Raw genomic sequence first — 60,948 nt, 5'->3', positions numbered from 1 at the left:
TCCAAGCAACATACTCACTAGACACAGTTCGAGTACCATCAGCAGCAGTGATATATTGGGGTGGACCAGGTGTGGAGCCATCAACAAAGCCAAAGAGATTTTGGCCTCTCAAAAACTATTCAACTCATTCAAGTCTAAAAAGCCATGTAGGATCATTTGACTCATCTAACAGAATGTTAGGAAGGTACACAGTGGTTTGAGTAATAGCCATAAGGAAACAATGTGAGATTTCAGCTAGCAAAGCACATAAACAAAACGAAATTCCCAAAAAACTAGGGTTTCAAGCTCAAATAAACAACAAGAACCAGATCTGAGAAAAAGTGATGAATCGACTGAAAGAAAAACTAGAATCACAGCTTTGATTATGAGGAGTAACGTCTAAATTTCAAAAACTTAGGGTTTCAACTCAGAATAAGCAAGACGAACAAGATCTGAACCACAGTGATGATATAAACCAAAGGACTAACCAAAACCACAGCTTCGAATATGAAGAGCAGCCTCTAAATCAACAATCGAAGTCAGAGACGAAAACGAAACAAGGAGAAAGAACAAACTTAGTTGAAATTGAAGATCCAAAGGCACCGGAGACTATAGCAACACCAAAACTATGATCGAAAAAGTGACTAGGATCCACAGCGACCGGCCCTGGCTCTTGATACCATGAAAGCTTCGAGAAAGCTTGAGAGAAAACCATAGAGAACCAGAAAATAGAAACTGAACTTGTATATAATGAAACAGTTGGTTACAAAGAGAATAGGGTTATTGGTATTTATAGTAAAGAGCTTACTAGCCTAATTATCACTCTAACTAACATCTCTACCTAATTAACCCATGAGACCAGCAGCCAAGCAACACGTGTCAAAATAACACACGTCATACAATAATAGAGGAAGGAAGGTAAATAGTAATGGATATATGTGGCATATATGTTATCAAGACTCACCATTAGCATTTATAACACTAGACATAGGCGGGGGTGACAAATTGGAAAAACGGAATTTGTCGTAAGTCATATGATCTGAGGCACCTGAATCAATTATCCAAGTGTCTCCACTAATAAAGTCATAAATTTGTAAAGCAACACCAACCTTACCTCGATTTCTGTGAAAACCAATGTAGAGATCTTACCATCAGATTTCGAATTATTAAAGCAACCAAGTGGGTAGCCAACTAATTTGTAACATGTTGCTTTGGTGTGTTCAAATTTCTTGCAGTAGATGCAGAACAATTGAGAGAATGCCATAACAAAAAAAAACTTGATTATGTAGCGGAATTGAGACAGAAGGTGTGTCAACTGATGTAGAGATATTGATCGACCAGTCAGGAAGCCGCAGGAAACCTTCCGAAAGACAGAAAAATAATCCTAACCTCCAGATTAGAGGAACGAACAGAGATCTAACCTCAGAGTGTGAGGAAAGAACAATGAAGAAAAAATAAAGAAACAAAGTCCTTTCAGATCTTTGATCTGATACCAAGTTAAATTATGAAATGGAAATGAAGAAATATTTGTGAGTGGTGAATTTTCTGATATTCATTCAATGGTGTATATGGGGTTTATATTACAAGCCCTACACTATTACATGTTGTATAACACAAGACATCTTGGTCTCCAAGTCATCTTGTTCTCCAAGTTTGCTTCTCCTCCAAGTACAAGTTTACTCTTCTTCTTCAAGTAAACTTCTTCTACAAGCTATGACTCATAAGTCAACAGAAAGGAATTCGAGTACTTGATATACAACGAGGTCAGGTAATTTGGGCTTTCTAATGATAGCAGCAATGTCGTCTTGCTTTTGATCTTTCTATGTTGTGACATGCTTCACATTTATGTCTGCGTCATTGTTGCTGTATCTTCTTTCCATAGCCATAACAGCTAGCCTAAATTATCAGCGAGAAATGGCTCCAGATGCGAGGGGTGATTTTATACAACATGAAATCTCATAAGCACGAGTAATCCTAAATTAAGAAGGAAAATAACTATCAAATATCCTAGCCTAATTAGTGACATGTAAGAACCTATTGTTAGAACCGACAAATTATGACTGAAACTCCCTAAACATAAATTTCTCCAGGATGATTGCAGAATTTGGAAGGTAAAAATGAACGACGTGAAGAGAAATGGAATTGCTTGATTGAAGTAGATTACTTTAGGATGCTATTTATACAACAAGTCAACAACTGATAAAGACCTAGCTACTACTAGACAATGGATCACATGTGCTTTCTAAAGGAGTGGTCTGGTGTGATATTGAAGTGTGTGGTTTGGGTGAAGTCTGGACCTGACATATAGCAACAAAACTGGTTTCTTGTACTATTGAGTTGGTGCACGAGTTGTCTCCTCTTGTGGGGAAGAATTCCAGATGGTTCATTTGGGTAAGGATTGCCTATGTGCATCCTCATTACTGATGCTACTGCCATGGTCACCTTGCTGTGGCATTATAGTGTTATTACACTCCCGCAAGCTGATGAGCGGTATACGCACAATCAGCTTGGAACTGAGATCAAAGACCGATGTTTGGGAAGACTGTTGGTAAAGATACCCGCAAAGTTTGCAGCTGATGAAATGTGGTGAAGCTGCATTGATTTGTTAGCTAGAGGTTCTCTGATGAAGTGATAATCCACATCTACATGCTTCATTCGATTGTGAAAAACAGGGTTTGCAGCCGATGCAATGGCAGAGACATTGTCACAGTAGAACAGGGGGGGCTGATGCGAGAGAAGAAGTATTTTCCCAACTCGAAAAGAAACTGAATTTGTGTACCAAACTGGAATTGAGGAATCGTGAGAGGGGGGGGTTGCTGATGCGAGAGAAGAAGTATTTTCCCAATTCGAAAAGAAATTGAATTTGTGTACCAAACTGGAATTGAAGAATCGTAAGATTAGAGAAAGAGAGAGGAAAGGTAATAGTCCATGATAAACATGTGGATTTGGTTCGGCAAAGGAAGAGAGAGAGAGAGAGAGAGTTGGGCGAGCCACCGACTTCCAGACCCAAGAAGTAGTGGAGGGGACCTAAATCTTTAATGACAAATTTAGAGTTGAGTTGTTGAATGAGAGATGAATTTTGAGAGAAGAGTAAAGAGTGAGTAAGAAAAGTTAAGAGGGTTCATTTAAATGAACCAGAAGAGCTGTGGATCAAAGGGCCGAAAGACAGAGATCTCCTTTAGATAGTGAGAGAGAGATTCTGAACAGAGGATAAGGGGAATGAGAAGAAGATTTTAAAAGAAATATAAGAAAATCTATATGAAATCAAGAGAGAGAAGGATGAGTTGATATGAGGGAGTTGCAAGCACATGCAAAGTGAGGAAAAGACTTGAACAAAGCAAAACAAATGCAAAAACAAAGAAAAGAGACTAAAAACAAAGGAAAAGTAAGAGGAACATGACACAGCCTCTGGACAAGAAAGAAGAGAGTTGGAAAGCATGGGAAGAAGAAATTCTAAACAAAGGAAAAGGGAAGATGTTTTTTATTTTTTTATTTTTTATTTTTTGGTAATGGAAAGGGAAGATGTTGGGAGAAGATAAAGGAGATCGGAATGGCTGCTGATTGATGTTGGAGAGAAGATAGTTGTCTGATGCCGAGAGAAGCAAATTATAGAAAAGGGAGTTTGGCATTTAATATCTCAAAGGATGAGGAGATGAGGAGCAGAAGAAGAAGATTTTAAAGAAGCATAAAAGGAAACCCATCTGAAATTGCTGAACAACGATTGATGAGGAATGAAACATAGAAGAAGAAGATACGAAGTAGAAGAGAGATTGTTGCAGAAGAGCGGTCAGTGAAGAAGAGAGATGCAGCATTGCTGATGCAGAAAAGAAGACTGTTGTGTAATGAAGGGGATGAAAGAGCTTCTAAGCAAGAGTTCTAAATTAATGGAATTTTCTTCTTTTGTAGAGGTAGTTTGTCGGAGCAGAGGGAGTGAGAGAGCAAGTGAACAGAAGAAGTGGGGTTGCTTTTCTCCAAAGAAAAATGGAAGCTTAATCGGAAGGAAGCTATGGAGGAGGGTTGTTGGAATTGGGTGGGGAATTGAAACATGATGCTTCTGCCATGATGGTGCTAGAAGCCTAGAATAACATATCAAGGGAAAAGAGGTAAGCAGAATTGAATCGGAAATTGAACTAGTGAGAAGAAGAATTCAGAAGTGCTGCAATCGATTTTAGACCCGTGGGTGCATGGAGAAAATTACTCCATAAACCCAGGGAAGGTTTTGCAATTCACAGGATCAAGATCAAGAGCTGTTAAGCAGAAGCTCTGATACCAAGAAGAGAAATGGAATTGCTTGATTGAAGTAGATTACAGTAGGATGCTATTTATACAACAAGTCAACAACTGATAAAGACCTAGCTACTACTAGACAATGGATCACATGTGCTTTCTGAAGGAGTGGTCTGGTGTGATATTGAAGTGTGTGGTTTGGGTGAAGTCTGGACCTGACATATAGCAACAAAACTGGTTTCTTGTACTATTGAGTTGGTGCACGAGTTGTCTCCTCTTGTGGGGAAGAATTCCAAATGGTTCATTTGGGTAAGGATTGCCTATGTGCATCCTCATTACTGATGCTACTGCCATGGTCACCTTGCTGTGGCATTATAGTGTTATTACGACGTCGTGTTCTGCTTTGCATCTTCTTGATTGGTCCTATGTAAGAGCTTGAAGATCATTCACCGTGAGTTTGTAGTTAGTCTTATTTGTTGGTTACTTGGTTGCAAGCTTAGAATGAAAGCTATAAAATCTAATGCTAATGTGATACATTCTTACATAAACACAACAAATCAACCTACCATGCTTTAAGGGCTCACAGTAACACATACAGAAGTTTTCATGGATATATAGCAGGTTGTACCTGAGGGCTGAGGTTGAGGAGAAGGCCATTGCAACAAGATCTTATGCGAGTCTCTCCGGTAGTCAGCAATCTATTGTTAGTCAGAGAGGTCACAGAGACCTTATATATATAGTGATCAAAATAATACAGTCCTTTCCATAAAAGGTTACTGTCTTTCATTAAGTCTGTATCTCTATGAATTTATCTCGATATCTAATTGCTTGGTTTCTTTTAAAGGTTAGGGCAGCTTAACGAGGCAGGTTAAATTCCTTTGAAGGTGTCCCTTAAGGATGCAATGGTCCGCTGCTCTTGAAGGCATGTGGCAAGCTTTGGTTCTTTTAATTGTCCTTATCAAGATTTGACCTTCTTCTCTGTTTCTCTTTTGGTTTTAGTTTTTAGCTTTTCAGTTGATGATCATGAATGCAATTACAAGGAATATGAATTCTAAATTATCTCATATTACTTATTCTGTTGTCAAAATCAACTTATCAAGATTTGACCTTCTTCTCTGTTTCTCTTTTGGTTTTAGTTTTTAGCTAGCTTTTCAGTTGATGATCATGAATGCAATTACAAGGAATATGAATTCTAAATTATCTCGATCATATTACTTATTCTGTTGTCAGAATCAACTTGTAGATGTTTATTTCAACTAGTGAAACACGTACTATGAGGTATGAACACAAATCGGACACCAGATGCAAACTAAAGATAGTAGTCAACTGATTAATTTGATACAAAACAAATAACTAACTTGGGGTCTCATTTAAATTGAAGTTCTTCTGTGCACTTTCTAATGGAAGGTGTTCATAATCAGTGAACTGAACTGCAATTTCTTTTACAAACCTACGTACAATTAATTTTAATATGATTATTTTTCATGTGGAGTGCAATTTAGATTTCTCCCGCTAGCTTTCTGCATAAAATCTCCATTCACAATATCTCAGTTGAAAACCAGGATTATTTGATAAAATCGGAGATTGAAAGTCATCATCAGATCTGTAGCTTCAGCAGCGCAAAATGTCAGTTTTGATTCTGTTCTATATATGATCGTCCTCATCGATCAAGAAATAGCTAGTCAGTGAGGTTGCCCCATCCTCAAAGCGACATACGCAAGAACCCTATAACCCACCAGCATTACACCCAAAGCAGCAACATCAGACCACAAACCATCAAGACCCATAAACTTAACAGCAGGATAGTCAAGTACCCTGCAACGCACCCCCAGATCACACTCATAAACTTCATTCACCGAGTATTGAACTCCCAGAAGAAGCTTATAACAGTAATGACTGAAAGAAATATACTTCAACCAAGCTATGAAACCTGGAATGTGCTGAATGTAGTATCCTCCTACTAGTAAAAACACCAACATGGTCACTGAAGCCAGAGTTGTCCCCTGTTTCACATCCATTAGAATTGCACCTAGTGCTAGTCCAAGGCCTTGTGAGACTAGCACATTGTAAAGAACTATGAAGAGGGTTAGTCCATATGTGACTAGTGAAGGCTTGAGACCCCCCATCCAATAAGCAACCGTCACAAACACAGTGGGAAGCACAAGCTCCATTGGCAAATCACCGACGGTTCTGGCAAAGTAATAGGAAGAGAGACGATACATGCCAGAGGAACGTTCCTTTCTTAGCATTGGTCGCTCCATAGGGAAGGCAAATATGGCATTGAACAGTGGGAAGAAGCCCCAGAATATGGAGAAGAAAAAGAGAAGTCCAACCTGTTCAATTCATGAAAGTACTAATTTGACTAATTGATCGGTACATACTTCTAATGAATCATCCATGCTAGTAATTATAGGACTTAAAATTACAATACCTGGTCTTGCAAATGTGAAGTGTCTGAGTGCCACCAACAAAGGCCTGAGAGAATTGCAACCGACATGACTTGGAATATCCTTAAACCCGAGAAAGATTCATGCTTTCTCTCTTTCAAACCCCTCAGAAGCAAAACCTTGAATTGCTCCCACCAGCTGGTAGTCCATTCGTAATCTCGACTACCTACACAGATGTATATAAGCATGCACTGCTTATGATCAGAACACATTGTACAAAATGGCAACATATAAATAAAGCTTAACTGGAATTTCGAAGACTAATTTACCTCTGGATGATGATGTTCTTGAAGAAGAAGAAAGAACAGCTGGGTCTTTTTGACTTTGCTGAATCTCTGCCTTCAATGCAGGGTATAGGTTCTTTTTATATGATGATATCAGAAACTGCTTAGTTGTGTTTTGTTCTTCGTGATGATCTAATCTGCCATTATACTCCAGTTGATCATCTTGTTTAGCATCAGGTGCTATACCTGCTTGTCAAAAACAATCCAAAATACTTAATTAACAAATTCTACTACTAACAAACAAGTAAAATAATTGATTAGCAGGTGGTTCCCTTTGCCCCTTCAATTCTATCTATAATCACAACGCCGTTGGTGTGGTGAAAGTTCAAATCATTTTGGTCCACTCACACCTAGCAGGCTAGCACTCACATAATTATTGTGAAAACGGACTCTTACCTAAATAACGGCAAGTTAAAAAGTAACTTAAAAAACTTATTGGCCGAAAATAAAATATCTCAAAGATTATATAACATGGTGACATGGTCATGGACTCATGGTACTACTTGTGCCTCGTGGGTGGACAGTGAAGTTGACATGTTCAATATTAGCAACATCATATCATTTACTTTTCTAAACTAAGTGATGTTTTCTCAGTGGTCTGACGGTCTGACCTCCACTATCAAAATCCGGCAATTAGCTGATTTCATCAATGTTTTGACATGATATATGCCCTTAATTATTTAGATTATAAGCTTGTATTAATTTAATTAACGGTGTATCCTAATATTTTCAGGAAAAAAATTACTATTTTATTATATACTTAATCACATTTTAGGACTTACTAAGTTTTCGAATGAACTTCTTTTTTTTCATTTCTTTTTTAAATGCACTTTCTCATATAAATAAAAATCGTCAAATGCACTAAGGATTACTAATAATCAAATTCTATAATGGGTCAAAGTGGGACTTATTATATTGTCAAGCACTCATGAATTTTAATAATTAAGTTCCATAATGGGTAAGATGCTCACAATCCTTTAGTTCTAATATAAGAAAAATTAATTAAAGAAAAGAAATGTAAAGGTGATGATGAAAAGAATTGAAGAAATTGCTTACCATTCGCAAGATCAAGCAAGAAATCTGCCGGGTTGATGAAATTGAACCCGACCTCATACCCAACGGACCCGAAATACTCCATGACCCGACCTGCATGCCCGCTGTAAATCGGGCACCCGTCCGACAAAACTACCACCTTATCAAACATCCTATACAACCTGCTGGACGGCTGGTGGATGGTGGTGATCACTGTCCTCCCACCTCTCGCCAGTAGGCGCAGCGTAGCAACTATACGATGCGCCGTGGTAGAGTCGAGCCCCGAGGTAGGCTCGTCCAGCAACAAAAGACTTGGGTTCACCAGCATCTCCTGCCCGATACTGACCCGTTTCCTCTCCCCACCTGAGAGCCCACGCAGCAAAGGCCCGCCAATAACACTGTCACTGCAACGGGTCAACCCGAGCTCCACCATAACCGTCTCGGCCTGCTCTTTTTTCTCTTCCTTGCTCAGCTGCTTTGGAAGCCTCAAAAGGGCGGTATATGTTAGGGTTTCGAGCACAGTCAGATGAGGATATAGAACATCATCTTGTGTCACAAAGCCGGTGTTGTGCTTCATGGAGCTTGAGAAATGCTGGCCATTGTAGGTCACTTTGCCGGAGATTTTTCCCGGCAGGCGGCCGCCGAGTGCCGTCAAGAGAGTGGTCTTGCCGCTGCCGGAGGGCCCCAGCATTGCGAGGAGCTCCCCCGGTCGCACAATCCCACTCACCCCATTCAGTAGATTTCGTGTTTGCTTTGGCTCGTTATATGAAGTGACGCAACTACCCTTTGTCGGCTCCAGCTTAATGCTGTAGGTGACGTCTTCGAACTGCAAACAAAAACATCAGATAACAGATAGGTGCTGCATTACGAAACTTCCAACAAGACATTAGTCCACTATAATCGACTTAATTACATAACATATCCGGTTGTCTAATTCTCAAGAAAATAATTCCTTGTTACCTTAAGTGTCACAGGGCGCAGGGACTCGCGCAAGACGGAAGCTCTATGAGGGGTACTCGGACGTGGTTGTTCCGGCATGTCATCCGGTGCCAGACGCGGGCTTCCGTTAGTAGTTCCAGCAGACGGTTCGGCATGAACCCAGCCCGTCTGATAATTCTCAGACCTGCTTACATTAGAGAGTATGCTAGACTTGTTAGTTGGAGTAGTGTTTGTCATGGTGTTTTCCTGCTCCGGCGGTATCATTGCTTTTCAAAGCTAGGAAATGGAGACAGCCGGTGAAGAGAAGAGTGACGAGAAGAAATAATAGAGAGGATGGGGATGAAGGGAAAGAGATTGCTTAGATCGATCTATCACATGCAATGGAAGTCATGTGATGACTCTTTATAAAGTCGAGGGGGAGGGCACACGAGAAACAGACCACTTCGGATTTTAAGTGGGTCATAATTTATGGGGAAGGGGGCCCTATATATGGGTGGCCTTATAGGTTAAAGACTCTAATGCACTTATTTTAGGGTTGCCGCTAGTTTCTGAAGGTGATGCATGCATATATGTATGTAACTATGTATTATATTCATGAATAATAGTAGTGTGTTCGATCTTTTCCTACTTTAGGGTTAGTTGGGTACGTACGTGTCAACTAGTAAGAAAGGCATTTGTTAGGTTCTAGCTTGTGCCACAGCTTGTACGACTGAGAGCTTTATACTACTATACTGTGCGCCTTGGTTGCTCGCCATTTATGAATGACTACTAATATTCCCGATCCCAGGCCATTCTTATATATTAGCTTTTATTTTCAAACAACAATTTGACAAAGATTTGTTTATCAAATATTCCGTGATAAACCTTTAATTTGGCAAAGGGGGTAATGAAAATGATTAAAGGGTCTTGACCAAAAAAAAAAAAAATGATTAAAGGGTGGTGCATGTACTTTAAAATATTTTACTTTACTTGAAAAGATGGAACAAAATTCAGATCCTGCAAGCTCTAACCAGTAAATTCGTATTCCAGTTTTTCATATAGATGATTTGATAAAATATATAAATGTCACATGTCATCAAGATGCATGGTATTTTGTGTATGCCCTAATTTCCTAGCTACCACACAAATAATGTAAATATATAGTTACACACATTGACTCGTATATTCTATTAGACATTAATTAACTAGGCTAATTGATTTCTGTTTGAGAATTGAAGCACCTGCAGACAGAAAGTAGTGCATCCTTTCACCCTTTCTTAGCTATAGCTAGCTAAGCTTATTCCAAATTTCGAATACAAAACGTACCATGTGCCCTTTTAGGATTTGACAAATATGATCATATCCCAACTATAATTATTTTAATTAGTACATTACATGAGGGCCATTGCCACTGAAGAAGCTATATATGCTCATGGGGTCAGGTTGACAGTACCGGAACACTAATATATATTAGATTAATGAAGCAGCAACAAATTAAGTGAAGCAGATGATGATGAAGAGCATAAATTATATTATACTACATACGGTAGTTCATTGTGATATTATTCGGTCATGTAACGCGTAGTGATTTCAAAATTAATTTTTTTTTTTAATTCTCTAAATGGTCCCTACTACATTTGAATGATATTATTAATTAGAACCACCATATAATAATACTACGTGGTACTCTGGGACCACAAAGTAATTCCTCGTAGCATATGTCTATCATCATCATCCACTTATGTTTCCAAATCAAACACTACAATGACTACATAGACAGAAACTTAATTCAAACTTCAAAGTCCAACCAGAAAGCCCATATTTATTTCTATCTAATTCCGTCGAACGCTTTAGGATTTTTCTCTGTAGGCTGTAGGTAGGGTATAATATCAATCGAGCCCCTTTAATTTGGCAGTGTGCTAGCTTGAGAAAAATCAAAAATTAAAAAGAGGGGGAAGGGGTTATGGTCATGGTGGGTTCTTAGCTTCTGCTTTTTCTAGGTGTCAAATGCTTATTCATAATGAGAGATAGTGGCTGAGATTGTGTCGTCTTTCCTGAAAAAGGAGGGCTTAATTTGGTCCCTCCCAATTGGTGGTGCATGCGTCACCGTCAATCTAAAGGTCGCCAAGCTTTTTCCTAAATTTTGTTGGAATTGGAATCACCAAGCAGTCATTCATTGGTTGGTGGCATTATCTAGCATAACTCTCTCACTAATGACGTGTTATATGCAAAAACAGCAATTTTGGTTGAATTTGGTCAGGAATATGTTGCAAAATGAAAGATTATGAAGATTTTTTTTTTTTTTTTTTTTTACGACAAAAGATTATGAAGATTTTACTTGGCCTCAAATATAAGCCCTAGCTGCCCTACCGACAAATTATGCATTAATACGTAATTAGAATATGCTTCTAAGAAATTTGAGACGGCACAAGAGGGATTGAAAGTGGGAAATTCTGATGCCGGTCAGAATTGATGCTTGATACTTCAAAAAATAATAATAATAATGAACCATTTTTTTTATATTTTAAGATTGTGAACCAATATGTTTTTATACAATAATATTACTATGTTCGTATTATGGTTTCTTATTCTTTTTTTTTTTATCTAGATCAGTTATGAAATGTTAGATTAACAAAGCTTTATTTGTAATAGATCTTTGTGGCTATCAACTTGAAAAGGTGAGCACAAACTTGTTATCTCTGATTTTTTATGGCCTAACCACCAATTCGTATAGGGTCAAACCCTAAAAATTCTATGGCAAAAGAAAAGAAAAGAAAATAAATAAAACCCTAAAAAGAATAAGCATGTTTTACAACACTTTTTCTGCCTTTTTACTGTATAGTACAGTAAATTTGATTCGGCGAGTACTTTAGGGTCCATTCTTATCGTGTAACGAATGTCTTGAAGTGTGCCAGGTGTTGCTATACTTTGTTTCAACTTTGAACTTTAAACTTTGGAAGGTCCCTCTTCAAGATCAAGACGCACTCTTGTTCCATACAAACAAGGAGTGGATCATAATCCATACAACTTTGCAGTTCAATTTTACACGTTGCGGTTGCCCGGCATTGTTTCCAGCTAGTGCCTTTCCATAACCGTCCTTTTTAATCTTTCTTTATTTTTAATAATATTTCTTTCCAAGAGGCTGATGGGAGTGCCCATTAATTACATCTGAGGCCAGATTTTCCCTCAAGTTAATTACAATTAAGAAAGAAAGCTGTGGCTTTAATTAATCTGAGAAATGCGAGTTGCCAGCACAGGCTGCACAGCAGTCTAACTTATCGCAAAATGCAATATGATCTCACTGATGAAGTCAATTTTGTTCAAACTCTCCATTTCGGAACCAACGGAGGCGAAGACTTTAGTCTCAAAAGCTTGTTGCATGCATTTGATGGATGAAAAAGTCGATTGCTTTGTTGAAAATTATTTCAGCCCTCCCTACTCCCTAGCTATATGTACAAAACAAGTTTGGTGAAAAAGCACATCTAAGGGTTGTGCACTTTGGAAAATCCGTAGGGTCGCCTATAAATTACATTATGGGTCCTTACATTTTGGAAATCCGTATTATAATATCTCAAAGTACTGCAGGGTTGCCATGGCAATATAAACAAAAAGATATTTATATATATATATATATATATTTATATACATATACAAAGCTGTTCGAGAGCGGACGTCCGCAACCCAGAAAAAATGCGGACGTCGCTCCTCCGACCTCGATCGAGCGGTGACGGCGCGGCTTGCCAGAGGGACGCTGGGGGTCGTGCGGAGGGGTCTGCGGTCCGGTGGAGTCGCCAGCGACGGTTCTGCGGTGCTGCACAGAATCTGCAACTGTAGGTGAGGTGGCTGCCCAGAAACCGGCAACCCCAACCTCCTCCAACCTCGAACGCCGCCCAGAAGAGGTCTGGGACACCTCCAGCCATTCCCGCTCCCCCGCCGCCGCCTGCTGCATCGACGTCCGCACTCACTACTAGCAAAAAGAGCTATACACACTGATTAAAATCAGTGGGTATAACTGCTAATAGCTACTGAAATCTGTATGGGAAGCCCAATAGCTACCCTACACTCACAGATGTTATGTCTGTTCTATACTTCTATTTGATGGGGTGGTCTTTGGTCTTCCCCCACTGATAGAAAAATCAGTGTGAGTATTTTAGTGGGACCCATCTCTATACCAATATACCATTAAAAATATTTAGTAATTAGTATCGGTGTGAGTGCGAACCGATGAATAATTTTAACATTTTTGTTTTTCTTAATTTACATGATGCATTATTAAAGATTAATGAATATAATCGCATTTAGTGATTATAATTTCCTGTGTCAAATCCCTTACGATAATATTATCTTTTAGTCATAATTTCTAGATCTGATCAAATCTGTTCTTCAGCAAGCATCATCCACTTCATTGTCATCAAATCTCATATCCATTGGAAATAGTCAAAACTCCTACACTGGAGATCTCTGTGAAGGAATAGGGAAGAAAGCAAAATTATGGATCGAAGTAAAGAATTAAAATTGATATTAAGAGAAAGAATATTTATGTATAGAAATCTTACATGTGCAATTAGAAATCATCCAAGCGAACCGCATAATTTCTTCATGGTTCTTCAAGTAGATTTGCTAGTAGAGATCGATCGATCTGAATCTGGTGTTTCTTTCATTCCTACAAGTAAACAACAATAGTAAGAAGTTAGCAAATAAATATCAATTCAAAATGAGGGGATGAATTTGCGCCTTTACCTGGAGATCTGGAATCGATGGACGACGAGCCTGAAAACCACACTTAAACAGATGAGATTGTGCCTCACCCGATTAACCACATGCAAGAAAGAAATAGCAAAGTAAAAAAATTGAAAACTTTATCTTACCATTTGGTATGATGATTGTCGCTGTGCGCTGGATTTATGTTGGGCTGCGGTGGACTGGTTTTTTCCAGAGAAAGAGAGATATGTTCGATAAATGAGAAGATAAGCAGCAACTTAGACCAAAACAACAACTCATTTAAGAGTCTGGAAAAAGCTATCCGAAGGAAGAGAGAGGTAGTGGTTCTTGCAACCTCTACTTATTAAACTAATATAAAGATGGGAAGATTGTCAGTCATGCACATTTTCTAAGAACTCTAATATAAATTAATACATAACGCAATTTTGGTAGTGTGAGGTAATTAATAATGTCCGGCTTTAGGGTAATTAACAATTATTATTAGGGTTCATACCGATAGCTGTAGGTATTAATAACAATAATGCAAATAGATATATGTGCGTATGATTGGTTGCTGATTATTTTAATTCTCAATCCACACTGATTTCCGTGTGAGATGCAAAAATTAATTTTTTTTTTGTCACATCCATCTGTTAATCAAATATTGACACAGATATTTGTGAGAAAAGTAGCAATTGGTAATACTGATATCAGTGTCATTTCCACATTCACAAGGACAACAGTGTGAAAAATCAGTCGTAATAGATGACTGCGTGAATAAAAATTATTTTGCAAATTAAAATTTTGTTACTACTAACTGATATCTGTGTATAAAATAACTCACACAGATGTCAGTATAGATTAAATATTTAATACATACGGATATATGTGAGAAAATCTAGCTACACTGATTTCAGTGAGTAATAGTATGAGCATGTGCTTATGTAGGACCCAATCATTCAGTTCACACAGATATCTGTATCTATAAACTAAAATCCACTGATTTTTTATCAGTGTGAAAGTCAGTATGTATAAAATCTGTGTGTATTGCTCATTTTGCTAGTAGTGACTTTAGCGAAAGTGCGGACGTCCGCTCTTGATCGGGCCTACACACACACACACACGGAGCCGTTCAGAAGAGGACATCCGTACATATGAAAAAGTGCGGACGTCCCTCCTCAGACCTCGATCAGGCCGCGATGGCGGCGCTGCGGTTGCCAATGCCAAACCATGCCTCAATGTCAAGAGAGGCTTGCCCCTAGAGTCGTCGATGAAGTGTTCGAAGTCGACCTTGATGGGCTTCCATGGTTTTAGGCGAGTTCGCCACGCACACTTTCGATTCTGATCAGCCGAGCCTTCGCCTTGATGGTGACGTCATCCGGGATGTCCAGCGTGTTTTTGAAACTTATTGACATGAGTTTTTAGTCGGCACAAGTTTTCTTTTAGTATTTAAATATGAGACTTTTCATCTAATATTACGGAAGAAGATATTGCCGCTATCATACTAGTAGTTAGAAGAAGATATCGGCTATCATACTAATAGCTGATTAGTTAAAAAATTTATATTAATTTATGAGTTATCTCACTTGCATCTATTTTCTTTGCTAGGATGGTTAAGCAAGACAACCGAAGAACATGAATTTTTCATGAACTTACATATTTTTAATCACCGCAGGTACAAACTTCACAATTTGCATTGATTCAATGAGAAATTAGCTATTGATAAGCAATTAATTGGGTTAATACGAATACACCTCTCTTAAGCGGTAATGTACCTACATACATGTGCAAACAAAATAAGGAGACCAGGTTTCTAGGTATTTAATTATATCAACCATTCACTAATTAATATTGTAAAACTATATCTGCCACCGAAATATATTCCCACGTTTACTAATGGATGTACGTACGTGTCATTCTCTAATTTCATTCGTGTTTAAAGAACAAAGGACCAAATCAGTGTGATATGTGTCGAAACCCTTTTTGACGGAAGAAAAGTATACAAGTTATAAAGGAGCTAGCTATAGATAAGTGATAAGATTAATTAGAGAGCATAGATGTTAAGGAAATTAGCGACAAGGTTAGTTAGCCTTTTCTTATTGAGGTGATCGAAGTTTCTCCCAAAGACTGGCGTACACGGAATCATGTCACCTGCCAAATGCATATATAATTTGGTGCGAAATTAATTTGGTTGAGGACCATGAAAGTGGTCGATCATCGATTGAGGATACATAGTCGGGACTCGGGTAGGATACTGAAGGTGGTTTATACATATATATTAATAAAAACATGCACAATTTGGAGTCGATGATTGAAGAAATTAATTACGTGCATGCATACCACTACTTCGTACTAATGCATTGTGCCAATCGCTGCAATAAATGACCATAGTTCCTGTTAATAAGGATAAATCTGAGCCATGCATATCCATAAATATAGGATCTATTTTGGATAGATTCGTATTAACTATATCTTATTTGCATAAATATAATTTTTCAATTTATTAATTTGAATCGTTACATGTAATTTAAAAGATTTTATTTGTTACTTTCACAAAATAAGCTCAATTGTGATCGCTTACTTCTTCTATAAAAGGATGGCTTAATATATAACTGTTATTATGATGAGATAACACTAAAGTAATGAGAAATATATAACGGTGCGTTTGGATGATAAAATTATAAAATCTGTAGGAATTTATAAATGATGGAATTTTTAACTCCATCAATCTAAAATTCCATTAATTGCAATTTCTATTGTTTGGTTGCATCTATTTAGGATTTGAAATGTGTAATAAATTAAGAAAGTTTAAAACAAATAAAAAGATAAAATAGAAAAAAAAAATCTTGTTTTGGAAATAAAAATTGAATACTGCAAAAGAATTCGTAAAGGGTGTGGCTATTGCCACCCTATTATTTTCTTTGTTCACCTTACTTGCTCATTACACCCTACATTTTAATTTCAATTATTAAAATTACTTATCTAACCCATTTCTCTTTCCAAGAGTATCCTTATATGACATATCCGATTAAAAAAAAATTTAAGGAAAATCTCTTATTTAATTTATACCAATAAAAACACTCAAATATATTCAAGTTTTCTAATTAATTTTTTTGTTTGTTTCGATGTTCGTCTATTTTAATCCATGTCAAAGGTTAGTAAGTTAACAACTATGAGCAATGAAAAAAAGATTGATTTTTTTTTTCGTGTTTTAAATTTTACTTTCACTGTTCACAAAGAGTATTGCAAAGATTTTGATAAAGTTAACATTAATAGTCTTGTGAATTGAATAACGAATTAACGATGAGGATGCAACAAAAAAAACACAAAAAAAAGGTTATAAATTCAAATTTGGGTGGAGGAATGAAGTAGTTTTTGTATTTAATTAATTGGTTATCTATTTATTTTTCTTACAGATTTGAATTTTAGAAAATTAGTGTACTTATTAGTCATTTTGTGCTTAGGTAATATAGTCTTTCAATAATTCAAATATTTATAGGGTGAACAAAAAAAATAGTAGGGTGGCAATAGCCGCACCCATTCGTAAATAACACCTATTTTGGTGGAAATTGAATTGAGTATTTTAAATAACGAATTCCTTCGTTTTTTTCCACAAATAAATTTAAAATTACCAATCTGATAATGCCAAACGAAGGAGTTGACTTTTATGAATTATGAAATCCTCACCTTCAATTCTATTCCATCATTTTTTTCCCTCATCCAAACACACTCTAAGAGAATTTAGACGAGTATATTTAAATTGATTTAAATATGAGTATAATCATTCCCCCGATCATTCCTGGTCCATATATATACCAATATATTTGTATGTCACTCGCTATTTTTTTTTTTTTGAGGAGAATAGTCAACCACTTGATTAATAATAATCATAAGCAAAATTACAACTTATAGATGTAGAAACTACATCAAAATATAAAATAACAAGAACAATACTAGATGCAACGTACAATGCAACGGAAATAAAACCTAACAAGGGCATTAAGGGATGCAATTAAGCATTTGATGAAGCACCGGATGTAATCCGGGCTATGTAAAACGGTACCAATAGTATGGCCGACCATACTTCCACTCAAAAATATACGTCGAATAGAGGGTAACCTTCTATCAAGGTAACCGGCGGTAGTGTGACCGACCTTACCCACTCCACACAAATTAATACGTCGAGTAGAGAGCAATCTTCTACCTAGGTAGCCAAAATTCCAAATCCAGAGTATAGCAGAAAGAGGAATCCGTAAGAAGTCTCCTGGATCCCAAATACGATTCCAAATAGAAGACAGAACCCAATCAAAGGCCCATCTTGAAAAGCCCAAACCAAGAGGAGCCCAGGTCCATATCCATAGTTGGGCACCCAAAATCTCTCTGGGCACCCAAACATGCCTTGTACGCGACCCCAGCCGCTGCGCCGCCGATCCTCGCCGGAGGTACCTCGTCCCGGACCTGTTCGCACTAATCAAGGCGTTGCCGCCTGCCTCACCACTCTTGTGGCGGTGCCCATTGATGACCGGAAAGCTTCTGCACCAGACCCAAGCCCCGCTGGTCAGATCTGGAGAAAAGCAATCGCCAAAGCCAAACGCCCACTCCGGCCACCGATATGTCATCGTCCCATCATCAGTGATCATGGTCAAGCAACCGTACTCCGTACGCCGCACCACCGCCGGACCAAATCTATCCAAGAGACCCACTTTCAGCCTTGCCCGGCTCGGTCGAAGACGATTCACAGCCGGTGCCATTCCACCCTAGCAAGGTGGCACAACCCCTCCTTTTTCCCCACCAACCACGATCAGATAGAGGCTGGGACCAGAAAGACGTTGCCGGGAAGCATCATTGCTGCAACTGGTAAGCACGCACGATGGAAATCGTGCGCCAAGGTAACGGCGCTGAGAACAGTGCCGGAAATTTGCTCCATCGACGATGGAGGAAGGTACAGAGAGGCCACGAGCGGCGCTCTCCCAACCCTAGCAGAGCGCTAGGTATTTTTATCAGGTGAGTCTGTTTTTGGTTTAACTTGAAAGTTGAAACATTTGACATTTTAGATGAGTAATGAGAGAAATGTATGTCACTCGCTATTGAATTAACTCTTATTGTTCAATAATGTATATGAGAATATAAGTAGTTGAATATATACAATAACTTGAATCTTGGACATTTGATACACGTACATTGCAAAGATAAGAACCAGCCAGCTAGCAAATCGATCGTACGTCTTGTCGATCCCAAGTGCTTTAGGAATACATCTATCATAGATAAAGAAGCTTTCCTTGCAGAATGAGTAGCGTAGGGACCTTCAGCAACATATGCATGCATGAACGTTAGAAATGCTCTCCATCTTTTGGTGAACTTCGATCAAAATTATTAGACGTCAGTGCAGCTGGCTTAGCTTGCCTGCTACACTAAAGTGAAGCATCCACCTATATCATGTTGGGGATGAAGTTTACACGATCTCAGTGCCTGCCTTAGCTTTGCTTGTAGTAGTAGTAGTAGTAGTCTAATTCCCTGGATCTATCAATCTATTGGCTCTTAATTTGTTCATGCTAGCTGCAAGTTTAAAAGGCTTGTGTCCATCATGTTCGTCTTGGTTGCCCTAGCTATAGGGTTTTCCTTCTAAGATTGGTCTAAAAGTACATTACGTAAATTATTGCTCTCCATTTGAGTGATAGTGGGGTTTCAAATAAGTTGAGTTACTTTTGTTTGATATGTTCTTCAAGAAATAATAGATTTCCATTTTCCAATAAGGATTCATCATTAGTTTGAATCAGTCTCTTCACGACTTTTATATCTTTTTCAAATTCATATGCGACCATATGTGATGATGTTTGCGTATGATATTCACTTTTCTTTGGCTCGGTTTTTTATCCCACTCATATATTGTTTTTCCTCAAATTGGTTAATCTCGTAAAATACATTGTTTTATGTAATCGCCGACCATTAATTTCGATCATGTTTTTATATTGGATGGAGTTAGAAAATTATTTACGTGCATACACTAAGCTAGCTAGCTTGGACATGACCGACAAAAGGAAGTAAATGTTTAATTGGTACTCATATATCTGCATTGCCGATCAGTATAAGAGCAAGTCCACCGTTTAACCGGCCAAATCCATCAAAGCATGGATTTGGTGAGATGGTGAATGGCCAACCCCAAAATCTCTCTTCCACCAACACAAGCTTGACCAGGAAAAGGATGAATTTTCTTGACCGAAGTCAAGAAAAAAGACAAGAGGATGACATTTTCCTTGACCCAGCCAAGGCCTGTGCAAGCTCGGCTCACACCCAAACATGGGTGACGTCTGCGGAGAGAGAAGAGAAACAGATGCCCTGATGAAGCTAACCCAGAGACCCAATCAGTCAACAATCGATCGAATTCAAAAAATAAACTTAGCAAGACATAGAGCAAGCAGAGAGAATCAATTTTCGTACCTCATGTACCCTTGAAGATCGCCTGAAATTGCAAGAACTTCGCCGGAAAATCCGTAACTTCTAGTCGTCGATTCTTTGTTCACCGTCGATGCATGTACTCCGAGAAAGTAGGGACGTAGGCGACAGCGAGACGAACCTGTTGCCGGTGGTTTGCCGTGGAGAGGTGGTCGGACGGAGGATTTCTGTCCGGATCGTGGCTTCGGGTCGTTGAGGAGCAGAAACGGGTCGAGAGCTCTGATCATCTCTGGAATGATCTGGGACGGTGATTCGATCTAAGGGCTATTTATAGCCTGAGTTTCATTTCAGACGAACGGTGCTGATCAAGTGGTGGACTTTTTAACGGTCCAGATCATGCCAGAGCATTTCTTTTTATTTAAAATGAATTTCCATAATTCCTAAACTTCTGAAATTCAAAATAAATAGTTCTGGTGTTAGAAAAATTCCCCGAAAATTCTCACAGACTCGTAACGTTGCGTACTTTATTATAAACTCCAAACAAACTTTGGAGATTCCACCTTGTGAAAAATCCCAATACTTATTTCCGAAGGCCCTAATAATTAGTTAATTACCGAGAGCGTCAAATTGTTCCAAGCGATCTCACCTTATCTCGATAAATTTTTCCGGGGCTCACAGGTGTCTTCACTTATTTCAAGATTAATTGTCAGTAACTGTAGGTGGCTCATAATTTGTCCACTGAAAATATTAGAAAAATAGTAAATTGCATAATTATGACATTAATTATCCATAAATCTCCATTATTATCATCTATTTACATAAAATATATTTTAATTTTAAAATAAAATAAAAAATAATAATTCAATGAACAGTTAAAAGTTAAAACACTCAATGAAGAGTGAAAATGAACAGTTAAGAATAAATTAACAGTGAAAAATGAACAGTATTGACTAGTCAAGAAAAAAAACATGTGGAAACCCATGTCCAATGACAGTAAACAGTTACTTGACTGATCGACGTCTTGACTTTTCGACCTTAGCATTTCTTGATTATGAGTGAACTTGCTCTAACTATATCATGAAGTTAAATTGATGAGACAACTAACAAAATTTGTGGGTACGCTGTACCAGTATATGTGCATGCATGTGGTAAATTCGTGGATATATGGTACCCTTACCCCATGATTTTTCTTATGTACGTGTGGCCTGATCGGTCGCGGCGTTACTTGTGGAAAAGAAAATGTCTCACATTTCAGTTAAGAGAGCTGGATATATACCCTACCAAATGCTTCGTCTTGTCCGAACAGCTCCAGGGACACAGAGAAAAAGAAGAAGCTAGCATTCATGCATCTTGTAAATGCTCTTTTGGTTTATTAGTCAGTGCTTTGAACTACCAAGCTTGCTACAGTCAACTGAAGCACCAATAATTAATTTCATGTTTATAACCTTAGTTTATGCTATAGTACGCGGGTCGACATTTAGTGTGATATAGATTTTAACAATTAGCTATCCAGTAATGAACAGAACTATATGATGCATTTGGCTGTTAACTCGAGGAAAGAAGCTAATATAGCCATGAACTTCATGCAAGTGAAAGTATATATTATCGATCTTCAAATTAAGTCCAAACTGGCTGGCGTATATGGAACATCAATAATTAAGTCAGTTTCTCTTCCTACTTAATTTGCTCAAGATCGATCAATTAGATTTCGACACTTAAAATTACCTTCTATAGTTTGGCCGAAAGAGCATGCATGCTGTAATCGAATTGAATATAATGGTATTAGTTAATACAACACATGTCATTAGCCAGATTAAAAGAACCATTACCACTAAAGCTAGATTTGTTGGTGTTTGACTAATTTAAGGATAATATTAATATGGTGCAATTGATGGTTGGCCTTAAGTCTAAGGTGATATTATTTGTTATTAATCTAGCTACAACCAAACGAACTTTGCCATTCCTACTACCCCAATTCTAGCTACTAGAGAACTAAATACGTACGTATCCTTGTAGTACTTTTTTCTCTGTCAGATGTCCTTGTGATATACAAAACTTCTAATCCAAAGCTTAATAAAAATTTCATGATAGGAAAAAAGATATATATTTTTTTGTATCTGATCCGGTTCCGCTCACTTATATTCTTAATCTACGTAACATTTTAAAAATAATTAAAATCTATCCTTAAACACTATGATAAAAACCATGGCGACATGCATGCACGTTTTAGTATTTCTCTTAAAATATGCAATGAAATGCAAGTGGAACTATATAGTGTGTGTATAAAGTGGTGTATTGGATATATTTATCTATACTATTATTAAGAGAAGAGAGCTTGCTCTCCAAAATTGAAATTTTTTACCAAAATATCCCTCAAATATTAGAAAACATTTGAACTCAAATATTTGAGAAAGACAAAATGGTCAATTCACAAATAAAAGAAAAATAAAAGAAAAAAAAAATGTTTGCAGCAATTTTCTCCACATTCTGTGGAATAACTTCCCATGTAAATATCCACACCCATAGGGTGTGTTTGGAGTCTAGTATTATTATTAAGAAAAGAGAGATTGCTCTCTAAAATTGATTTTTTTTTACCAATTTAACCTTTATATATTAAAAAACTATGAAATATAATTAATCAATAATGATAATATAGTAAATTGTAATATAGAAAACAAAAGAATAATTAAAAAAATTGAAAATGTGGCAGTTGTATGAGAAGTTTTTCCACTATCTTTAACTTATCTCCACACACATAGTGAGTGGATCTTGCTAGTATTAAATAATAACTAGTCTTCTTCATACATGCTACTGCATGTGTAATACTTTTTTTTTTTTAAGAAAATTAAAAAAATAAATGAAATAACTCAAACAGTTATTGCAGAGAGAAAATAGTGGGAGAAAAAAGTGGGGGTTGTGGGATAATTTCTTTTTAATTTTTGTAATTAAAATCTATTTTGTAATTGTCATATTTACCCTTGTGATTTTATTTATTCATAAATTTTTTAATTTTTCAGGTTAAATTTGTCAAAAATTTTGATTTTGGCTAACAAAACATCATCTCTTAATAATAATATCGATAACAGTCAACAAGTATGTGGAAGGTGTACCTTGATTGACGTGCATAGGGAAATTGGTTAGAAGGAGGTACCACACATAGAGCTGGCATTTTCAATAAATCTATGGTATGTTTACTTACTTGGAATAGAAAATAATTATGAATCGGAGACAAGTGGAATGAGAGAAGAAATGAATCGGTATTGATTCCGAATGAATGATTCATAAACCCATCTCCCCCCTTAGTAATCGAATTCCCGAGTATTCAGGAATCGATTCCTGATAAATAGGTGGGACCTACACCAATTCCTATTTCTTCATGTGTTAGTAAACACATGAATTCTTTTACTTGGAATCATTCTGATTCCTTTATGTGTTAGTAAACACAGGGGTGTTTTTACTCCGTAATCATTCCATTACATTCCAAGTAAGTAAACGTGCCCCTAATTTCCTAGCTCTATAGTTCTACGGCGATGTATTGGAGGCCGGTTTGACTGTATAATTAAGAATGAAAGAAATTGCTGTTTTGATGATTTTGTGTTCACTATGCGAGTTTGGGTTAATACATAGCTAGTGCTGTTCTTTTTTTTTTTTTTTTTTTTTTTTTTGGGAAATGTAGAAGGTTTGAAGTTGAAATTTCATTGTTTTTCCTAGAAAGAAACTGGCTATCGACCAAGTATATCATTATCTCATCACACTTTCACTAACAAGCAAAGAATTTTCATTACCAGTGACCATGTAATTTATCAGGTGGTTTCTGTGGCCTAGGTCACTGCATATCTTGATTTTAATTATGATAATTATAACTAATTTAGATATGTTAATAGGACAATCGGTCGCATTTAGGGTTTTTTCAGTATTTGGGTTAATCGATGGAATCACGACAAAAGCTAAAATTCTAAATGGGGTATGATTGGGATGACGCACAAAATTAAGTGCTTATTAACATCAAAGGAGTCTTCCTCAAATGATGGTTAAATAATGAGCAAATTAGGTATTAGATTGTTAAGATTGGCAACTAACAATATCTAGAATCACACGTACCCATATGCATTTGGTGGCCGGCCGTCCAAACAAATATCATTTTCTGTCTGGAATCTAAGTTTAAAACAAAAACACTCTCATATATAATGGGGGGGAATAGTGATATTCAAGGTTGACATGGATCTCACTTGCAGGAAAAAAACTAATATTACTAATATTGGAGCAATACTGTAGAAATTCCAAATTAGCGAACATCAAATTTGTTATCTAGTCATCCTTGTAATAGTAGATTGAGCACTGAATTTTTAACTTGAGTTTTTTACCTCCAACAAATATAATGAGTACGTATATTTTGTTTCATTTGGTAAATAATTTTGAAACCATAATAATAAACAAAAACATGCATAATTACAAATGTCACTGTCCCTTCTATTACATCAACTTGCGTTGGGGAAGCATTTTATGGCCTTCTCAAGATCGCACTTGAAGATTTTTCAAGAGGCCATTGGCATATAGCATTCACTAACCAGCAGACAGAAGACCATTTTACTTTGACTTCAATCAATTAATCCAGTCTTAGCTGTTGGAGATATAATATATATGTCGTACGTCTCCATGATCGATCAAATTGGCAATGTGGCGGTACTTAGTGGACAAGGGCTTCATTACTACTGCACTGTCCAAATGAGGGTCAATGCATATCATCATTGTTAATAGTGGTTTCGAACCATATTTTCAAAACATGGAGTACAAAATTTGAAGAAAACGAATTTGATGGCATCTATTATGGCAATGGGGTTAGTTAGCTGGCCATTACGATCCTAGACGTACGTATGGTACATTATCTTTGGTTGCATTTTCTGTATGTGCTTGTGAAACTCTAGCACTTTTGAAAATGGTGTAATTTCACTTCAAATATGGACAAGGACATTGGACTTCATTTTACCCCGATTGCAATTATTCCCTACATATACGTCTAAATAGTTCTCACTAATATATCGTGCCTTCAAATTATAATTGTGAACGGCAAAAAAAGAAAATTGACTAAAATGTTGTTTTTCAGTATTTTAAATCTTTTTTTTTTTAATCGAAGGAGGTCAGCCAGTTTTATAATTCAGCAAGTAGTACCAGAAACGACACACTCCTGAGGGGCCGACAGAAAGAGCCGTCCTTGAGGGCATACAAATGACCTATTCTAAACTAGGCCTGGGCATTTTAGCTTGAAAACCCGGACCGAACCGATCCTGGCCTTCAGGTCTGGGCTGGGCTTTGAGGAAAAAAATATAGAAAAAATCAAAACCTGGACCATTTGCATTTAAACGGGCCGGTCCCAGGCCCAGACATTCATAAGCCCCAAAGCCCGAAGAAAGGTTCGAAGAAATATAACCCTATATTCCTAAGTATATTGTCTTCAGTGTGTTGAGTAAGACCCTTACTTTAGTCTACATTCAAAAATTCGCAGCCTTGTTCTGCAACCCCGACCCTTTCCTAAACTGGCAATCTGGCATAGTGCCATATGCAGCCTTCGTTTCAGAAACCTAGCATCCTAGCAGCTCGAACCCAACAATCGATTCCTAGATTTTCCCTTAGCCCTCAAGCACAAAGTCCTAACATTCGTGATTTCGAAACCTTCAGTTTTCCCGATTTCCAGAAACCCATCAATCAATAGCATCTGTAGCCTTCGGGTTCTTCAATTCTTGGCCTTCTTCGATTACTAACTCGATTCCTTAGCCCTCAATCCATTCATAGCTTACCCGATTTCGAATTCGAATAAGTACCTAGCTTTCCAGATTTTCTGATTTCCAGAAACCCAGAATTCCCTAGCCTTCAATCCCTTCTGGCCTTCTTCAATTACTAACTCAATAACTCGGGTCTTTGGCAATGGAACCCGAAGTAGCTGCAGTTTGTGGGGACGAGTTGGTGGTGGCTTCCAGCATGTCTGAGGGCGGTGATCATAGTGAACCGGCAGGTGGTGCGACTGGCATTATTGTTGTTTTTTTTTCCTTCTTCTCTACTTTAATCAGTTTCAAGGAATTGTTGTTAAAATTTCTGCAACTTTCATTGGTTTTGCAATTTTGATATATGTTGGAAACTTAGGTATTACTGGAAACTTAGATATTGCTGGAAGGGCTAAATATTGTTTAGTACTCTGTGGTTTGGGTCGAACATCAATTCAGTCCCTCGACTTTCAATTTCATAAAAAATACCCCCACACTAACCATTTCTCGTCCAATTGATCATTCCATCGTGATTCCGTTATATTCAACCGTTAAGTGCCATGTCAGCATTTCCAACTCAGTAAAAGTGGGTCCCAAATGGAAGGAAAATTCCAAAAATAACCCTGACTCCATTCCAACCCGTAACACAACCCCAAATCCCATTTAGCTTAATTTTTCCCTCCAAAGAAAACCTAAATAGCTATATCTTCCCGCCTAAAGTAATCAGTTTACAGAATTGCACATTTGCCTCAAAGTAATAACATTGACCTGTAAATGTTCCAAAGTAACAACATAAACTTTAAAGTTTCTGCACATGTTTTCTAAAGCACATGCACTATTTGTTTTATAATTACATGTACTATCTGTAGAAAGATATTATACTAAAAGAAAGGATAAGAATCAATGAATCATGCCGTCTCCTAAAAGCATAAGAATCATGCTTATAATCTACTATAATTAATTGCACAAATATAACAAAAAAAAAGTTCTAAAAATGTGCTTTAATAATTCAAAGTATAGCTATCTAGATTAGTCTTCAAGAGAAGACAAAATAGAGGCAACAGTGCATAAAGCACTTTTTTTTTTGGCAAAGAGCAATCTACTAACATTAAAGTGAAGAAATGTTACAGAACCCATAAACTGGGTTGGAACAACAAACAAACAGGAACAAGAAAGAACAAAGCAACATAAAGCAAACCCAGACTACAACACAAACACAAAAACAGAGATAAAGACAACAACAACAACAAGGACTCAAACCAGGAGAGCCTAATCCATCCCAAACCCAATCTAGCCAAGCGATAGCGCCACCACGAACATAATTCGCACCAATTTTGAAGAACATCATCGGGCCAGAGTTGAAAAGCTTGGAAAGAGCCAACAACGAACTCGAACAAGAGCACCGGAACATCCCAATTCCAAACACACAAGGAGCCACAAATCTCAGATCATCTCCGAAACAGAGAACATCTTCCATCGCCAAAGTAGAAATCATAAGAGCCGAAGCAAGACAAAAAGTAAACAGATCCACAAAGGGATCTACCGGACGACCACCCAAATGATGAACAATCCTGTGTTGCACAATTGGGATCCAACCCAAAGGATGAACAATCACTGTAATGTAAAACCCAAGACACAAACTCACCGTAATAAGGGATTTCATCTCCATCCTTCGTTTTTCTGGGTATCCAAACATCGAGCACGTTGTTGGGCATGTCTAGATCTTCTCCATCTTTCAATTAGTCTTCTCCTTATCAATCTTTTGGGTGTCGCTTTCAATTATATCAGCCTTCTCCTTCTTCGCGCATTTGATTCCTTAAATTTTCTCACGATTCGTTGCTTTCTCCACACTGGTCTGATTTGGAACTGTGTTAGGGGTGTTGATCGCGTAATGGGGAGCTGTAATGGAATTTGAGGTTGTGTTACGGGTTGGAATGGAGTCAGGGTTATTTTTGCAATTTTCCTTCCATGTGGGACCCACTTTTACTGAGTTGGAAATGCTGACATGGCACTTAACGGTTGACGTAAGGATCAATTGGACGAGAAATGGTTAGTGTGGTGGTGTTTTTGATGAAATTGAAAGTCGAAGGACTAAATTGATGTTCGACCCAAACCACAAGTACTAAACAATATTTAAGTGAAAACTTAGGTATATGGTAAATAAATATAACAACCGAGCAAACTAGATTTTGTGACCCAAATGAAATTAAACAATATTTGGATTAGAGGATGACAAATCATCCTCCACACCCCTAACTAAGGAGGCCCAGGACCCAAAATTTAGAGTCCAACCCACCCAAGCCTAGCCCACAGACCCGAATGAAGCCCAGTGGATCCAAGTAGTAATTACTAAGGGCACCCCGCCCTGCTTCAGTTCACCTATGACATCGACCTGCTCCACCCCGCCGCAGCAGTCTCCTCCGCCGAGAGAGCACGTCCAGTTGACGACACTGCCTGTATACGAAGATCGAAAGCCACCACAACCACCAGCATCATTGTCCTTCAACCTCAACCCACCGTCGAAGTTCGTACCCAGCGTCACCTGTGAAAGAGCTAACGCAGCGGAGCCGCTCCCCTTCACATCCCGCCCAGTATGAGAATCCAACTGCGAGGCTCCAATCCCGACACTAGCCGCACGAGACCAGAAGCCCATTATAGTCTCCTCCACCTTTGCACGACCATCGTCACCAAAACCATCAATCTCACCACCGCCAGGCTCACCCAATAAATCCCCACCACGTCCATCCTCGTCTTTATATATCGGTTCGCAAAGCCAGGGATCAGAAGGCAAATCTGGTTGAACTCTATTGATCCACTTCACCGGTACAGGCGGTGAACAAAACAGTGCCAGTGACGGTCCTTTTGTCAAGCCGACAACAAATGCCAAGAGGAGCCAAGTGTCCACAAGGTTAGGAATGAAACCAGCCATCGAGTTTGGGTAAATTGAAAGATTTTGTAGAAGAAAGGTTTTCTTCGACAAACCCTAATAGAGAGCCGCTAGGTCAGATGAGGAAAATAAATTTGAGTTTATGAAAAATGAAAAATGTAATATAAAAATCATCAATCATTTTAAGGGCGCAAATGTAGTTTATTGAGAATTTTAATCAATATATTCAAATCATGATCACGCATTCACGGCCTGTATTTAGTTTTGCAAGATGATTAAATCATTTCGAGCGATTGGACTGTCCCATCATTTTTTATTTTTTTTGACGATAGTCCCATCACACTTTCGGACCAGAGAAGTTTAGCACCTGCGTACCGACCCTACTTTGCTTAGCTAGCTTAACCTAGTACTGTGTGATTTGCTAACCCAACTTTAATAAGCTCAATAATTTGACACAACATTCTCATGGCTCGATCACTTTACTGATCATGTTCCTCCGTGGACATGACTGGAGTTCAATAGCTAGCTTCCCAAACGAGAAACTATTCTCCCAGCTAGGCTGAGGAGAACAGATTCCGCAAATTATATCCTATTTTCAACGATGCCTGATACAAATGAAAATTCGGTTTGAATATTTGTTCATGTCAGTAGCATTTTAAGCAAGGAACCTTGCTACTTATGTCTATAAGTTAGGTCGCTAGGTCGGCTAGCACCGCACCAATTATATAAACGAATTACTTCAATCATTCGATCCTACTCACCAAATGAATATCAAAACGAGTCTTATATATATGTACATATAATGGAAGTAAGAATCCGAGAAAGAAAAGAAATGAAGTGAAATGAAATGACTAGTTCCCACTCAAGACTGGCATGCAAGAAAGGAGAGCTAGCTGGTGGTGCAATGCTGTACTGCTACTAGAGGGAGCTAGCTAGCTTTGCATGAGATCATCGATTTAGCTAGATATTCATGAGATTAATAATTGGGTGCTGTAAACCACTATGAACTGAAGCATGAAGCTTTAAACTAATAAGGACTACGGCATCATTTCTATCACTTCAGTTGGAACTGCATGGTATCTTCTTTACACAACATTTCGCATCTTCTACACTAAAAAGAGTCTGAGAGTAAAGGAGCATACACAGGGGAGAGGAGAAGATCTTGTAGATTTTGGAAATCGGGTTCTAAATTTAGTGGAAAGTACAACTAAATCTACTTCCCACTAGATTGTAACGACGCAAGCAACCAACACAAATTAGTACTGGGCTACTGGCATACATACATTACATTTTGCTTTTCATATAAATGCAATACACTGAGTGCAATAAAGTGAATTGCCAGCATTAATTACTGCTCCAATACTAATGGCTGGCTTTCTCATATATGGGGTTTACGCAAATCAAACTAGCCACTGGACAAAAGGCAAAAGCAGAAAGAGCTATTTGATCGATCTGTGATTTTTTTGTTTTTTGTTTGGTTTGAAAATAAGGTCAGTATGGCTGTTCTTAAATCTTAACCATTAATAAAACCAAATAATACAATGTGGTACATACTGCCTAAACCCCAAATTACAATAAACACTAAAAGAATTATATGAGATAATAACAAGTGTCCCATCTAAGAATATACATTCTAACATGCATCAATTAGCGAAAAGTGCTCTATATACTATTCGCTCTAAACATGTGATTTTTTTTTTAATCCAAAGAAAAATTATCAAATAAAAAAGATGACACTTAAAAGAGAGATATGAAGCCGAGATCCCTTATAATAAACAAAAAAATCAAAAAGCAACCAAAACATAAATAAGATTAAACAGAGCCAATTGAATATTATTGGATATTACTGTCGTCGTCAGTTTGGCTACTGCTTGTGAAATATCTCAGAGGCCCTTGGGGCTGGATTTTTTTTGAGGGCCGAATATTATTTTTCCCATCGCTATTGTCTTCATCTCCTGGCTCTTCGCTAAAGACCCAAAATATCATTGGAACACATACATTTGCTTCCTTTGTTGGCGGTTCAGTTAATGCAATTGACTCTAGCATCCTCAGTCAATTATCAAGACCAGAGGTTCGTGGTGACAAGATTTATGTCAAGATTAGTGATGTATTGTATTATGAACAGTTGAAGAATTTTCACACCAATCTCATTAGTAGACTTCTACTTTGTAAATTACAAGCGATAAACCCTAAAAGACATAGTTCTAGAGTCCACCAGAGAAATAGAGAAAATCTCTAGATTTTAATTAATTTGATATGATAAACTGATTATAGTACAAAGTATAATGATGCTTATATAGGCATCCAAAACTCTAAATCATAATCTATCAAGAAATCCAAAAGAATCCAAATTAAAAGGAAACTAAAACCTAAAATAAAAAGAATCCTAAAAAGAATGTAAAACTAGCCAAATCTCGAATCGGATAATTAAAACGATATATTTTGGCCTAAATCTTTTTGCACGAGAAACTCGAAAGATCCAAAACCAAATCTTCTTGAATATTTCAGCGGCTAATAACCTCATTGCATGTGAGTTTCCTATTTTTCAATCACTCTTCTTGATTATACACCGCTTCTTTTCTTTTATAGTTTTTCGGCTAAACCAGACCCATTCTTGTCCTACATCAGTTCCTATGAGAACTGATTCTCTGAAAGCATATCTTGCATCTCATGGAACCCTACGAACCCATGGCACTTGGTTCCTTTGGGTAAAGGTTTCTTTGACATTCATTTCCATGGTGAAGATGACATGAGAAGAATTTGGAGAAGTGGTACATGTTCCCTTGCTAATGGAATTTTTTGGTCATTCGAATGGAAACCAGACTTCAAACAAGGTGCTACTCCTCCACAAAGACATTCTCAAGTGTGGATTCAAATTTCTGGATTAAGCCAGGATTATTGGTATCCTCGCCATCTCATGGAGATTGCCCGTGGAGTAGGGATACCATTGCACATTGATAAAACTACGAAAGAGCCTCAATTTGGTTATTATGTCCGAATCTTGGTTGATATTGAATTCAGTCAAGATCTGCCAACTTCTCTTATGGTGGAAAAAGGAGTCATGTTTTCTCTGTAGCTATTACTTATGGGAACTTGCCACATGGGTTTAAGGAACAAGAGAAGCCAAGAAGTCATCTCATGATGACTATGCTGAGGGTAGTAGAGGTAAAAAAGTTCAAACGAGTTCAAGATATCCTGCATGCAATCAAACACAAATGATGCGTCTCAACCTTTAATCGTTTGGACTTTGGTTAATCTTCAACCATATTCATGGTTTGGTAATGTGTTTTGCATTTTCATTCTTTATAAGGGATTTTGGTAAAAAAAAAAAAAGAGTCAATTGAATCAAAGATCAAGACAGACAAGCATTCAATTGCGGGGTAAGGGTTTCGCGAGCTCATTTGGCTTCGTTTGGTCTTTGATGTGTGTTTCAGTTGTAATATTTATGCACAAGTAGATGAAATTTAGCAGCAACGACAAAAATTCAAATAAGTGAAAGCACAATTAATGGTGCAAATAAAAATAAATAAATAAAAAGGCTAAGCGTATACTACAATTTGAATCTCATTGAATGGCCGGGTAGTGATTTTCAGTCTCCTCTTCTTTGAAGTTTTGGACAAGAAGATAGCAAGTTAGCAACCATTCACACGAGAGCCGAATGCAAGTGAAGAAAAGTAGGGATTAACACCATTATATGCCCAAGAGGACCAGATGCTATATAGCCTTGAGCCTTATGGGAATGTAAAGATAATCATGCAGCCTTGTGCAGACCTAATTAATTAAGCAACCAAGTGAAAATTTTAGAACCAATTCAACATTTCATCACTGCAGTAGTATTATATGTCCATGGGAACATACTGAATATAGAACATTAATTCCTTCCTCATCAACCTTGCCTCACAACAACAGAAACCCTCGAGATAAAAATGACTACGAAAAATTAAATGTGGAAATTGGAATCTCCGGTAAACAAGTGTGGCATCCAAGACCACTTCACTTAGCCTGTATTCCTCATCCCTGCAGCGATCCCGTTGATTGTGATTAGCAAGGCATCTCTGAGTTGTTTATTATCATCATCGCTTCTCAATCTCTTAAGTACCTCAACCTGCAATAAGTTCATGGGATTGAGATAGGCAAGCCTGCTCTCGATCAGCCTCCTCAAGATCCGATTATTAGCAGATAGTTTCTCATGTCCACTAACCACCAACACCAATTTCTCTGTCGCTACCAGCTCCATTCTCAGTTCATCACCAAGATGGCGCCTGCTGTTTGAGACGAGAACTTCATCATAGTGTTTGGATATAGGAACGTCTGCCTTCCCTAAAACCATCTCAATGAGGTCAATGGTGGACTGGAAGAAAGGCCATTCTTTGTACATGGCTTTCAAGTCTTCAGTGTGTCCCTTCTCACAAACCCCCCTTAAACCTGGTCCAACTCCAAGCCAAGCTGGAAGAACAAATCTGGTTTGAGTCCATGCAAACACCCATGGAATTGCCCGAAGATGACCAATTCCTGTAGAACTCTTTCTTCTTGTAGGGCGGCTTCCTATGTTGAGGAACCCAAGCTCAGCCTGGGGTGTAGCCTCCTGGAAGTAAGTAAGGAATTCTGGATTTTCGTAGACTACGCTCCTATAATTCTGACAACTGATTTTTGAGATCTCCTCCATGAGGTTACGCCACTTTTGTTCTCGAGGAGGGTGTGGAGGACGCAATGTTGCAAGCAGCACAGCTGTTGTGTATATCTCTAGCTGTCTGACAGCAATCTGTGGCAGCCCAAATTTTGCCTGTACCATTTCTCCTTGCTCCGTTGATCGTAGAGTACCCTGAAACATTTTACAAGCACTATAGATTTAAAGATTTTGAGCAGAAAACTTGGCTTTTTTGTTTAACCATGTAAGATAAGGCTAAACAAATTCAGAATCTACAGAAAGAATGTATATTACATGATTCAACTGAGAGATACATGGTTTGACTACACTAGCTTATCAATAACGTCCAAGTTCAAGACATGTAAAATGCGAATTGGTGAATACTTCTCCTTTTTGAACATTTCAAAACCATGAAGACAATCAAATTAAGATGAAGCAGATTGGTGAGTGCAAAACAAAAAGTTTACCATCACAGAGCCAGGCGGCTGGGATTGAATGGCAAGATATGTAGGGCCCCCTCCACGACCAATACTTCCTCCTCTCCCATGAAACAGGGTAACTTTGATATCATACTCATTGCATGCAGCTACAACATCCTCTTGAGCTTTGTAAAGTTCCCATGCAGCAGTAAAACGCCCTGCATCTTTTCCAGAATCAGAGTATCCAACCATCACCTGTTCAATATAACTTCGTAAGCTCCATGAGATTCATCGGATTTCAAAAAGTGCTTCTATAGATACCTCTTGATGCCCATTATGGTTCTTGATGATGTGCTCCCTGTACCAATCAATGGACAATAATTTCCTGATCACTGAGCCAGCTCCTCTCAAGTCCTTCACAGTTTCAAACAAAGGAACCACACGCAGCCTGTTCCAAGATGTATGAACAATCAGTTTGTATATAGTGTAATTGCAATTTTAACATCAGTAATGAAAAACTTACAGGCTTTAATTTAATTCCCGATTTAAGAAAAGAAAATTTCAGTCTTCCCCTTCCTACTTTAATATCCTACCCATAAAAGTAAAAAATGCTAAGTAACCATGGACTACATAAGTATGAGGTGATCCATAGCAAGTAACAGAAATTTAATTGGAGAAGAAACCACCTTTTAATACCAAGCCTATCTATTTTCTATGCAATGGGGAATCAAGATGGATCATAAAGGTGCTTAACAACTACAGCTTCATTTGATGTGCACACAAATTAACAAAATGATAAAAATCTAGAGAAATAATCCAATGAATAAATGAAGTGCAAATATCAGATGCCATGTGAAACAAAAAGGTTACCATAGAGGAAGAATGCAACTAAAGAAGGACCATTTAATCTAGCAGTATCAACATAGAGCATACTTACGTTCCACCAGGACATGGCTTTCCTATTTCTCCACTAACGGCAAGTCGTGCATCTTTTTGCAAAAGCTCCACAGCTAGGACATCACTTGCCTGCGAATTACAACGTACATGGTAGCATTTTTATCAATTTTAACAGAGAATTCATGTATAGAAACTTTGCAATTGGAAATTCAATTTCCTTAGCCTTGTAAATGCAAAGCTGGAATACGAATCAATAATGAAAGTCATATGCCATACGTTAGAAGCCATAGAAATCACATATGCTCCAAGCGAATCACTCCCTAGCTCAGCAGCAATGCGGAAGGTATCCAGTACTTCTTTAACATCAGAAGCAACCTGGAAAGTCATGAGGAGATGCATGAGTCTCACACATGAAGCATCAGGGTAATAACAGGAAGGTTGCAGCTTTAAAACCCAAATTAGTAATTCTCTCATTTCTATAGTTTCTTTTCCTTTCTATTTCTTGCCCCTTTTGGTGGATCAAGTCAAACAGAGGCATCTTCAATTTGAAAGACCTTAGTTTGATTCCTCAAAATAACACCTTAAAACTGACCTAATATCCATTTTAGGAGTAAATTCCAAAATTTACCCAGCCATCTAGGAAAAATGGATTTTGGTTCTGCAGAACTATATTTCCTAATTTTTAGACCAAGTAAGTACTTTACAAATTCTATTTTCAAATCTACATTTCTCTTTGAATTTGCTAGGTATAAACAGTTGTTGAACCACACCTTCATAGTTTAAGGTTTTGGCCAATAGTGGTAAACCAAGACTTTCTCTTCCTATCAGAAAAGAAGATCCTGAGTTGGAATTCTTGCAATTGCAAAACCTCCCAATTAAGTTGAACGCATGCTATTAAGTGAGTTTGAGAGTAAAAAACAAATTGTTGACCTTAATCCTAACAGCTTAAACTTTTGGGAATAGTAAACAACTCCATCATCATGCTATATCAACTTGTGCTTATCTAAAGTCCATTCCCTGTAGGCAAATAATGACTACATGATTTCATTTAATTGTTGTAATGAAGAGACACATTAGATATATAGCAAAGAATTCTTGTCAGATTTTTTTGAAATATTCGGGTAGGAGTAACTTATTCTGAACTTTGGAAAATAGTAATCCTAACATTACTACCTTACCTCCATGCTAGGTGAGACTAGCGGTCTTTTTCCTTTGAGCTCTCTTGTTAGAAATTCCAGTTTCTTTTCTTCATCCCACTCACTGTATGTGCCCATATCCAAATATTTGGTAATTGCATCAAATGTTTCAGCATGTCTACCAGATTCCTGCCCCAATGCAATCTTCCGTTAAATGTGTTTCAAGAGCAAGCAACTTTTACAATAAAATAAAAGCACACCTGACGCAAGTCGAGCTTCATTAATACCATCCCAAAGGTAGCAACTCTTCGGATCAAATCAGCAAGCCGACCATCAGCTAGGATCCCAGATCCACATGATTGCTGCAAAAAAAATGATGGTTGTCAACTTGTCATTCAACATTACATAAGAAGTCTGTATGCATGCAGATGTGGCACATTTGTGTCTGCACAGGGAGAGAGAGAGATTACCAAAGAGTCATGGCATGTCATCAGTGGTTCTATAAGTTCATCTGATGTGTCATAATACTCCAATAGATTAAAATCGCAAGGCAGATCCTCTAGAAGAAGCTCCAATCGTCTTCGTGTCTTCATAAGCTGTACGCACAGAACATACACATGCATAAGTAACATAACAAAAACAAATGACCGTATAATCATTCTCTTTCAATCAATCACCTAAAGAAGCAAACATTGTCAGAATAAACAAGCTGTTCCAGAAAAGGGGTGGTATCATCCCAAACCAGTATCACAAAAATATAAATCAATCAAGCTTAGCTATGTATCCACTAACAACTTACTTGACATATTCAAAGCAAATAAACATACCTTCTCTTTTATATTACCAAGAACAATTCTATAAGGAGCAATTGCAGATCTCTTAGTGGGCTTTGGCTCTAAAAGCTTCTGGAAACTGGACCTTCCAACCTGGGACTCAGCAAACATTTTCCTCTTGGCAATGAGACTAGCATTACGAAGAGAGTTCTGGGATGGAGACTTTGCCATTGGAGATCTTGGAGAGTCCGGACCATCCTAACAAATGAGATAGTATAAAGATGACAGCATATTGAGTTACTGCTACCTATTGTGGAAACTTCGATGTTAAACCACATAAGAATATATAACAATGGTAGAAGCAAATCTCCGCATCCTAAAAAATGCTTACCTGCTGATTGAGTAGCCCAGTTCGAGGAATTTCAATTCTGGGATAGTGAGAATGACCAACATTGCATTCTGCATGAAGAGGCACGTTTACAAGATTGAGAAACCATGAGTAACATGGGTCGTAGAATACATTAGGTGCTGGTAAATAAACACTTCAGGAAGGCAAACAATCAAAGAGAAAAAAAAGTAACTGCGATTAGTGATTCTAGGTGGAAAGAAAGCTCTAGCTCACTATTGTACATAAAAAGTAAAATTTTCTTTATGAAAATTCATTCCCTCCATATTTAGAAAGGAAATAACTACAAGGGCTCATGTGCTACGCATTGCCTTTTTTGAAAATCATGTCAGTTCTCTTTGTGACATGCTTGAGCAAGTTCTTATTTATGCAACAAGGGATGGCAACATATGAAAATAATATAAAAGTAACACAACTTTCCATATCCTCAATTTTTCTATAAAATTTCTATAAAATATTTCTTTAAAAAGTAGTTTTAAGAGGATAATCGGATGGTCACCAGTGCAAGAGGGTTGATCAGCTCTAGCTGGAAGTTGTGTTGGAAGTGCCGCAGCTTGTTGCTTTACCTGATTTCTACTATAACACTGATGATCCCAACTATGGCGATCCTCAGATGCAGATTCTGAGGAGAAAATTTCAATTACATTAACTTTATAAATTGATCCACAAGTATTTTTATCATCTATTAAAAATAAATTGAAACCTTAAGAATCCAGGAGAGATGACCAGTGCATACTTACGCATAGAAGAGTTGGGGTAAGAGAAGTCAAATTCCCATAGGTCCATAAAATACCTAGAATTTTGTAAACTAGGACTACAATTTTTCCACTCACTTTCACTATTTAACCATCTGGTCTATCCTGCCTGGCAGAAAATAAAGTAAGAGTGTTCATCTGTCTTTCAACATTTTGTATTCTGCATACACAGAAGTGATCTAGAGATTTACAATTCTTCGATTAATAAGATCCGGCCGAGTTTCAGACCAACTTAATCCCAGCCCCTCAAACTAAAGTGTTCAAGCAATAGAGTCTTGATTAGCAGGAAAAAAAAAATCAAAAACACAGGAGTAACCTGTTAAGGAAATTGTGCAAAGAAACAATGCAAGCTATGCTTTGGTAGTCACGCAGAGATTCCAAGCAGCCAATATGAATGACCCCTAAAAAGAACTACAATATGTCATACCTTGCTCTAGGATCTCATGTGCCAGTTTTGACAAGCTATCGCTGCACCTATTCATGGATAGTTCAAATTTCAGGCTATCTACTTCTCGAATATAGAGATCAATAGTCATCCACCTAGATAAAAGTGAGACATCTTTTGTGACCTGAAGCAATAAAAAGAGGGAAGTTGATAGAATTGTGTAGAAGAGCTAGACAGTCTGACAGCATTGTATATTCTACCTAAACAATAATCTTAGGTTTGCAATCTAATCATGAAATCTGCAAGCAAACTGGAATCCTTAAAACTGAAACCTCCTCTCTCATACCCTAAAGAAAAGGATCGATAGGGAAGGGATAGAAGAAATGCAGGGTAAACTGATGATCTAAAACTTTACACAACTAAGTCATGCTTATCCATCTCTCTGTACAGTACAGTAATTAATTCTAAGTACCACGGCTTGCTTTATTCCCCTCAAAAGATGATTTACTGCCCCATGAATTACCAACACCATCACCATTACAGTAAACTAAGTTATGTATGACGGAGATCTAATATATGCCAAAGTTATGATTAGTTCATGCTTCAGGTCCTTTGCTGACATGAAAGGCCTCTTCTACATTTAAGAGAGTAAATAATACCATTAGGAGAAGATTTACGGATAAAATATCAATAAGAACCACGAGTACCTTTGCTGTCACATTGGGATTTCCATCTCTATCACCCCCCATCCAAGACCCAAACCTGATTGGTGTGCATTTCAGAGGAAGTGGTTTTCCAGTGTGCTGATAAATAAATTTAAAAAGATTATGAGAAAAAGTATACAACGACAGAAGGTAGTATATGCATTACAGAACTCGAAACAAATCAACCCAGAAACGAATTTGAAGAAAAACCTTCTTTAAAGCATTGCTGACACGACGTAAATAATGAGGTACAGCTTTCCAAAGGGATTGCTCCACAATGTTCAAACCTGTGGTAAACAATATATACAATTTTAGTTTGTCTGTAAGAGATGCACACGATTTCAAAGAGCCAAAGCATGTTAATATCATTGAATCGAATGTTGAAGTGGTTTACCCGCGCTAGCTTCATCAACTGGTGTGGGTTTATGGCGCCTAAGCTCATCTGTCTGCCATATAGAAGTAATCTCTCGCACCTATAAAAGCAAGAGTTAAATATAAATCATAAGGAAAATTAGAGATCAAATATCCACTATATCAATGTCATTAAGATGCAATCCCCCTCGCCCCAGCAAAAGGGTTTTGGAAGAAGAGAATGAGGTTGGAAAAACAATACCATATCTTCAATCACCATATCTCTCTCTTCAGTAGTAAGATCAGGTCGGTCTTTTAAATCTAAAAGATGCTGCAAGTAACTTGATATGATTAGTCTAAATAGAACTTTACAATATGTCTTTTAATCATAATGTTCAACATCCTAAAAATTGAGCAAAGCGACTAGCCACTCACAGAAAGTTTGATATGTTTGTATTGTAAGGTTCGGCGATTAATTTGTGTAGGATGTGCAGTAAGAACAATCTCGACCTCCTGCAGCAAGAAGAATTTAAGGTTGAGAACAAGACAGCTAAATGACTCAACAACAGTAGAAATACACACACACATCTTATGTTCCACAATATGCTGATAAGACGAGGCAACATCAATGAAGCAACAACTTGAGCTCATTAAAACAAGATCATATATCCTTAATTGGGTGAGATTTATCTTTTACAGAAACCTAAACAACACGAGTGATATATTTCCCACACTATTTTCTGTCTAGGCATACAAATTAATCAAGACAATGGATACAAGGAAAAGAACCAACCTGCTTGCAAACAGTCTCGTAAAGCTGGTCCGGGGAAACTCCACGCTGCAGAAGCTGATAAAAAATATCATCACAAGATTTTGATAGGGATGCCACATTCTTTTGTCTACGAACCCTGCACAAATCAACAAATTTCTGGTATATTCACCAAAATGCTTATGAAATTCACAGCTGAAAGAATTTCAACCAATTTTTGGTTTTTCATATGTTATCTTTTAGGAAGCTAAGTGTCAATCCTTGATAGACAGTTCTATTTCCGAAAGCTCTGCTGCTTCATATTTCATTTCCAAACAAATATAAACACATATATATGAAAGAAAAAGAGAGAGAAAGAGAGAGATCAAGTTCTTCAGTCACGCACCTATGATGAACTTCAGCAATGCCCATCAAACTGAGGTAATGGCCGAAAGCACGAGCGAGAGTGAGTGCCTCCTCTAAGCTCATATTCGAAATGTCCGACGCTAGCTGCTTCTCCAGCAGCTCCGCCATGTGCTCTATCCCCGCTAGCCTCATACTACAAGCACTCTGAACACAAAAACGCCCCGTTTAGATAGATTCACCGTACGCAACCTTATGTTTTCCTCAGCAATTAACCAAACCAGGTCTCGGAAAACAAAGCTAGCGAAATCAGAAGAAAACGAGAAGGTGCAGAGCGTGAAAGAAGAAGAGGCCGGGAACGTACCTGAGCGAGGGTTCTGTAGCGGTCGACTTTCTCCCTCATCTGAGCTCCGACTTCTCGCTGCAAAACCTCCAGGAGAAGATTGCCGAGCATTTTACAATCGTCTTCGAAGCTCTGGAACGAGATTTCCTCGGCGATATCGTCCGTCGTGTCCGTCATCGTTGCAGGAACAGAGAGAAGAACAAGAAGATCGAAGTGAGTTTTAGAGAGAGAATTGTGAGAGTATTAAGTGAGTGCAAAGAGAATAGAGAAAGAGAGAGAGAAAAATGGTGATACGGACTGGGCGGTGGTGGTGGAGGAGAAGGTAAAGAGGAATGGAGGAGAAACAGAGACGAGGGAGTCGCACAGTACGTACGGATATTTCTGGAGGGTTATTGTGGGACCCACTTTTACGGAATGAAATGCCCAAGGGATTATTCACAAGCGGCACTCTCCCCGGGTTTAGAGGGCAGTTATTCCGGTCGGAACTCCGTGACCAGGTGATTTCATTTTTGAAAATAAATAAATGTGGTAAATAAAATGTTTAATTATTGGGAATAAAATTCAAATTTAACACCCCCAATTCTGAGTATAAATAAAATGTGGCAAATAAAATGTTTAATTATTGGGAATAAAATTCAAATTTAACACCCCCAATTTTGAGTTTTTTTTTTTTTTTTTTTTTCAATCGACTGATTTATGTTCTACTTTAGTCAATCATGTTTCTTTAGGTAGTAATTTTTTTTAACTCACTATTTTATTTTACAAATAATTGAAGTTTATTAGTTACTTATTGTAAGCGCAATGGATGACGGTAAAATGCATTAGTATAACCTTTGATTGCAATAGTATAAATGTATACCATGCAAATAAATGAACGTTGGTTGTTTGAATTCAACCATGTTATCGTTAGTGTTCTTAAATTTATAGGATGAATCATTATAAATGTACATTCAATATTAGATGCAAAATGAAAACTACTATCTTACTATTTTGACTTTCAAAACGAATTTGTTTTATTCATCGCCCTAATTGGTATGCTCTTTCAAAACTTGTTGTATATTGTATACAAAAGAAAGTGAAACTTATTTTCATTTCCTATGGAGAATTCTACGCTGAGCAGAGTATGTTAATTATAATGCTATACATGTTGCAGACTTGCAGCACTTGCATTTATGCTAATATCCTGAATGTAGGGGTGCAGACCAAAAATGGAAAATAAAAAGGATGAAGTCGTACAAAAACAGAAAATGCCAAAGAGGCCAAGGGTGTTGCGTGGTCCGATATTACTAGTGTGACGAGATTTGGTTAGAGAAAAAAGACGGGGTAAAACGCTTGTCCTCCTGACATCTTTGACTAAAAAGGACTGCCACCCTTGTACCTTTGTATCCTCAAGAAAAGACAATGTCATACGAATTATGGGATCAATTTTACTTTAACATGATCACAATGACAAATGACAATGACACTAGATAAGGCCATAAGTGAATAAGCACATTTTCGTACAATAGGCCCAAGGTGGTATCTAAATAGGAATAAATAGCCCTGCCGGTAGAATTGGGTTTTAGTCGACTTTTGGCCCAAGCTCCGCTGTGGGTCGACGGAAATGAAATTTGTCAAAATTGACACTAATAGCTAGGGGTGGGTTCGGTTCGGTATCGGAGCTGCAAGCCCAAAACCACCTATTGTACCAGACTAGTTTGGTACATGAAATATTCTCCCATTATTGACCACAGAAGTAGGCATACCAACATTTCGGTATGCCGAGAGACTCGGTTGGTATCGGTTGGTAACCGAGTTTATAAACAAGTGAAACAAGTGAACAAATCAATCACTCATAAATCAAGCTTGATTTGCTTGCCAAAGCAAGTTGTGCACTCCAATGAAAGAATTCTTGTTATTAACACAAACTATGAACATAAAGATCAAAGCAAACGCCTTTCTGCACTCACCGTACGAATACACCACAAATTCTTGATGCAAACAATGTTCACCATCACAAAAGCTTGAATTAATGAACATCCAGATAGCCCAATCACGAATAAAACACACCCAAAAACTAAAACTAACTTAAGAACACACCTATACAAATCAAATTCCACAAACCAGGCTCCAAAGCTCTGTTCTTGAGTCGACTTTGGATCTAAAAATGAGTTCTTTGGCATGCCGCCTACACAAAAACAGGAATCGTATAAAGAAAAAGTAAAGATTACAGAGAAATCAAGATGCGTGAGGGGAAGAAGGCGCTGTGCATTGAGGAACTAAGGGAGAGGAATTGAGAGAGTGTCGAACAGAGGGAAGAGGAAGAAGATGAAGAAGAAAGAGACAAAGAAAGAAAAAAAAATGAAGAAGAATGAGATAAAGAGGAGACCAAGAGTTGAGAAAGATTGACAAAAAAAAAAGAAAAAGAAAAAAGAGAGAGTAAAGATGACGACGGGGAGAAGGAAAGGTGGGGTTGACTAGCTGAGGAAGAATAAGAACTGAAGAAGAGAGAATAAGAGAGACGGAGAAGAAAAAATTGTGCTAGTGATTTGGTGAGGTAGAGGAATAATGGAATATTTATAATTATATATTGCCACTTGGAAGAGTGGCGGAGTACCCACACTATTAATAAAAAATAAAATAAATAATATTTATAAATTATATGGTATGGTACGGTATACCATAAATGTATGAAATTACATACCATAACCGTACCGACTTCATGTAATCGGTTCGGTACAACCGTACCAAGTTTTTGGTTACCGACTTTTCGGCTACCAATTCACTTGGCTCGGCTCGGATGTGGTTGGTATAGTTTGATTCGGGAGAATTTGCCAACCCTACTGATTGCTGAGAAATTGGTTCATTGAGATCTGAGAATCGTCTATTGACATTTCGACTTGATTTTAATCTCAGAGTTGTGGTTTAGAGAAGAGAGAATGATGATGAAGGGAGAGAGACCTATGCTGATTTTAATACATCAGCAAAAAGAAGGGATAATGACTACTTACCCATAAAATACCAAAATACACCACCTACACTCCACCAACTTATTTTCAACCCCATTCACACAAAAATTTTCTCTTTTTCTCCCAACTATTCATTTCACTTAATGTTTATACCATTAGTACCCTCCTCTCTCTCTCTCCAAATTCTTGCTTTTATTATTTTCCTTTTGATGAAACGTAGTGGGCCTATCTTAAATTTATTTGTCTAAACTATAATTGTAGTTATATTTCATCCTCTATTCAAAGGTAAACAGTTAAATTTTACTATTTATAATTCCGATCGTTGACAAACTTGAGTTAAATGTTATCTGCAAAAGTACAAACAAAGAATTAAGGAAAGAAAAAGAAAAGTTAAGAAAGTTGAAAGACTTTAGAGAAAGTCTTAGCAGAGAAACTCCCGATTACTGGGATATCATCTTTAGGATTCAAACAAGAATCTATAAAGTTGAGCAAGATATTGAAAATATCTTATATATACTTAAAGAGGAACAAAAACCTCTTGATTATTTGAACATTTGTTAGATCCGCAAATCACTGGAATCAGAGCTTGTAAAATAGCTCGAAAGGGGAATCCCCAATGGGGACAATGTCTGATTTAATATTAGAGAAGTTGAATTCTCTACTAAAATCCTCTGATGAGAAACATTAGATCCTACTGAAGGAATTATCTAGATATCAAGATCATCTAGAAAAAATACCTGCTATAATCTACCAATTAGAAAAATTGGAAAACAAAATAAATTATATCAAAGAACTTCCAAAAACAGAAGAAGAAAAGCTAACAAGTGTTAGTAGAAAAATCAATGAACAGCAAAAAACGCTGGAATCTATGAAAAATATACTAAAGGACAAGAAAGTGCCTATAGTAAAAACAAAGAAATTTAATGGATTTAAACCATTAGAAAAACCAGATAAGAATCTTGTTCCTATCATGATTTTTCTGGAACCATCTACTAGTCATACTATTATTCGGTATGAAAACTTGAAAGATACAAGTGATGTTAAAATGATGAGTATCTTCGGAAAAAAGAAAGGAGTACAACTCCTAAATGCTGAAGAGTTTGAATACAATGAAATCAAACATGAGGTAAAAAACTCCACAATTCCAAAGTTAGATTTCAAACAAATCTATAAAAGGGGAACGTTTGATCTGATGGATAGCCATCATTTCAAATTACTGGAATTTACAACCCCCTCTATAACAGGAGAAACCGATCTACTAATGATCACTCCTGCAAAAGTTGCCCGAGCAAGAACAAAAAATGATCAATTTATGCATATTGGAGTAGTCCAAGTAGGCATAAAACTTCTTGCCCAAGAAGGTATAAACTGTTCAGTCCTATGTGTCTTACAAGTCAATAGACTAACAGATTTTCAAGCTAGTCTGTTGGGAACACTTGAAGCTTCTTTATGCAATCAAGTGGTATACTTCAACTGCTTTCCAAGTTTCTCAACCAGCTTGAAAGATGCAGCTCACTATCAAAGACTTAGAGTCAATACAGATGGCATATCAATGAAAAAAGATATGCAAGAACTGGCTATAGTATATAGAATATACTATAAATTAATGAGTACCACAGTAGAACCTAAAACCAGGATATCAAATATCTTAGGTCTTACTACTGGTTTCCTCACAAGCCAGAAGAACCATTCACAGTGGATCCACAAAGTTACTTGGAATGAAGTAGCTTTTCCTATTGAATGGAAATTGTCTGGTATGAAAAAACCAGCAGAAAATGCCAAAGAGGCAATATATGAAAGCAGAAAGACTGGAGATATCAGTCTAAAATTCGACGATCATAGAAAAAGTGATGTCTGTCCTAAAAATATCATGATAAACAACAGTCTTCTTAGAAGAAGTTACAGCACTAGAGAAGCTAGTGTTAGTGGTACCAAATTCTTTGTTGAAGAACCAACAGAGCCCATCACTGAAGAAGAATTAGAAGCTGATCTGAACAGACCAGTAAATATGCTTAGAGCACAAAAGCTCTATGACCTCTATGATGAAGCAGAATCCTGCGAAAATTCTGAACGATTAGAAAAACTAATCAAAGAAATGAAAATTTTCAAACCAGAAAAGGAAAGAAAACTCCTTCCCTATCAAGATATTGAAATGGAAGAAGGAGAAAACTCCAAAACTGTCATCATAAGAGAAAAAGGAAAAATAAAACTCCCTACACAGAAAGCCCTTACAGGCAAAAATGGAGAAAGAAATTCTCAAAGATTTGTGCCAGAGGACAATATACCCTGAATACTAATTTCTACTCATGGTATCTGGCTGAATTTAGACAAAGCTCTAGACAAGAGAAAAACTCTTGACCAATGGGTTGATAGCCTGATGATGGCCTCTGCTCTAACCCTTGGAAAATTTGAAGCACCAAAACTCCAGGTGTACTATGAAACTACTCTCACTGGAGTAGCAAAAAAATATTATTTCTCTTTTAAAGAGACTGCTAGAGGGAAAGACTGGCTCGAAGAAATTCAAAATTCAAAATCTCCGTATGATTTTGCAGTACCCCTGTATGATCAATTCTGGAGATCTCTCAAATTTAAGTGAGAAGGCTAAAGAAACTGCCAAATCAAATATCTATGCTCTCAAAATCTGTGACATGAGATATTTTGAAGAATACTTGAATGAATTTCAAGAATATTACTGTACAATTGGTGAACTAGAAAATACTGATCTAGTCAACCTGTTGGCCAGGAAAATCCCTGAACCATGGAGAATAGCTGTGAGAGAAAGCATACCTGAAAAACAAATTGAAAAATTTTCAGTTGGAGGAATTGCTGACAGAATCAGGTAATTACTAAAAGAACAATGCAAAGCCAATTTTAGAGCTAAGATGGCCAAGAAACAACTCAAAGGAGTTGAAAATTTCTGTTATGGAATACTGGATATGCCAACTAACTGGGGATGTCATGAATCCAAATTTCACAGAAAGAGAAAAGAAAAATATTACTCGAAAAAATTCTAAAGGAGTAATAAGAAAAAAGATTGGAAATTCAAGAAAAGTTCAAATTACAAGAAACAACAGGATGAAGATCCTAAAATGAAATTCTTCAAGAAAAAGAAGAATAAGAGAGTCAACCATCAGAATACTCAACCAGGCAAGAAAGCTTGCAGATGTTGGTTATGCAAAGCAGAAGGGCACTATGCCAATGAATGCCCAGAAAAAGGATAAAAGATCTACTAAAGTTCTATTTGAAGAATATGAGCCTATAGTAGAAACAGCAAACATGAAGGGCTACGAAATAGCATATTCTGATGATGAAGATGATGACAGGTCAGTTTACTCTGCCTGGTCTAAAGAAATATCTGATTTTGAAATAGATTCCGAAGTAGAATACTTAGAATCTAGACAAATGAATGTTCTACATGTCAAAAATTGGGAAGAAAGTAAGATGGAGGTAATAACATCTTCTTATCAGGTGAACCCTGGTACATTCGTTTGTGACTACTGCTTATGTCACGAAAAGAATGGACTTCCTATGTTCTGTGAAAAGTCTAAAAAGACTTATCACAAAGAATGCTTCATAGCAGAAGCAAGAAGAAAGACCAAAAATGGCCTTGTCAGCCAATTGGTAGAACAAGAATATGAAGAATATTTCTCTGAGAAAAAGGAGAAAGAATTAGAAACTAAGTTCCAAGAAATTATGGAACCATCTCCCTCAAAAGAAAAGGAAGAAAACATCGAGGAAGAAAAACTCGATGCAACCATTGAACTGGTTGAAATACTAGAAAATGTTCCAGAAGAATGTAACCCATTCATACCTCAGGAACAAACTTAAGAAAATGAGCTACAACAATCGAAAGTATTCTCTACTAGTAGATACAACAACTACATAGAGATTGGACTCAAATTCCCTAACCATAAAAAATATCATCTACATACATTTGTAGACAATGGATCAGGATTTACAGTTGCAAAGAGATTTGTAATTCCAGAAGAACTCTGGAAAGAAGATAAGAAAAGAACAACTACTGGTGTTACATTTGATGGAAGCCATCTTACAATGAATAAAGTAGCAAAAAATGTTCACATCATTATTGGTGGAGGAACATTTATCATCCACAACGTTTGGCAATCTGAAGGCCAAGGATCAGATTTCTTGTTGGGAAATGATTTTATTCTCCAACAGAGATTCATCCAAGATGAAGAAGCGATAGGATTCAGAAAAGGAGAATGGGTGTTCTGGGCGGATAGGCTTACTCAAGCTAAAAGTGTAGTGAGTCCAAACTTTACTACACAATATTAGATATCGCAACATAATAGTGGTGATCTTACCCCCTATAAACCCAAATTTGAAACCATCCTCCAAATAAAACAACAAGAAGAACTACTTGTTGAAGATTCATCTTCTGAAGATGAAGAAGAAGAAGAAACAACTAGCACAGATGAAGAAGCTAGTTTCATCCACTAGCATAACCTCAAGCACTTCCAGAATAAGCTTGAGTCTTAGAAAATTCCCACTCTTGATAAAATCAAGAAACTACTCTAGCAGAATATCGATGTAGATCCTCAGAAGTTTTACGAAAAAGACCCAGTGGTCTGTGAATTAAGATTACATGATATGAATGTCATTTGTCATGTCAAAGCCATTCCTCAATACAAAGAGGAAGATAAAAAAGAATTCAGAAAAGATATTGAAGATCTCCTGAACAAGAGATTAATTCAACCTTCCATTAGCCCTCATCATGCTCCAACATTCTACGTGAGAAATCATGCAGAAAACCTCAGAGGAAAAGCTGAATGGTAATTGACTATAGACAAAACTGTCAAAGACGGTTATCAAATTCCTCAAGTAAGAGTACTGATCAACCAACTCAGATGAGCTAAAGTCTTTTCAAAATTCGATGCAAAGTTTGGTTTTTGGCAACTCAAAATGCATCCTGAGAGTGTTCCTCTCACTGCATTCGGAACACCACAAGGCCATTATGAATGGTTATTAATGCCTTTTGGTCTAAAACAAGCCCCCTCAATCTTCCAAAGAAAGGTGGACAACATCTTCAAGCATGTGGCTGAATTCTGTGTCGTCTATATTGATGACATCCTTATCTTCTCCAAAAACAGAGAACAACATATGAAACACCTCTATGAGGTTGTAAAACTGATAGCTTAGCATGGCATTATCCTAGGTGAAAAGAAAATCTTCTTTATCCTCGATGAAGTTGATTTCCTAGGAATAAATATCAAAAATGGAGTAATAAAACTCCAACCTCATATCCTTGAAAAAATTTGGAAGTTCCCAGATAGAATTCCTGATGCTAAGAGTCTAGAGAAATTCTTAGGAGTCATAAACTATGGGAGAGATTTCATTCCCAAAATCTCAGGACTAACAGCAATGTTATCTCATAAAACAAGTTCCAAGAGAAAATGGAACTTCACTGAAAATGATACAAAAATTGTGAAGCAGATAAAAAATCTCTGCAAAAACCTCCATTCTCCACAACAACATGAGGAAAATGATGAAATTATCCTCCAAACAGATGCGAGTGATAATTATTGGTCCGTTGTTGTTCTGGCAAAAACGCTTGGGACTAACATTGAAAAGATCTGTAAATTTTGTAGTGGCAAGTTCAGCCCTGCAGAACTAAACTATCCCACAAGAGAAAAAGAAATTTTGGCTGTGAAGAAAACAATTTTAAATTCTCCAGCTTTTCTTGGAAAACCCTTTAATATGCGCACCGATTGTGCCAGAGTAAAGAATTTTAAAAATTTTAAACTTGATAAAGCTGCTGATAGAGGAAGATTAGCAAACTGGAAATTATTTCTTAACCAATATGACTATAATGTTGAATTAATTGCAGGAAACAAGAACTATCTTCCAGACGCACTAACCAGAGAAATGACAATGTTCAGCCGAAAAGAGGACGACGAAGGTCGCAATCCCAGAAGCAGAAGAACTGGGAAAGAACATGAAACTAATGAGGATCCTAAAGAAAAAAATCCTGAAAAGGTTTCTGCTAAACTCAAAAGGTTTAGCCACAACTGAAGAATCCCAGGGTAAAGGATTGGCTAGCCTATCTCAAACGGAAGACGGTAAAGGCTCATCAAGACCGTTGACGGCTGTTGCTTAGCCAAAAAGCAAACATACTCCAACTGGAGTTATAAATATTTTTAATTATGAATTAAGAACATTTGTTGATCCTGTGTTCAGAACTGGCAAGAGGCTAGCTTACCAACAGAAGGCAATCATGGATAATATCTTATTTGCCTTTCAAGAAAGAAATAGTGGTATAATGTTCCCAGCTTTGTTCGCATTAGGTGAAGAACTCCATGAAAATGCTAGACCACAGCATGAAGAAATTCAGATACAATAGAGTGCTGTTAAAAGTGAAAAAATTCACTATCTTGAAGATCCAGAAAGTGCTAGAGTTCCTATCATAGCACTAAAAGAATCAGATTGGTTTGAATTCCATAATCTAATTGGAAGCTATAATTCTGAAAACTATATTCCTCCAACCCTCTTCATTGTTGCAGGACCTTATGTTGGAAGGTATGGTGTTAATGTTCAAAGTGGACATCCTCAAGAACACAAGCTTTGGCTTGTTGAAAATGGTTTTGTCCATAATCTATGAACCAAAACAAATGATGATCTCAAAGGCCTACCCCCTATCATCATCAACACAGTCAAAAATGTCAGAAAAAATGACTGTACTCTTAGACTGAAGTTCAGATCTACTCCACCAGAATGGATTCAAAGAACAAACGGTGAAGTTGAATACATTTCTCTTCATCATTATGTGAGAATTATTCAAAAAAGATATCTTCAACCCGCCTATGTTGGATACAACGGCCAGCCAAATTCAAGTATTCCATGGATGAAGGCCATGTCTCTCGAATACATCAAGAAGATCATCCAAGAAGATACAAGAAATACTTTCCTGGCAGCAGAGGAAAAAACAATTATCACTGCTTATGATCATCCTGAAGCAATCAGCAGTGACCTCTTCATATCTCTCACAAGAAAATAGATAGACTCGACACTGGCATGCTTACAGTGGGTTGAAAAGCTTGAAAAAGACAACTACTACAAGATGTATGTAGATACAGATGTCGAGGAAAATGCAACTACTGCCATAATGGCCAGGATGGACAGTGACTCCTTTGTCCTTGGTCACAACTCAGAAACGGATGAGAACATTTGAAGCAGCAGGTGTAGAAAGCACCGAAAGTACTTTTGGACTCTTCCCAAAAGCTGCTTTTGCTTTTCAGAAAAGAACAAGGTGAAAAACATTTCACCTAAAGGAATCTGCTTTTGCCAACCGACCTCCATCATCAGGAACACTCACGAAAGCAGATAATCACAGAGTTGTTCTGTACATTTTGTTGTTTTGAATTTTGGTTTGAGTTCTGCTCCCTATATAAGGAGCTTTAGGTTTCATGGTAAGGCATTAGAAAATTAGGAAGAATCATATTCTCTCAAGAAGTAAGAAAGTCATAGTAGCAGTGTACTCTTTCCTTCCTGTCGAGTGTGAAGTAGTGTGCTTTCATTATAAGTAAGTATCTGTAATCATTCTTATGGATAGCTAAACAGCTTTTTAGCTGTTTACTTGAGAATGAGGCTCTGAACCTTAGTGTGTAATTATGTTTAAATAAATAATTTCAGTGTGTTCACCCACTTCATCAAGTCTTTTATAAGTTTATGTTGTTATACTACATCTGTGTTATGTTCAGCCTTTATCCTGTACTTCCTTTAAAGTTCAGATTTGCAGTATCTTAAGAAAATTTGCCTCAGCTTAGGATAGAAACAAGCAGCAATGATTCCGCCTGTTAAAGTAACTATTAGGCAGGGAGCTGTTAGGTGAAAAACTTGGACATGTTGAAGGCTAGTTTTGTTTTTCTCAGAAGTTTGAACAGGTTTTTCCAAGAAAATGTGAGTTCTGGACCTAAAAGTCAACATAGGATATACTTGGCACTAATTTAGAAATGACTACCCTTATGAGTCTTTTTCCCTAAAGTTTGTGTAAATGAGCAAAATATAAGGATGATGGATTGATTGAGTAAAATACCATGAGATTTTGGGCAAACGGGCACAACCCCTAAAAAGGAAGAAAGAAAAATAAGATACTGTTAAAACACAATTTAAAATTGGGAGTTGAGTCCATATGTGTATGATGGTTAATTGACTTGATTTTTGGATTGACACTTTGCCTAATCAAAGTTGAAGCCAATTGTATGGTTTTGTTTGGTTTAGACGATTATGTAGCGGATAGTATATAAATGACTAAAGAAAATTGTGATGCTCAAAAAATATTTTATTGTATCAAATACATTAATCTCAATGCATATCTTGTGCATTCAAATTTGAACAACAGAACAGTCGTTATCCAATGAACCAAATCTAATTAACAAATTGAATAACTATCGACTTCAATTGTTAAATGGCATAGCTCCTAAGCAGCCTTAGCAATTGATTGTAACGCTTTTTGATCAATGAAGTCATTCAGTTCCCTAAAGAAAAAGGCACCAATTGGCATATGTAGAACCAATTGGCATATAAAACAATTTTAGTGCTTCAATCATGGAGTTACAAAAGTAGGGGGACCAAGATGTCATATTTTCTTACGTGGTTCACAAGGTGGAAAGTTTAGTTATTAAGCTAAAGTACTAAGGACTTGAATTATCTCTTTAATTTCGAGATTTAATTTGGTCAAATCTGATTCATTTTTCCTTAATCCCGCAACCTACCACTCATGGCGGGAAAAACCTAAAAGGCGTGGCGGGTAAAGGTGGAATAGAATCAAAACGCAACCTATCACTTCCTCTATAAATACGACGCCTCCGTCAGGGGTAACGATCGTCCCGCTAATAAACATAGAGAAAATGGAAAACGGCGCGTCGTCTCCGGTTCCCAGAGTAGGTGTGGTGGTGTTTCTTCTCAGAGGGAAAACTGTGCTTCTAGGACGACGTCGTTCCTCCATCGGCGACTCCACCTTTGCTCTCCCCGGCGGCCACCTCGAGTTCGGTAATGGGTCTTCCATATAGTATTTCCCCTAATCAATTAATTTCGCGTTTTTGCTATACCCTTTATCCCAAATCTTCCAGTCTTCTGTTTTCCGATGTGGGATTTTTCTCGAGTAGGTGAGGGTTTTGAGGAGTGTGCGGCGAGAGAATTGAAGGAAGAGACTGGTCTGGACCTCGACAAGATCGAATTTGTGACCGTGACGAACAACTTGTTCCTGGACGAACCCAAACCGGCGCATTACGTGACGATCTTTATGCGAGCGGTTCTGAAAGACCCCGATCAAGTTCCCCAAACTGTTGAGCCGGACAAGTGTGACGGTTGGGGTTGGTACGAGTGGGACGACCTCCCCAAACCACTGTTTTGGCCTTTGGAGAAGATGGTGCAGAGTGGGTTTAGTCCTTTTCCAATTCCGGATTCCAATTCAGGGCAGTAAAGAACTATAATGCTGTGTTTGATTTGATGAAGGTCGGTCGTAGAAGTTTGTAGCATTTGAAATGCTTCTAAGTTGTGAAGGGTTCTGTTTCAATGTGATTGCAGATTTTGTGGACTTGTGCCTTCTTTTTTATGTTACTGATTCTGCTTCTGAGTTTGTGTTTTTCATACTTCATACTGGCTTCTCTGTATCCTATTGAATTTGTGAACTTTTTTTTCTTTTTCGCGGAGGGGAATTTGAACTTGGGGTTTGTGGTCTTGGTGAGTCTGGTTCCAAGGGTGTGTGCACTTGGTCATTTATCAATGACTCTTCTGGGCTCTGCCTCTGCCTGGTCAATTGGTCTATGAAGTTTTAGCAAGAATATGAATGGAGATGAATAATATGATACCAACCTGCAACATTTCATACATATTAGCCTGCTAAATTGGAAGTTGTGAAATTCTGTGAACTAGTAACTACTGTAACTACAGCTGCCATTTGCCAACATTACAATGCTGCTGCCACACAAACATGCTAAACCTGTAAGTCATTAATTGAATCAATTACCGTGATTGTGTAATCACGCCTAGGATCCAAATATGTGCTATTTCATGATGAGGTCAAAATCTTTCTTCTTCTTCTTCATCCATCTTAATTATCCTAGGAAAAATGTGAGATAAAAGCTAAGTTTAGGAAACTTCAATACAATTTGTTGGATTGGCATATGACGAAAGTATTCTCCGTATAATGTCGTGGAATTTTTTTTCCATGGATTCATGTTTATCAATAATATTACATCTTCATTCAAAATGGAGCTTTGTAATGAACAAGATTCTTATACACACTAGTTACAACTCAAAAAGTGAAACACCTACAGATTATAGGTAATGAAAGGCGAGGTATTACAAAAACTCAATTTTCGCTATGGACTAGTAACCATATGTTATTTATATTGACAACAAATAAGCAAATTGAAGAAGCGAAAAGATTGCACCGAAATGAAAACAAGTCCCACCTTGCTAGATGTGGTAATTTAGATGAGTTTTCGTTAGAGGAGACACATGTTATTATTTAGGACGTTCTCTATGAGGATCTTTGTAATATTTCTTATGTAGCTCGGGGTTCAGCTTATATGTCCCCCCCCCCCCCCCCCCCCCCCCCCCGATGCAAAATTTTAATTCAATAAATGGAACCGAGCGTGGGGCTGAGCCTCCTAGCTAGGCTGGTTCCAAACCCTTTTCAAAAAAAGAAAACAAGTCCCACAAGACCAAACTAGCTGATTTAGTACGATGCGTTCATTTGTTTGATAGAATTGGACAACTAAACAATATCCAACTTTGGCAATCTTTTTAGAATACCCCAAAGATAATTTATAAAGGAAACATAGAGACTACGAGTATTTTGTTTACTTTTATTATTTTATTTTTTTTAGAACAAGAACTTTTATTAACTGATAAAAAATTAAAAAGAAAAAGATTACATAATTCGGAAATGACCCGGTGTAGCCCCCCGTATTGCCCAACAACCTGGAAATACAAGCACTACTCATTTTCCTTACTTCGACCTCGGTTAAAGGCCTCCAAAGAAAATAAGAATTTTATAGTCACAAATTGTGTAATGAGCATGTTCATCGAACTCTAAATGTGAACTTAAACATTTATTCTACGGTTATTCATATTCAAAATATTAAATTATCTGAATGGTACTATAAACAAAAATGGGATAACCAAACCAACTGATTTAGTACTATGATAATCCGAATGGTTGCCAAAGGCATTCATTTGTTTCATAGAATTGGAAAGCTAAACAATATTCGACTTTTTTAATTTTTTGAGAAGACCTTGAAGGACAATTTATAAAAGAAACGATAGTTACATTGAATATGTAGAATAAGAATTTTAAAATCACAAATTGTATGATGAGCAGATTCATCGTACCTTAAATATGAATTTAAATATATTAAACTATGGTTATTCACTTATTCATAATCAAAATATAAACTATATTGGCCAAAATAGCGTTAGACTAGGGTTCCAAATTTGACCATAGGAAAGTATATAATCAAGATGAAATCAGCAGTGTTTATTTTGGATCTAAAGCCTATCTGATCAGAGAACAAAAGAACAAAGGAGAATGATGTTGTGGGGTGTACTTTAATATAATTGGTTAGATCGGCATGTGACATAATCTTTGAGATTATAATAGTTGTTAGCATTGAAGTGACCCTCAAGGGTCAAGTTATAGTGTAGTGGGGGTTTAGAGTAAGGGATATCATACCTAAGGGATTGGTAAACCTCACTCTAACTAGAGAAGACATAGAGGAAAACTAGAAAGAATATGTAAGTGTACAATCACAAACAAAAACTCACAAGTAAACCAAAGTTCACGGTGAGTATGTGCAAGATGGTGTGTAGAGATTTGATTTTGATTTTGAGAATGGTTTCGATTCAAATTGAAACAACGAAAGCAAGTAATGTAAACTAAACTAAGCTAAACAAGTTGTTATCAAATGGATGAGAGTTAGGGTTTGGATTATCTACCACTAATCTCACTTGATGCAACAATGCAATTGAATATGAAAGATGCTAAACTTATTGTCCAATTACTCTCTTAGCATCCGGATAAGGCCACTAAGGCCTAAACTCCTTTGATTTTATTAACTCTAACCAAATAAGTCTAGAGTTAACTACCTAGTGACAAATTCAATTACCGGATATGTATCAATCCTTTGCCCCTAAATGCATAAAGCTTAGAGTTTAGATAACCAAGCAAGCAAGTCAATCATATCTCTAGGTGATTTTAGCTTACTAGTTACCCTCACATGCACACATGGTGTGCTTTCACGCTTCCTTTTGCCCAAAGGTAATCAATCTCTTAGCAAAAACTACATGTCATGGCAAACACATTAACTCAAATTGATTAGGTCTAAGTAAATGCATTCAACTTTTGATTTAGCATGTGAAGGTGACAACATGAATTTCATCAAATCATAAACAAAACATCAATTACAAGCAAGGTTGACTAGGGCTTTCAACCCTAGCTCCCACAAGTTCTGTAGACACCTGTACTTTTTCTTGTTTATTTTAATTTGTTGTGCAACGTATGGGACTATGTATTCGTAAGGTACAAAAGTATTCGCCCTTAGATAAAACAATGAGGATATTTTAAAGGATTAAGAATTTAGAGAAAATCCAATTTGGGTCTAGGAAACTTTTCTTGAATTACCGAGGCTTAGGAAAAGCCCAGAAAATTTTCCCGAAAATCAGTGAAGTGTTGGAAAAATAAGGATGGTTGAAGTGGTATTTTCGAAGTGGGCTTAAGAGAAATTAAGAGAAAAAGATAATGGGAGTAGCCAAGCCCACTTGGCTTAAAGAGAATGACAAGTTGGACTTTTCACACTAATTAAAGGGGGAAAGAAAGGGTAAGGATTGGGTTTTGGACAAACCCTTGATTTTTTGGAGTTTGTTTTGTTGATTTTGAAATTTATTGAGTTATTTTGTTGACGGAAAATTGTGAAAAGTGGGATCTTTCAGGAGGATTTAATTAGTAAGATTTATTATTTTAGTTTTCAAAGTGTTGGGAATTTGTGTTGAAGATTTTGGTGGTTTTTGTTGTGTAATTTTCACCAAAAGAAAAGAAAAGTCTTTATTTTGAAAAAAAAGAAGAAGTAAAAGTCGAATTAAAGGGGTTTTACTGTGATAAAGTGGTAAAAAATAAAAAGGGTGAAAGTAAAGGTAAAATCGGTGAAAGGAGGTAAAAGATAAAAGTGAAAGTGAAAAGGTAAAATCACGATAAAAGTAAAAATGTGAGAAAAGATGAGTAAATGGATAAAAGTAAAAATAAAAATTTATTTATAATTATTTACTAAAACTTTATTTATAATTATTTACTTATTTATTTTTAAAATAAATAAGAAATAATAGTAAATAAAGGGGTATTTAGTCAAAAGTTAGAAGTCGAAGTCAAATGTCAAAAGTCAACTCTGAGGGTTGACCGACCCCATAAAACGAGAGGATCGACTCGACTTTGGTCACTCGGATTAGCGATAGTTTAATGAAGCGATAAGAATGTTTTATTTTTTAAGAAAAAAGTTAGTTTCTCAAATTGGTAAAAGTTGAAAGAAATAATAAATAGCCTCATTAAAATAAAAAAGATTTAGTATGCGCGATTATTTGGAGTTAGTCACGATATTTACAAACTAAGTAATGGTTCAGGAAACACGATCGTTAAGGAAGCTTAGACGGAAAACACCGGAGTGTGGAATACGCCGGCATTTCCAGGTAGAGTGAGTTGTCCCTTCCTTGTTAGAGGCTTTTCTATATGTGGAATGCTCTAGTATAAAAGTATGTTTCCTATAAGCACGTTTTTTGTTGTTCATTAGTCGATGCCTCGTGATAATTGTGTTTGCGTAACTGATAATTGCTGATTGCGAAAACCGAGGCCAGACTTGTATGTTGAGATACTGTACCCCGTTGTATGTTTGTACTTGTGAGCTGAAAGTGAATGGGACCTAGAAGTGTTGATTCCTAGTTATCCCACAGTTTCGATAACTGTGAACTTTCGGAGGGGACTGTGCTCTTATGTGCATCGAGGAAAGGTAAGTACCGACGGTGAACCAGTCATAAGACATTCAGAGCCAAAAAATGGACACTTTCGCTACTTGTAATCACAAGGACTACATAGTGTTGACTGATTGTCGAAGGATGACGAACTGGTCGGTCACCGATTGTTTTAGATTAGCCGGTAGGTAAGTATCTCGGAGCTCCAAGTTGTGTGAAGCATTCTGCAAATGATTTTCTGAAAAAGACAATGATGACTATTTTTGTTTGCATTCGTTTTACTCGATTTAATAAACGTGCACAATCTATATCCCAGTTGCTATGTTTTACTTATTAGTTTTCAAACCTAACTAAGGTTGGGTCAGTCCCTATTGGGCTTGCGATGACGAAACACTCACCCCTACATTTCAGGTTACAATGAGGTCACTCCGGCTGATCTGAATTAGAAGTGGGTCGTTGGCCGAATTAGTGTGTTGGTATCCCTGTTGCTTGAAGTCCTTCCCTTTTGGTACTCTATCAATTTACTCGTTTCCCTCTTAATGTTGAACTCAGTTGCATTCTGTGAGGTCCGCCTACCTGGGAGCACGCCTCACTCTATGTTTTATTGTTGCTGTTGAACTCCTTTTATTTCAGTTATGATGTAAGCCCTAAGGCGTCACAATGCACTTGCTTACTTTATTTTGAAGTATTTCCAGACTTGTTAATTTGAATATTGGGTAGTTGATCGAAAGTCTTTTCTTAAAAGTTTTAATTGTTTCTTATTTTCTAAAAATCGTATTTCAAAAAAGCCTTGTAGTATTAAGTTGGTAGGTCTACAATACGTCTGCGACGTATCGAACTCCTATTGGCTTAATATTACGGTGCTATGATATACCCATTCGGGTCACCATAAGTTCACTACTTACTCATAACTAAATAAACAAGTTTCAACATACTACAATCCATCAAGTAATTAGAGAGAGATAGAGAGTAAGAAGTGACTATTTATGGTGGTGGAGATAGGTCTCCCATGTCATGGTGTGATGTTGTGGTGGTTGTCTCCTCCTCCTTGCTCCATAAGCTCCTTAATGATGTTGAGATGATGAATCCTTGAGTATCTAGTGATAGTGTTGAGGTGGTTGTGGAATTGATGGGTGGTGGAAGTGGTGAAGATGGAGTTTGGTGTTTGAATTTAAGGAATGTGGAGTTGTAGAGAGAAGATTGAGCGAAAGTGAAGCGAGAATGGATGAATGGTTGAAGAGATAATGAAGATAATTGTGTCTTCAAAATCAACTATGTTAGGAGACAAAAGATATAAGAGACCATGATCCCAAATTTATCTCAAAATGCATTCAAAGCTCTAAAAGGACAATGTGTGGGGATATATTTGAATTTCAAATGGTAGAAAATTCCCACCACCATGGTCCTCCTTGGCTGAACTAGAGGTCTTCCATGAGTGGCAGCTCACTGGAAAATCGCCGGAAAAGTTGATTTGTAATTTTCTTTTAATTTCCATGTCTTTTTCTCCTAACTTCAAATCTCCGCATTTCAATGCTTATTTGATCATTTTCTTCTCAATGCATGGTCTCCTACAAATAAAAACAAATGGATTAAAGAGGGTAAAATAGCATTGTAATTTTGGGGCATAAATGCATAAGTAATTTGTGACTCAACAATAGTCCATATTTGAGTGGCTTATACTTGACTGTAAATCCTTCCTTCTTGCCTGTATTCCGTTACCACTAATTAATTACTTTAGTTATTCAGTTCAAAATATCAAATATAGTATACGTACATAGAGCACACTAGGTATGCATAATATAATATTGTGCAGACATGAGAATACAACTAGAAGAGGAGCTGCATAATAGTTGGAAAAGAAAATACCATCCCAAATTATCGGGCATATATCTGATTGGGACTGATCCATCCGCTGCCATAAAACTATATAATATAGTGAAGATATGAACACAACTACGAAACAAAGAGGTTGTATAATAGTTTTATTTTTTATTTTTTTTATTTGTCAATCACATGGTGTACTCAAAGGCTTCATAGGCCTAGAGACTAATCCGTGCTTGGGGGTTCTTGTCAGAACGCTTCCTCCCCCTGGCCACCAAGAATATATTGGAATTTAACTCCAATAAGCGTCGGCGGGATTCGAACCCGAGTGTGGGGGTTCTACACCTGGAGGCTCTTACCAACTCAACCATATGTAGTGGTTTTGTATAATAGTTGGAAAAGAAGATACCATCCCAAATTATCGGGCATATATCTGATTGAGACTGATCCATCCGCTGCCATAAAACTATATAATATAGTGAAGATATGAACACAACTACGGAACAAAGAGGTTGTGATAAATCATACTAGGAAAAACACACCCGAGAATAATTAATTTAATGGATGTGAGAAAATTTATCAAAAAAAGTGGAGAGTTACCACAAATAGTGGAAAGTTTTTCCATTGGTGAAATGCACAGTGAAAAGTTAGCTGCAAGAAGTGAAATTTTTTATTGCTTTTTCAATTTGAATTTTGTTATTTACCTTCTTATCCCTTAATTATTAGATATAATTTTGAATTAATATATGAGTTTTTCTATTGGGACCTCCATATTTGCTCATTTGACCTCTCATCTCTTTACACCTCCTATTTGCTTTTTAAAAAGTAAAATTTGCTAAGTAAACCTCTTTCAAATACCTAACTTAACCTTACTCATAAAAGAAAATTTTTGAGAGCATTAAAGATGAGTTAGTGCTCCCATAATTATTTATTTACCACAAATTAAACTTGATATTGTTAAAAAAAAAATCTGAGATAATTATTGAAAAAAGATAGTGTAAATAATTAACATAAATTTATCTGGGGTTTTTGAAGCCTACTATTTCATGCTTAATTATGGATTTTCAAAGCTTAGTTTTTATGGTTTATAGTTGCATGCTGGAATTTAGATAGGTTACAATATTAAATTTGTTCATACTCTGTTCTTTTAATATTTATTTTTGTCTTATATGGCGCTTCACAAACTTAAAAAAAAAATTTAAAAAAAAGGATCAAAGGGTTTCGCTCCTGCCCTCACGGTGACTCGAACCCATGACTTCGTACATAGGTAGTGTGTGCTCTAACCACTGAGCTAACTTATATGGTTTGTTTATATGAGGCCTCTCTATCCCCCGTTTCATGATCCTCAAGAGAAAGACCTTTGTCTATTTTTTTCTCTCTTGCATCATAGTTTTATTTTTATATAATTCGCCAAATAATTTTGAATGTATTTTCTCTTGATTTTTTCTTTTTCAAAAGCTTTTATAAACAAAGAAAATGAGAAATATGAAATGGGAACTAAGATGGAAATGAATAATCAAAGTATTGTATAATTAAAAAATGAGGGAGGTCTAGTGAGTAGATTAAGAGGTCCCAATAGAAACTCTCTTAATATATGATGTAAGGATTTATATGTAATAATTTCCTACTCACTTTAGCTAATAA

The 60,948-nt window shown here is 37.0% G+C and overlaps 3 protein-coding genes and 1 long non-coding RNA gene across 5 annotated transcripts; 1 reads left to right on the top strand and 3 right to left on the bottom strand.

The window, feature by feature from the left end:
* Positions 1–5,511: 5,511 nt before the first annotated feature.
* On the bottom strand, positions 5,512–9,362 carry LOC112198146 (ABC transporter G family member 21). The gene is made up of 5 exons (XM_024339210.2): positions 8,930–9,362; positions 7,994–8,795; positions 6,923–7,123; positions 6,638–6,819; positions 5,512–6,539 (listed from the first exon to the last, which is right to left on the bottom strand). The coding sequence occupies exons 1-5, from the start codon at positions 9,170–9,172 to the stop codon at positions 5,889–5,891; spliced, it is 2,079 nt and encodes a 692-aa protein (XP_024194978.1). The 5' UTR covers positions 9,173–9,362; the 3' UTR covers positions 5,512–5,888.
* A 3,759-nt stretch (positions 9,363–13,121) lies between these two features.
* LOC112196550 lies at positions 13,122–13,944 on the bottom strand. Its single transcript, XR_002935260.2, has 4 exons — positions 13,756–13,944; positions 13,628–13,657; positions 13,444–13,550; positions 13,122–13,348 (listed from the first exon to the last, which is right to left on the bottom strand). It is a non-coding gene; the product is annotated as an uncharacterized LOC112196550 (long non-coding RNA).
* An 18,414-nt stretch (positions 13,945–32,358) lies between these two features.
* LOC112199861 (phosphoenolpyruvate carboxylase 4) lies at positions 32,359–41,024 on the bottom strand. Of its 2 annotated transcripts, XM_024340834.2 has the most exons (20): positions 40,577–41,020; positions 40,256–40,419; positions 39,895–40,009; positions 39,537–39,614; positions 39,364–39,432; positions 39,145–39,223; positions 38,961–39,037; positions 38,754–38,849; positions 38,089–38,230; positions 37,406–37,528; positions 36,892–36,959; positions 36,555–36,758; positions 36,198–36,323; positions 35,988–36,089; positions 35,770–35,916; positions 34,868–34,966; positions 34,632–34,720; positions 34,016–34,142; positions 33,743–33,949; positions 32,359–33,449 (listed from the first exon to the last, which is right to left on the bottom strand). In XM_024340834.2, exons 1-20 carry the CDS (start codon positions 40,730–40,732, stop codon positions 32,625–32,627), a joined length of 3,093 nt encoding a protein of 1,030 aa, XP_024196602.1. In that variant the 5' UTR covers positions 40,733–41,020; the 3' UTR covers positions 32,359–32,624. The 2 variants fall into 2 exon arrangements, with proteins under 2 accessions (XP_024196602.1, XP_024196603.1); XM_024340835.2 differs by lacking the exon at positions 37,406–37,528 and having other exon boundaries at positions 40,577–41,024.
* An 11,252-nt stretch (positions 41,025–52,276) lies between these two features.
* LOC112200067 (geranyl diphosphate phosphohydrolase) lies at positions 52,277–53,168 on the top strand. Its single transcript, XM_024341075.2, has 2 exons — positions 52,277–52,512; positions 52,629–53,168. Exons 1-2 carry the CDS (start codon positions 52,371–52,373, stop codon positions 52,943–52,945), a joined length of 459 nt encoding a protein of 152 aa, XP_024196843.1. The 5' UTR covers positions 52,277–52,370; the 3' UTR covers positions 52,946–53,168.
* Positions 53,169–60,948: the final 7,780 nt, after the last annotated feature.

Source organism: Rosa chinensis, chromosome 4, assembly GCF_002994745.2.
Source record: "Rosa chinensis cultivar Old Blush chromosome 4, RchiOBHm-V2, whole genome shotgun sequence".
NCBI lineage: Eukaryota > Viridiplantae > Streptophyta > Magnoliopsida > Rosales > Rosaceae > Rosa > Rosa chinensis.
Note: the sequence above shows the minus strand (reverse complement) of the source record. Positions and strands in the feature narration are given on the sequence as shown.

Bases quoted from the DNA above. Each gene is read 5' to 3' on its own strand.
- LOC112198146 (XM_024339210.2), bottom strand. From the start codon at position 9,172: ATGATACCGCCGGAGCAGGAAAACACCATGACAAACACTACTCCAACT. The intron at 8,796-8,929 runs GTAACAAGGAAT...TTTTGTTTGCAG, and splicing joins TGCGCCCTGTGACACTTAAG to TTCGAAGACGTCACCTACAG. The intron at 7,124-7,993 runs GTAAGCAATTTC...TTTGACAAGCAG, and splicing joins CTTGCTTGATCTTGCGAATG to GTATAGCACCTGATGCTAAA.
- LOC112199861 (XM_024340834.2), bottom strand. From the start codon at position 40,732: ATGACGGACACGACGGACGATATCGCCGAGGAAATCTCGTTCCAGAGC. The intron at 36,324-36,554 runs GTATGTTTATTT...CTGTGCGTACAG, and splicing joins TTGGTAATATAAAAGAGAAG to CTTATGAAGACACGAAGACG. The intron at 34,967-35,769 runs GTAAGGTAGTAA...ATGACTTTCCAG, and splicing joins TAGTCTCACCTAGCATGGAG to GTTGCTTCTGATGTTAAAGA.
- LOC112200067 (XM_024341075.2), top strand. From the start codon at position 52,371: ATGGAAAACGGCGCGTCGTCTCCGGTTCCCAGAGTAGGTGTGGTGGTG. The intron at 52,513-52,628 runs GTAATGGGTCTT...TTTCTCGAGTAG, and splicing joins CGGCGGCCACCTCGAGTTCG to GTGAGGGTTTTGAGGAGTGT.